The following is a 72,089-nucleotide window of genomic DNA, read 5'->3' as shown; positions in this document are numbered from 1 at the left end:
AGAAAACTAGGAACGCAGTTCCATTACAATTGAATATGCAGAAGAAAATTTTATTTCTTAACATAAATAACGATGTCGAGTAATTATGGTATTCTTTACTTCAACAATATAATCCATCCTTATATTACATACAGTAGATTGTTTTTAGGTCGGCCCTACCAAACCAAAATTATGGTAGATAATTTTCCAGTCCCCTGATACGTAGCACCGGCACATATTCTAATTTTACTTAAATTATATACACGCTGGCGGCTGACCTTTGTCCTGGCCTGGTTCAGGTAAAAATCCAAAAGAAGCTAGTAGAGCCAAGTGTCACGTAGCAGAACCGTGGGAACAATGAAACCTAGGAACTTATATGTAATCGTTTCTTTTTTTTTGTTTTTTCTCCATGAAAATAAAACGCAATTAATGACTATGATTCTGTCATTTCTTTTCCGGTTGTGTTTGATAATAGAGAAAGGAAATAATTTTATGGAAAGTGATTCCATGTAATTAGATTCCTGAGAGAGACGAGGAAAGACTTTTCATAGAATTTCATGGAATTAAGTTTAAAACATGCTTTAGACCATGTCTTTTTCACAATTACATGAAAATAAATTCTTAATCAAACGACGGAAAAAATATTATTTTCATGGAAATATGGCTAATTCCATGAAATTAATTCCTATCAAACACAGCCTCATTTGAAACTGGAAATGTGCATCATGCGGTGAACTTGTTGCCTTACACGTGAAATTATGGTTAGATGAAATTGTTAATGGTCAAAATATTGATTGATGATAGTGGACTATATATTGCATTGCATAGGTTCAACCTAGGTCGTAGAACCATTTTGTGAGACGTAAAACACAACCGATATCTATTTCCTTATGTAACATTTTATGTATGGAGGTGAAGAAAATGTTTAGACACCAAGCAGGATTTTAAACACTGAACTGTTGACAAATTGAATTTCTTTTCTCATAAGACGTTACATGAAGCAGTGATTCGTTAAACCAGAAAAATTTACTTTCGAGGGAAGATGATGGAAAGTGAAGCAGAATTGGTCAAGTTAAAATTTAATAAAAATTTGGGTGGAAATAGCACAGTTTATGTGGGTTGGGTGTTTGATTTTTAAGATCCTGAAAACCCGACCCAAGGATCCGTCCTCTTCGACCGAAATTGCTGAAGCTGCTCTGTTCTTGGCTTCTTGCACGCCAGTCCTCTGTAAAAAAGCAAAAAAAAAAAAAAAAAAAAAAAAAAGGAAAATTGATCCAATGTCTTAAAACCGAAACTATTAAAGAATTTTATCATTAAATTAAAATACTTAGAATCAAATTTAACCTAATACCCTAAAACAAAGATAACTTGATCGAGGAAAAACTCCTTGGAGTGAAAAAACCTCTTCAAGAGTCTCTAACACGCTAGACACTAGGACACAACAACTAGAATATATATAATCTCTTTATGGAACTAACTAGGTTGTTCTTCTTCTCTTGTTAGGATCGGCAATTTCTCTGGTTACTGAATCTTCCTCTTCTATCTTCCTCCAAGTGCGGAACCCGGCTCTATGATTTTTAATACCAGGGAATTTTTTAAACCCCGGCACACCCCTGACCTCTATATAACTAATTAAAGGCATCTTTTGTTTCACGGTTTCCCAATCCAATTGCAGTTCCAGCAACCTAATCAAGGTCAAGGCCTCTAGGTTCCACCTTTTATCGACTTTTCCCCAGAAGCAAGGATCCATGTGTGTAACACATACACCTTCGTTAATATAGAGGTACCGCAATTCCGGGAGAAGTTCGGGTTTGATAAATCCTGGTATAGTTTTTACCAACCCCATTTGGCGAATATATAACTCCTGAAGATATCGAGGTGGTGCAAGCTGGTCCAGTTGCTTCAGAAACTGCTCCTTTCTACAATCTAAAACATCAATATCTAAAACCTGGAGATTACCTAATTGTGAGAGTACACTCATTTCACATCCGAACACATCAACATCGGGATCACGATCAATAGCAACCTTGAGCACTCTGAGTTTGGGCAAGCTGATAAGTTCTCCTAGTTTACAATCACTACCTTTATTGCCTCGACTTCCTAGATAGATTCCTGATAACTCTTCTAGGTTTATGAGATTCGCCAGTCCCTCCGGGTATTTTGCACCAACACTATGACGACCACTACGAAGTTTCAGGACTCTCAGCTTTAGCAAAGAAGATACAGAGATAACGTACGCAGAATCTATGATCAAATATTGGAGATTTCGCAGGTCCTTGACAAACTGTGTCTGTATTCCATGCAGATTCGCGCAGTCAAGGTTGAGATACGTGAGGCGCTTCTGAGATTTGACCCATCTCAGAAACTCCTTTCCTTGTGTAACTTCGCATCCAGTGAGGTCTAACACCCTCAGAGTATCGACCTTTGGGAAACTAGTATTCTCTTTCCATTTGATATAAGTTTTTCGGTAGAAACCTGAAGTTACCTTTCTTGTTATTAACATGGCCCGAATCTTGGAATTGAGAATTTCTGTAGGCCGATTCTTAAATTTGGGAATCTTGGGTTTGGGAATTTTTGTAAGCTGAAAACTGACTGAATTTCCAGTAATGCCGAAATGACGAGTATCATTATCAAATATTTGTCCAGTGCCATCATCAAAGCTACTAAATGCCTCTTGCTTTGCGACTCTTATGATCAAATCTCGCACCATATCATGCAACTTGCATTCCTGCAATCTGTATTTCCAGACATCTGACCTAGCTTCCATAGGTTCAATAAGGCATCTACTGAATAATTCATATAAGTAGTCATATGCTAACTGAATTGTCGTTTTTCTGTTACTTCCTGGGAGTATAAAACCTTCTCCAGCCCACCAGTACACCAACTGTTTGATTCGGATTGCAAAATCTTCAGGATAAATAGAGCAACATAGTATACACTGTTTCAGGTGACTGGGTAAATCGTCATAACTAAGTTGCAGAGAAGCAATTACCGACTTACCATCACTAGGAGCAGTGCTCTCTGCCAATTTAGCGCGAAAATCTGCATTAATCTTCTGCCAGTCAGAAAGGGGCCGTGATCTTATTGACAACAGCCCTGCAATTGCCTTGATTGCTAGAGGGAGGCCACCACATTTCTTCGCAATGTTTTTCCCCACTTCTTCCAACTCGGGATTCCGACAGATTCCATTCGTTGAAGAGAATACAACTTTGCATAACAGGGACCAACTATCTTCATCACCAAGGAGCTTTGGTCTGTGTATTCTTAATTCTCCGACTCCCATGCTTCTCGCAACTTCTTCATTTCTTGTGGTGATTATGATGCAGCTGCTGGATCTCCCATCTTGTGTTAATCCATCAAGGATCTGGCTCCACCATCCATCTTCAAGGCTCCATACGTCGTCCATGATGATAAGATACCTTTTCTCTGTGAGAGCCACTTTAATTTTCTTCAGTAATGTCGCCGGAATAGAGTCGGCACTATGACTTTTGACATTTAACCCGTCCAAGATGGTCCTCATGATCTGAACCACATCAACAAGCTGAGAGACAGACACCCAGATCCTCTTCTTAAACCGATCCCTTAATTTTTGACACTTATCGTTAAAAATTTTCTGCGCAAGGGTGGTCTTCCCGAGACCTCCCATGCCCACAATCCCAACTCGTTGTAACTCATTGTTTTCCGAGATGATCCAATCTTTTATCTTTTCTACATCGTCGGCCAGGCCTACAGTGCCAAATCGGTTGGGCAAAGATGTAGTCCACCTGCCGTTGGTGGCACAACTGCTGCTTCCTTCAAACCAGTTGGTTTGCTGATACATGATGGGAAGGCAGTGGCTTCTCAAGTTTTTCTCCACGTTACTGATTTTTTCGTTAACGTTCTGCAGTCTTTTCTTTGTTTCATGACGATAAATGACTTTTGCAAAAATATAATGATCAGACTCTTGAAAAATTTGACAGTCTAAAAGTATATCATCTGCTTCGTATAGCAACTCCCTGAGCGTAACCACATTCGTCTTGACAACTTCACTGTTACGGATCCCTTGATTTTTTGATTTTTCTAGATCATTGAATAGTGATTTGAGAGAAGGAAGACTGTATTTCATCTTTTCAAACTCTTCCTCTAATCCAAAAAACCTAGAAATAACATTTTTACCAACAACAGTGCACACCCTATCTATTAAGAATCCAATGAACGGTTCAGCCATCACCACTTGCCTCCTTTGATCCTTTTCTGAAATGCACCATGATCAAACTAAATCAACATCAATAATAGGATGATTTTGAAGCATTCTGTGTTGTGAAAGTTGAGTTAGGCGCTCGCATAGGCTCCCAGGGCACAGTGGGAATGGAGGGGGAGCCCAGCTAATAAAGCGCCCAAAGCGCCAAACCTTGAGCTATTACCTTATTTGATTTTTGTGGTCGACTTGGGCGCCTTAGCTGTGTCTAGGCGCCAGACCAGGCGAGGCTAAGGGCTTGGCGCCTTGTCTCACCTAGCACAACACACTATCGTACATTTAATTAGCTACAAATTGAAGATGAATTTTGTCTGATTAGAGCGAACTGATGGACTTACACAATAAATGGAAAGTCTTTATTTTTTGAGTTTCAAAGAAATTTTGAAAAGAATTTTCAAATTTTTTGAGATTGAAAAAAGAAAATTAGAAAATTAAATAATGAAAAGAAAAACGCGACTAAAATTGAACAGATACTTAAGGTTGACAGAAGAATGTGCTGCTGCAAGGCGTTCGTGTTATCCTCCAAAGACGAGAATCGTTTTCCAAAAATATGAGATTCAGATTAGACGAACACAGATCTATCTATCAAGCCCTGCAAAAATGAAACGTCTCATAAACATCATCTGGTAAATAAAACACAGCTATACTAGATTATTGTTACAGCAGTTGGGACCGACGAAAAAACAAACCTGGCAACCAGTAATGGGACACCAATAACCCTGTTTCACGCAGGGTAGAGCCGAGGGATGACTAACTATGACTTTAGCCCCCCAAAATCTCTAAATTATATAAAAAACCCTTATTTTATATTTATTTTTGGTGTTTAGTCCACCACATCCACATATATAATATTTAATTTAATATACCAAAAGTCCCTATATCTTTATAGTTTCTTTTAAGCCCCTTTGATATTATTTCCATATACTACTAGTAAGACCACATGTGCGATGCACATGTTAGAATTTGAATCTCTTAACAAAACCTAATTTGATATTAATGGGGAAATAAATTTTAAACTACAAATTTAATATCCTTTTTTGTACTCATTGCACTGATAATTCAAAGAGCTTTCCAAATATATCAATTTCGTAAAAATTCGATGTATATTTTGAAAGATATCTAAGTAATAAATTATGAGTATCGAGGGATCATAGATCGATTGGAAAGACAAAAATTAAAGTGGTTCGGCACTATCACCTACATCCACTGACAAACCCCGTTTGTTGAAATTATATTGATCTCCAGAGTTTGATGATTCTAGGATGATTACATTTACATTGGCAATCCCTATTTATAGAGTGAATAGAGAATTGATTATTATATTATTTTATTTTTGAGAATATATCTTAATAAACTAGGATATATCCTGATTAACTAGAATATATTTTTATTACCTAGATAACTACCTAAATTTCACAAGATAATTTCTTGGAAACTTGATTTGATCTCCGTCAATATTTTCCAATCTTTGATCCCCGTCGATCTTCTGATAACCAAGTTGATTCTTGGCCATTTCATCTTGAACTTGACCAGCTCGATATTCATATTGGTTAATATATTCTAACACTAAGTTATAATTTTTTTGATCAATTTTTAAAATAATGGCTTTTCTGTGAATATGCAAATATTTATTCAATGTATATTTTCACCCTTGAATACATATGTATAATGTTGGTTGATATTTAAGGTTATATTAGTAATATCAAGGTGACACCAAGCTGTTTTGTCTTTTTGTGACCAACCAAAAAGAAGGCTTCATCAAAAAGGAGTCTTTTCTTTAGATTCCTACTATTGGGTAGCGGGGGGTTTACACTTTGGGGGCTTAAATTCCTAAGTGGAACCTCAAAGCTATAGGGGGAGATCAGATTTATGTAAAAGTTCAAAAGTACCCTCAATCATTTTAACTTCTACCTTTCCATCAACTAATTAATCTAATAAAAAAAATTGAAAAATCATTAAAACCAAAAAATAGAAAAAAAAACTTATTACCCGTCTTTCCTTCTTCCGTTCCTCCTCTTCTTTTTCTTCCCCTTCCTTTTCCTCTTCTTCGTTTGAAACGATTAATCCTCGATTTAAAAAAATTTCGTCGTCGATTAAACTCATTTTATAAAACCATGAAACCTAAGGAAAAGCTAGGTCAATCTTCGTCGAATCAACCCCCTCTTAAAGCAGAGAAAGCATCTTCATCAAATGAAGCGGAAATTGAAAATCAAGAAGAAGTGACTGAAGGAAATGCACCAGCCGCAGAGACTCCTGATATGACAGCGATAAGATATGAATCGAAAAAACTCTTTGTTTAAGAGTTTTATTGATTATTCAGTTGGTTTCGAAAATTTTAGGTATGAAAAAAACAGTTTTTGAGAATGCTTACGGCTGGGAGTTCTTGTATTCCCGTCCGTAAATATGTCTCGTGGTTGGGATCTATTGTTTTCCTAGCCGTTTATATGTATCACAGTTGGGATATCTTAGAACTCCCATCCGTAAAATAGTCGATGCGTACGAGATTGGGAAATCCTATCCGCAACATGTCGTATACGGCTAGGTTATTCCTAACCGTATATTCTCTATTGTTCGAATTTTTTTTCAGAGACAGTGTTTAAGTCTTGGTTTTCTTCTAGCAACGACTAGGACACTCCCTCCGGTGAGCAAGTTCAATCTAAGCAAGGAAAAGGTGGTTGAGGCGGTCGAGGTGGAGGTAAAAATGGTGCAAAAGGTGGTCGTGGTTGAGGTGAAAAAGGTGGTCGTGCTGGGACAAGTGCTTGAGGTGGACGTGCTGGAACAAGTGCTCGTGGTGGAGGTAAAAAGACTCCAATTCAATTTGGAAGGGGAAAAGGAGGTAAAAAATCTAGAATTGTAGAACAAGTTGTGGAACAAGAGCAAGAGGACGATTTGGATGTGTTTATGCGCTCGTCTTCGGAGGAGGAATCAAATGAATGACTATTTCATCGGACTTTATTATTTTACTTCATGGATGTTTTATTATCTAAGACTTTGTCTATTTACTATTTTCTTTGTTTGGTTATGATTTGGATATATGAATTTTTATAACTTTGTATGTTAGTTAATGAATGCTAGTCTTTCCGTTTATTTAATCTAAGAAAATCAACATTATTGGTTTTTTTTTTGTGCATTTTCAGCTAGGTCGATGGTTCACATAACCTAGCCGAAAATACATATAATTCTTCTCAAATAAACTGCCACCAATTTCCGGTTAGAAATTCCCGACCGTAAATTTCACAACGGTTAAGAAAATCATCCGCAAATAGTTAACGATTAGGAATTACCTAGCCATGTATTACTCTTATAACCCAAAAAGAAATTGGTTCCTTGTTACGGCTACATATTCAGGCCGTGTATAACCCTACGGTTAGGACTCCAAACCGTAATTTTGACATAAAATTGCAATTTTAGTTTACGGCTTTGTCGATATTCCAAGGACCTGACTGTAACACGAATACGGTCAGGAAAAACATCCGTAATCCATTTCACAGTTGGGAATTACCTAGCCGTATATCAGTATGATAACCCAAAAATAAAATGGTTCTTTGTTACGACTACATATCCAGACCGTAATTCTGACATAAATTTACAACTCTAATTTACGGCCAGAAATATCTAGCCGTAAATCTGACACACCCCAACCCTGCTGGTTTATACAGAATTACGGCTAGGTCTTCCTTTTTTATTCCTAGCCGTAAATATCTATAATTTTATTTTGTACCACATTAAATCGACTAGTTTTTTGAATTTTGAAAAATAGATCCGTTTGAAGACTATAGTAGGTTCTAGTTGTTCAACAACTTATTTAAACTTGAAATAACTCCATCTCCATATAACCACCCATTCCAAATTAAAATCACACCTTCTACCTCAATAATATCCACCAAAACTGCTACAAACCCATTGCAATGTACCCAAAGGATAAACTCAACTTTACTTTAGAAGAAAACATATCTCTTTGCAAAAAATTTGTACTATGTTATCCAAAGAGGGAAGAAGAGCGAAGGAAAGGTGGTTTACCCAACCAATCGCATTGGAGTAAGATTTTTAACAAGTTTTGTTGTGAAACAGGTAACACTAATAATCGCGATGGGTAGGGATGGTCATGGGGCGGGTATGGGGCGGGGATCTTGTATCCCAGTCACTGCCCCGTTCAAAAAAAAACCCACACCCTCCCCATTACCCGCTTGATCTGGGACGGGGCGGGTTTTTTATGGGTTACCCATAACATTAAGCTTTTCTTTTATAATATAATATAATTTCTTAGTTTAAATATAATATAAATAATTAATGATATCTTATACTTTTACCTTTTCTTTTATAATATAATATAATATAATTTTTTAGTTTAAATATAATATAAATAATTAATGATATCTTATACTTTTACCTTTTGTTTTATAATATAATATAATATAATATCTTAGTTTAAATATAATATAAATAATTAATGATATCTTATACTTTTATCTTTTCTTTTATAATATAATTTCTTAATTTAAATATAATATAAATAATTAATGATGTCTTATACTTTTACCTTTTCTTTTATAATATAATATAATATCTTAGTTTAAATATAATATAAATAATTAATAAAAATATAAAATCCTAAAATGGGAACGTACGGAGCGGGTATGGGGCGGGGACCTAGAATCCCATCCCCGCCCCATCCCCGCTTCACTAATTTCGGGTATTACCCATACCCAACCCCAACCCCGTTTGTACGGGTAAAACCCTACCCAATAGGGGCGGGATCCACGGGGATGGGTTTGGGTGGGGCAAATGGCCATCCCTAGCGATGGGGTTGAATCGTATCTTCGATTTTCAGACATACGCAAAAAGTGGACGAATATATGACTCTACTTCATATGTGCAAGCAACTTCGACTTAGAGGTGAGACTGATGAAGAAGTCGTAGCTCAAGCTAAGAAGGAATGAAGAAAATGGAAAGGTTATAATTTCAACTTCGACGCTCAAATGACCATCATCAAAGATTTCTCGATACATCGAAATGGATGTCATTAAAACCTACTTTGTAAGCTGGATCTATTAAGCATGTAATAAGTTTTATTGTGGTCTATCTAATGAAAGTATTAGTAATTTTCAATTACAGACAGGAAAAGTATGTTAAGCCAGCCGTAAAACAGACTCGGGTTATTCTGGGAAACATAACCGCTAGAAGTTCTTCACTTCCCATCTGTTTTCTGTTTTCACGGCTGCAAATTCCTCTTATCCCAATCGTAGATATGTGTTTACGGCTGGTTCGACACATTTTCCCAGCCGTAACAGAAAAAATTTCAGATTTTCCTCTGATTTTTGACGGATTTGAATCGATAAAATTGATGTTGGGAGTTGATTATAAGGTTATCCTGAATTTTGTGACGAAGGGTTTCATCATTTTTCTTGAATTTTTTAAAGAATATTTTCACCAAAATCAGCATTTTTCTTTCTTCAAAACTCAAGAAAATCAAGTTTCGAAATGTAGTTAGAGCAACAGTAAGTAGGAAATGTTCCATACTTCCACTCTTTCTTAGAAATTGTTTGATATTTAGTTAGAACATCCAAACTTTCTGGGTGTATTTTTTTGGGGTGTATTTTTTTTGTACAAACTTTGTGACAGACAACAACTACGTTTCTCATCACATAGAAGGCCTCCTTAACATTCAAAAAATTACAAAAATGGGTACTCGTATAGTTGCTTTTTAATGAAATATGAAGGTGATTTTGTTGTCATTCAATTTTTCAGGTAGACTTGCTAAAATTGCAGGTTGATTTTTTTTTCTAATTAGAACAAAAACCAAATGAAATAGATCGATTAATGGGTAGTTTGAAGAACAGTGAACAAATAATTTGTTTGTTTAATTATGTTGGATGGAAATCTGTAATCAATTTTTTTAATTATGCAAACTTGTATTTCAATTTGATGAGATTGTGAAATTGGAGAAACTAATTTTGATTTCTCTGCACAAAATTTGTGACGGATAGGAAATATTTTTTTCATCCAATAGAAGGCCTCCCTAAAACACAAAAATAAAAAGGAAAAAAATGCTAAAAGATAAATGAGATTAACAAATTTACTTACTTGAGTACAGGAGGAGAAGAGCAAAGAGAATAAAGATGCAGATTTTGAACTTCTCTCTCTGTAATTTAAGCAATAGATGCAGAGACTATGATCAAAGAACTCGACGAGACAACACGGACTAAACCCAAAATTTAATCTTTTTTTTGATCTTTGATCTTTGGTTTTGATCGCACCACTGCAGTTGCTCTTAGAAGAGTAAAGACACCGAAGGAAAAACACTCATGGAAAATCAGCACACGGATGGTAGATCTTGATCACAGCTTTTGAGGAAGACTATAATTGACTTACCTTGATCTATTATTATAATGGACTTACTGATCTGTTATAAAGTACTAGGAAAGACCATTACCACTAAGAAAAACCTGGGGCGCCATAAAACTAAGAGGATGTGACCGCTTTCCGTGTATGTTTCACGGACGCGTTTTCTGTTTCTAGAATAATCTAGACATGTTTAGACGGTAAAAGAAGACAAGTCATCTGCACTAAGTAAAGTCTAGTCGGTCAGTGTTTAGAGAATTCTCATTTTCCACACAATTAATTTGTTGATCGGCACGCGATACCCTATACTTTATTAAATGACCGATAATCTACGCTGCAATCCAAGGCGTATGGCGGCCCATAGTTGAGCCCGAAGAGATTCCATCTCTTTTATGGCCATTTTTTGGAAAATAAGTAGTAATATAAACATTCAATTTGATAAAAAAATTGAAAATTTCTATATCCATGATTACCTTATCACTTGAAAAAATGATACCTCCCTTTTAGTCCAATTACTATAACTCCTTGTATATCCTATTTATTTATACGTATAATTGGAAAGCAAACTTTAATATAACAATTCTAAAAATCCGTACCTTGAAATTTTACACATTTTATCTTGTTGGAAAGGTTTTAAAAAAATATATGCAAACATATAACAATATCAAATTTAGAGTTTTTACGAAAATTCGGAGGTATTTATCATTTTAGGCACAATTTTAGAAAATTAAATGTATATCTATTATGCAAACAACCACAAATGATACATAGTACTTTATGTAGCCATATTTTAGTTTATGCATCAACTAATTTTCCGTTGCAACTAATAAAATGATGTACTCTCTTCGTTTCCAGAAAAGTGATACTTTCACTTTAGGCACGATTCTTGAAAATTGAATGTATAGCCATTATGCAAACCCCCACAGAGGATGCATAGCCATTGTGCAAACCACCACATCATGTAACAATATTTTGGTTTATGAATCGACTAATTTTCCGTTTTAGAAAAAGTGATATTTGCGCTCCGTTTCAGAAAAAATATCGACGAAAATAGTCGCAGACAAATCCTATCTTTGGATTCTTTTTCGATTGGACCTCCCACCGTGGCAACGATTGTACCAGTATATTTAACACATCCTGCCACATTGGACGCCTTAGACGATTTGACGATCAGGCGGTTGCCTCTTGCCGCTAACCCACTGATATTTATTTTAATTTTTGTCCTTCCCAACTGTTAGTTGATGGTAAAGACTCGCCTCATCTTCACAGAATCCTTGGCCATATATATTATTTCCTCAAAACAGTTTTAGTCAATACCGGAAAATATCCTGTGACCGATAAATAAGGAAAATATATTATATTACACCCCCTTAGTCGAAGCGGAAGAGGAGCAAACGCTTAGACTAGAACGAAAACGAATAAATAATTGTCTTGGAAGGCCCTTGGTAAAGATATCAGCATACTGATTTTCAGAAGGTATGTGCAAGACACGAATGTCACCAATAAGAACACGTTCACGAACAAAGTGTATGTCGATTTCCACATGTTTTGTTCGTTGATGTTGAAAAGGATCGCCAGACATGTAGACATCACTCACATTGTCACAATAAACCATAGTAGCACGTTGTAATGTTATATATAACTCAAGAAGTAAATTCTGAAGACAAGTTGTTTCAGCCACAACATTTTCCACTCCTCGATATTCAACTTCAGCACTGGAGCGGGAAAAAGTTGCCTGACGTTTGGAAGACCAAGAGACGAGGTTGTCTCCAAGAAAAATGCAAAAACCAGAGGTTGATCGGCGTGAATCGCGACAGCCCGCCCAATCAGCATCAGAGTATGCATTGAGGCCAGAAATGGTGGAAACAGATAAGAACAACCCATGATCAATAGTTCCCTGAAGATAGCGAAGTATGCGCTTAAGGGCTTGCATGTGAGCTCTCTAGGGTCATGCATGAATAAACATACCTGCTGTACCGCATAAGATATATCTGGTCGGGTGAAAGTAAGATACTGTAATGCCCCGGACAAACTCATGTATAAGGTAGGATCCTTAATTGCTGGTCCAGAAGTAGCGCTAAGCTTGGAGTGAGTGTCAACCGGAGTTGCTACTGGATTGCAGTCGGTCATGGATGCACGAGAAATGATGTCTTTTGTATAAAGTGACTGAGACAAAAATAACCCTGAGGATGAACGAGTAGCAGTGATACCCAAAAAATTATGTAATGGGCCAAGATCAGTCATAGAAAATTCCCGTTTCATCAGGTCAATAAAACGACATAGAAGAACATCAGTAGAGGCAGTGAGTATGATATCATCAACGTATAGTAATAGGTATGTGGTATCCCATCCTGACCGATAAATAAAGAGTGAGGGATCACATACACTGCCCCGAAAACCACAGCTAGTGATGAAGTTCGCAAACCTATGAAACCACGCCCGAGGCACCTATTTGAGACCGTAATGAGATCTACGGAGGTGGCAAACATAATCTGGGCGTGTAGGGTCAACAAATCCCGGAGGTTGATGCATATAAATTGTCTCGGCCAGGTCCCCATGGAGAAAAGCATTCTTGACATCCAACTGGTGAATGGGACAACATCGTGAAGTAGCAATGGTGAGAACGGTGCGAATGGTGGCAGGCTTAACAACCGGACTGAAAGTCTCAAAGCAATCAACTCCAACCTGCTGCGATTTACCATTGGCAACAAGAGGGGCTTTGTAACGCTGCAAGGTACTATCTGCATGAAACTTGTGACGAAACAGCCACATGGAGCGAATAATATGAGCACCCGGAGGTCTCGGCACTAGGTCCCAAGTGTTAGTTTTCAACACAGCAACGTACTCATCTAGCATGGCTTTATTCCAGTTTGGATCCTTAAGGTCATATAAGTGAGACTTAGGCAGATGGGAGATGTGCTTTTGGGTTTGAACATGAAGGTTCAATCTGTGAGTTGGACGGAAAATCCCATGAGATGCCCGAGTGAAAGGGCGAGTAGAAGTGGCAGTAGAAGTGGGTCGAATGGGGGGATTGGTAGAGGCTGTAGGCACATTAGGATGTGCTGTACAGGAGGGAACATGAGAAGAGTTTCTGGTGGATGTAGGCACGTGAGTATGTGTTGTAGAGGAGTTAGGGGTAGGAACAGTAGAGGAGTTGATATCTGCTGTAGGAGATGTGGAGGTCGTGACTGCAGACGATGTACAGTCATGAGAGTTATGGGCAGGCACAGGAGGAGAGGAAACAACGGAAGATCTCAGAAAATTATGACGATGTGGTGGAGTGTATATCTGTTGAGTAACAGGTGAAGGAGGCTGAGAAGACTTGGATGATGGGTAGGCCAGTGGAACCGGGAACAAAGGGGAAATGGGTGGTGGAAAGTGATCAGGATTGAGAGAACTACTGTTGGAAGATTCACTGAATGGGAAAATGTTTTCATCAAACGTTACATGGAGAGATAAAATTATTTTGTTAGTGGCTAGGTCGAGACAACGATAGCCACGATGGTGGAGAGGAAAACCAAGAAAACCTAGAGGAGCGAGGGGCAAGTTTGTGGGGTGTGGTAACGGAAAGATTGAGATAGCATAGGCAACCAAACGTACGGAGGTGGTCATACGTTGGTTGACGTTGGTAAAGAATGGACATAGGGGAAGTGAATTTGAGGACTTTGGAGGGAAGAATGTTATGGAGATAAACAGCCATATGAAGAGAATCAGCCCAATATTTATAAGGTATGGAAGCATGATACATGAGGGTGCGAGTGATGTCATTAACGCGACGAATCATGCGTTCCGCCTTCCCATTTTGAGATGAAGTATGAGGACAAGAAAATAGAAAAACTAAGCCATTAGTTTGAGCAAAACTGTGAAAAGAGGAATTATCAAATTTACGACCCATGTCAGATTGAAAACATTTTATATCTCGCTCAAATTGAGTTTTGACGAAAGAACGAAATTCCAAGAACTTGGTATAAACTTGAGATTTAAGCTTTAAAGGATACACCCACATATAATTTGTGTAGTCGTCCAACAAGATAAGATAATAGCGAAAACCAGTCGCAACATGTAAATGACAAGTCCACAAGTCACTATGAATAAGATCAAAAGGAGCAAACGTGATGGAATTTGAGTCATATTATGGTAGACGAACATGTTTACTAACTTGACAAGAATGACAAAGTTTGGTAGACTTTTTCTTATTACATTGAATAAAAGAGTTGGAACATAAATTATCTAAAATAGCCTGGCCGGGATAACCAAGGCGGTTGTGCCAGACATCAAACGAGCACACAGTAAGAGACAGGTGAGGAGACGATGTTTTTGGAGGGTGCACGACATGAGTGGTGAGAGGATAAAGCTCCCCAGAGCTATAACATCGAAGGAGAATCGTCCTCGAACTCAAATCCTTCACAGAAAAACCAGATGGATCAAATTCAACAGACACATGATTATCAGTGGTGAATTTACGAACGAAAACAAGGTTTTTGATTATGTCAGGAACAACAAGAGTATCTTTTAGGTGGAGAGTTCGGGAAGGGATATTTATAGACTTGGTACCACTAGCTGTAAATGGAATAGAGTTGTCATTTCCGACTAAGATGGATTGCCTGAATCCGCAGTGATATGGGAGGTCGCACCGATATCCATATAAAATGTATCATCAGGTGGCTGCAAGCTCATGGAGCTATATGCTTCAGCAAAGTCGTTTGGTTGTAGTAACTCAGTGGAGGGAGCAAGATATGCTTGAGCTTGATCGAAACCAGAAGGACGAGGACGATGCTGAGCACTACGAGGACGACCAGGAGATGATCCGTGTGTGGAAGGTGAGGACTTCCATGGAGAAACTGTAGGATACGGGCATGGAGGAGCATCCCAGTATGGTATCCATTGACAAGTTGGATAACCAATCGTTTGTCATTCATGGGGAAGTCAAGATCATTTAATCGATCCGACAATAATTTAAGCTTATCACAGTAGTCATCAACGCTAGCAAAATCAACAAACTTTAGATTGACAAATTTACTTTCAAAGGTCGCAGCAAGATTACCTTTGTTATCTTGAAAAAGCTTCGTAAGATGATCCCAAAATTCTTTTGCAGTTTTTCCAGATTTCAGAACCGTGAGCATCAGATCCTTGGCCAAGGTGGAGAACATCCATTGACGACAGAGGGCGTCTAGTTATTTCGAGGTATTGTCATCAATATCTGTTGGTGTTGCTGATCCGTCGATGAGGAAGAGGAATCCTTGGCCATATATATTATTTCCGTCGATGAGGAAGGATCGGGTTTAGTCTGATACCATGTTAGTTGATGGTAAAGACTCGCCTCATCTTCACAGAAGAATCCTTGGCCATATATATTATTTCCTCAAAACAGTTTTAGTCAATACCCGAAAATATCCTGTGACCGATAAATAAGGGAAATATATTCTATTACCAACCATAGTGTACCCATAACAGAACCCCCGAACATAATCTAATGTCGGCCAACACCACACTGTTTTTGTTTATAACCTTTTTGATTGAAATCTTTTTCCTTAGTATCGAATCGATGTATACTCGAAAAGAATCGGATCCCTCTCGGTCTTTAGTTCGTACCCATTTTGAATTCTTTTTCCAGTTCAATGTATTTTGAGTTCTGATGGATTTAGGTGACAGTTTGGTTCTCCACCAATTTAGTTTTTTATTTATTTATTAGAACTAAATTAAATAATTAAAAGGAAAACGCGGCTTATATTTAACAGTTACTTTAGGTTGATCGATGAAAGGTGTTCGTGTTATCCTTTAACCCCGAAGACGAGAAACGTTTTCATATTGCTGTTCTTCTAAGACTCTGAGATTCCGGTAACAAAAATAGAAAGAACAAAAAAAAAATGCTAAAACATAAATGAGATTAACAGAGGAGATGAGTAGAGAGGAGAAAGATGCATATTTTCAAATTCTCTCTCTCTCTCTCTCTCTCTCTCTCTCTCTCTCTAATGTAAACCACAGATACAGAGACTCAGATCAGATAGTACCAATTAACTTGTCTCATGTTTCTTCATACTTCCAAAACCCAAATGATAAAAGAGACAGAGAGAAAAGACTCTCATGCTAAACCGACACGCAGATGATGGACCCCTAATCAAAAATTTTAGGTAGATCATTATTGACTTAGCTTTGATCCGTGAATTTGGATTTGGGAAAAAACCATGGGCTGGATACAACAATGTTGCTTGTACCTGGTACAGCCCAAGGGACTGGTGATAGGGATGTGAAGTTGTTTGTTACTGAAACGCTTTAGTGCAGGTGTTCTCCAATTGATATTTTGAATCCTAGAGGTTGTGCTGCTTCTCCACTTGCCACCCCAAGGTGAAAAATTTGTGGTTATTTCAGTTTAGTTTTTATATGTATATGATATATCCACAGTAGATGATCGATATTTTTTTTTAATTTCTCGTCATATTGCGAATTAAGTTCATATCATGCTTTGCAGCTTTGGAAGAGCTGAAGAGGTTTATAAAATATAAACGGATCTCTTTGGCTCACGAATATCTAATTCACATCCCTTGTCGTCTGCTGATTTAGATTGTCAATGCAGCTATCTACACGTTTATTGCAGTATAACATCTGGAAACTTAGGTACATGGTCATTTATGATAATGTTGTTCCTAGAGTGGAGCTCATTAAAACTACAGTTCTGCAATTGACAAAGAAGCGTGCAACTTGAATGAGTGGCAGAATGTGGAATGGAGCTTATGATTTGCAGGTGCGTCAGTTTTGGTTCCTCGGCTCTTAAAGGTGAATCATTACTAACCGAACATCTGTATAGTTCTGCCTCTGCAACATGAAGGGATAACATTACCGCTCCCATTCAAATGGTCATGGTTTTGTTGGTATTCATTTCCTGCTTCATAGAGTATATAAATAAATGAATACTCATTGTTAATGTCTGTGTTATTTAATGATGTATTGCTGTTAAAGAGTGAATGTGGGCTTACTTTAGAATGACATTGTTGGAACATCAAACAAAGAATATTTTCAAAACATTTCCTACAGATGATAAATAATTGATCTATATAAAGATTACGTCATATGGGTCTAATCTTGTCGCTGGATTCACGAGCGCTTCGCTAACAGTTAGTGTATTCTCAGGTTCGGGAAGAAGATATAGCCTCGGTGTATTGGAGTGTTGACGAAATTGCCTGAAGATTATCATTCTTCTGTTGGGATACAGCTGGCGGATATATGCTACCCTCATTATCCCCGAAAGAATTTTCGTGGAAATAGAGGCGCTAGTTCCAGGACATTGCAATACACCTAACTCTACCGATATGGAAAGCAGATCATGATGGAACTCAGTTCTGACAACCAACCGTCTTATCTTGTCCGCCATAAATTTGTTGATGGGGGTAGGATCTTCTTTGGGTAGTTTTTTTCAGCATGAATGAACACTTAGATATGGACTGTTGTGGATGCCGTAAAGAAGGTACAAGACGCCACTTCCAGGAATCTGCTGAAATAGCGTGTGGTGGTTAACGCGCAACTCTATCATACATAGAAAAACACCTTTTTTTAATCTATCTAACAGGTTATGATATCATTCATGATATTACCCTGAGAGGTGATGTTTAATCGCTCAAAGGATTACTAGCTGTGAATCCAGATTTTCCTCTTGCTGAACAAAATTTTAATATTTTCCCTGTAATTCCTTTACATGTAGCAACTGCCCGCGGTTATGTTGAATTTTGGAATAAAATGAACGACCCAAAATTTGCTCAACCACCCAAATACTAATTTATTTTTTTTTGATCTGTAAAGCAAGAAATACATTGAAGATAGAAGAGAACAATACAAACAACCACCGCCTAGAGGCACGAAAAAAATACAATCCCTACTGACAACAACAGCTAAAACAATTAGAAGATTACATTTAGGGAGTAACAAAAAATTGATTCCATCCCTTAAAGTAAATACACTTGTATTTTAACTAAGCGCTTGATATTGATCCTATAAGGTTTCGTTTATTACCGTACTTATTAGCAAGTGGATACTTTGTCGTTGTATTGTCTCGATTTCATATCCATAGATAACCACACAAAATGTATTGTATTCTCCACTTGACTTTGGAATATATTCACGTGTTAGGCCAGTTCGGACTAACCCTGTCTCAAGCGAACAACGTGTTGAAATATTCTTTTAGTGATTGTTGCTTCTAGAGGTTTATACACGGTGGGTCATGTATAGGTTGTGATCAAAAGTAAAAGATTGTGGTATATTTGGGTACCCTCGTCTTTTCAAGTTTAATCTTCTCTCAGATTTTTTCAAGATTTATCTCCGATAGGTAAGATATAAAAGGTAACCACAACAGTTCTTCGTCTAAGACTTTTCTGATTCCGCAATAGCTTCTTCTGCAAATCAGTTAAGGTATTGTAAGGTGAATAATATTTCTAGGCTGCTCTTCGGGAGTATAAAACCGGATTATTAGTTGAGTTCCCTATTTACCTTGATTTTCATCAAAAGACGGAAACAACAACCATAATAGACTAATATGTGGGAGACAGATTTGTTTATAAGTCTTCCACTTTGGGTCGTAGCAACTATTAGTTGTGGGTGAGATTAGCTAAGGGAATCAAGTGCGCAGGGTCTTACAATATTTAAAAGACGTAAGGAACCTGATTGTACCTTAATCGTTGTGAGACTTGGTTAGGACTCAACTACAATCCATTCTGAAGTTAACTTGTATTCGGCTAGTGTTTGTAGCGGCTTAATACAGTGTGGTGTTCAAGTCTGGACTAGGTCCCGGAGTTTTTCTGCATTTGCGGTTTCCTCTTTAACAAAATTTCCGGTGTCCATGTTATTTCTTTTCCGCATATATATATATATATATTTTATATAATTGAAATATCACAGGTTGTGCATAGTTCAATCGTAGTTGATAAATTCAACCTTGTTTGTTGGATATATAACTTAATTGACACTCGGATATTGGTCTTTGGCACTGTTTTTACCATGAGTAAAGTAGCCGCATATTGGGCCAGAATGTTATCTGGGACACTGTTCAGCTGTCATCCAAGCATGCTAACCAGTCAACCGACAGAGTCCACCAGACCGCCCAGTATTACAATGATCGGGGTCAATGGTCAAAGTAAACGGTAAAAGTTAACAATCGACAACAGCAAAAGTCAATTACCGGTCAATGGTTAAAGTCAAGGCCATGTTGTCGATGGTGCTACCATGCAGTTTCCACTCATGTTGCCAGCGGGGCTGCCAACCAGTTTCCATCCAAGTTGCGAACGGTGCTTCCAATTAATCAGTTTCCTAAACTACAAGTCCTGTCTTTCTTGAAGGGTTTTGAGTCTCTTAAAGGACCAAACGTGGTGCCTTTTGGGAATAAGCTCTTTCCCTTGTTTTTCAGTCACCAATTCTCTTGTAAAATTTCTACAAATTCCTTAGTTGATATGAGTTTTTACTCCTGCTTTTTATTTGAGTTTTAATTGTCGAAAAGAGATTACATAAATGCACAATTTAGTTTGATGTTTTTCGGGTTGTTTGAAGTGCTGCATCAACAAAAAAAAAAGATTGTTGTATCCTGGGAAACAAATGTCAATTAACTATACAACATCATTGTGGGGGCGTAATGGTTTTAAGGACACAGAGAGTTCTCTGGCCTCAATCCACTGTTTGATATCTCTATCTCCATTATTTTGTCCTTTCATTTTTTTTTTCCTTACTTTACTGCGAATGAATGTTTATGTTTCATTAATGATGCAAATGTTGTAACCCTTGTTGAGATTGCACCGTTGGTCATTCATTGAATAGTCACAACCTAGCATTTGGGGTATACAAATTGGTGCCGAAGTGTGTGGACATCAGTATACAGTTCTGTGCAAACTAGGTGTTTGTATAATGTCTCAATGGGTTGTAGCAGAAGTTTAAGTTACTGACTTGCACGAATTTGGTGTTTTTACAATAACTTGTCTCTTGTAATTATACTTAGTATATTTTCCAACATTATCTACTCATCTCAGCTACTTTGGTTGAACTAATGGTTCTATAGATTAGGGACAAACGTTGATTGATATATCTGGAATATGTTGATTGGATAGTGGTAGTGGGAATTTATCATGCTTAATACCTCCTAATTTTCTTGAACCAAGCATGTGATCTCTTGAAGACCAATACGTTACCATACATTTTTTTCTTTTGTTAATAAGTTTTGTTACCGGTCGTTGATATTATAATCTTGGTTTTGATTTCCTACATTTGTCTTTGTTGTTCGTAAGAATCCCTTTTTCGCTTCTACATCTAATCTTTAATTTCTTTTCAAGTTTCAGTCAATGTCATTTCCCTACTCTGGGTGTGTTTTCGTCTCTAATCAACCATATGACTATGCTTTCATCGAAGGTAGCCAAGATTAACAATTAACAAGAAAAGAAAAAACAAACAATAAGAAAAGTCAAGGTTAACGCAGTCTGATCCGGTTAACTTCCATCTCCGGTAGGTTTCCTGGCAGTTGCAACCTCCTAATGCCTTTGGATCATGTTTTAATGGTCGCCACAAGTCTATTTTGATTTTCTTCCGAATCGCTAAAATCTTTTATGTTATATGAGCTTTCCTATTAATTATACTTCCTCCGATTTTTTAAAAAGAAAAAATATTTTTACTTTTTCAGTTTACCCCTAAAATATTTTAGGTTAAAATAAAAAGAATGATAATATTTTCTTTTTAAAAGGTAGACAGTATTATTTTTTACAATTTAGATATGGAACAAAAGAAAATCTTGGTGAACATTAAAATACAATTAGTTTGATCCCCCATCCCCAAGGTTCTTCTCCGTCACTGCACTTAATGAATTATATGCCACATAACATGTGTTTGCTATTTGTATGCTGGTTGATAATTTCAATGTTTTAAGGTCATCTTAAATTTAATTTTCCACTGGTATGCACCATTTATATGCTGCTGGTTAATACATTATGGGTGACAATGAAAAACCAACGAGTTTCTGATCTCTAAGACCTACCTATAAAAAATGGGATACATGTGTCAATGTGCACTGCAAAATGATTCTGGAGGTTATGGAAGAGAATTTAAATTTTAAAACATTGGAGGAAACAAAAAAATAATACAACGGATGCATGGCGGGTCTATAAACTTAAAATTATTACAGTGGATGCATCGACCGTTTATGTTTAACCTTCCTGGTTGATTGGCCTTTTTACTATTTAATTGTTATCTCTATCGTTACTAAAGGTAGACAGTATTATTTGGGGTATGAATAATTCAAGTATTTTTGTATTTTCTAAATTTTTGTATTTTTTGAGGTTTTAATTAAAGTATTTCCACATGTAAAAGAAAATAAAACTAATATGAATAATTTGTCAAATTATGTACTCTACTTTGGTAGAAATAAGGGATAGTATACATTCAGTTAGCCAAACAGGAGATCGAATATTGGATATGCTTAAGTTATCTTATAAAATCCGCAAAAACTTTTTTCTCCCGAGAAAAAAGAAAAAAAAACTAAAACTTATCAAAAAACTGTTTAGGCAAAGTCTTCTTTGGAACCTAACACCCTAAACTGGTGGAGGACCAAACTGGCACCTAAATCCAGTACAACTCGAAATACATACAACTGGGAAAAGAATTCAAAACGGGTATGAACAAGTAGTGAGACAAAAGCAGTGTGGTGTTGGCCGACATTTGATCATATTCGGCATTCTGTTATGACAAAATACGATTCGGAACAGCAACAAGTTTTTGTAGAGGGTTAGCAACAAGAGGCAATCGCCCGATCGTCAAACCGTCAACACGTCTTGTATTGTAATGTAGGTTATAGGTCACTTAAAAAATCATAGGTTACGCACCGGGTACTTGCAAGTTGTGTGTCGATTAATAAATTATGGGGAATATGGAAGACTATTTTGGTTATTATATTAGATCGATAAACATTTGCGTTTTTCCTTAATTTTGACACTACAAGGTGGGTTAAGGAATCAACCTGGCGGCTAAATTGCGCCTTATACCATTTAATTGGGCCTTCTACTACAGGACAAAAAGATCATTAAAATATAAAAAGAATAACCCGTTATTCAACTATTTTACATAATGGTTATTTTACTCTTCATTAATTAGTGTTAATCGGGTAATTGATGTTTAATCAAATTAAACTAAAAATTAACTAATTTTGATTCTTGACCAAAATATGAGAAAAAAATTGAAAAAACTTGCACAAAATCTGTGGTTGTTCATGCTCACATACACCAATTGTAAGAATCGGTTTATAATACTTAGAACATAGACCGCGATTGTAAAATTCAAGATTTTTTCTGTGATTTTTTTTCGCCAGAATCAGTTTATGTTAATGCCCACATAGATTGTTAATCTGTGCATTTCTTCGACTATTTTGCTCATAACTTCTTCGTTCGATGATGGAATGACCTCATTCTTTTTGAGTTCAATTCAAAATTTCATGCTTTATAATATAAAGATAAAAATTTCAAGATTTGTGAAAAAATCAAACATGGTTAATGAATCAACATCAACCACAACCGGTTTATGTAAGTGTACCATATCTACCGATTTTGGGGGACATCAATAATAATCGGTTTATGTGGACCCTTAAATAATCCGATTGTGTGAATTACAGTTAAGAAATCAAAGGTTGTACAATCGGCTTATATGGAAATACATGTAATCCGATTCTAACAAAAAAAAATATACATAAAAACGGTTATCTCTTCCATACCAGTCTATGTTAATGTCCACAATCGGATTATGTGGACATTAACATAGACAAATTCTAGTTAAATTTTCTCCAACCAAAGTACACATTCAGTACAATCGGTCTTTGTGGGCATGAATAAAATCCGTTTTTAAATAAAATCGATTCATAAGTACATTGACGTAAACAGATTCTAATAAACCCAAAACACTTTGATTTCAAAAAAAATCGAATTTTGAATTATTACATGTTGCTAATTTTGAGTTATTACTAAAAAAGTACTTGATTTGTATTAGGGGAAAAGAAGAGAAGAAGAATCGGTTGAGATGGAGATGGAAATGAATTTGATTTTAAGTTTTTATTTTATGATTTTGTTTTAAGTTTTTAGTTTTATTAATTATTAGGATTTAATGGAGATACATTTGTAATACTAGTATTTGGTAGAGGGGTAAATTGGTAGTTTCATCTCTTCATAATCTTTTTTGTCCTGTAGTGGCAGGCCCCAAATGAGATAAACCCCAATTTAGCCAGGTAAATCAAACAACAAGAACAAAAACTAAAGAAAGACAAAAACCTTCTTACAAAGACCTTTGCACACCTTGTCAGTCGCCTTTCTAAACTTCTCAGAAATCTCATTGATCTAACTGCACAAAATTTCTCAGCAGGATGAGTGTTGAACAAACCAGTCTTGTATATTGAATACCGCGACACTTCATTCTGTCGGAGGTATGTACTATTCGTATGATAGTTAATTAATGGTGCGCGAGAAAGAGCTTTGTATGCATATATTCTATTGTCATATGGCTACATTTTTTCCATTCTAAGATATGAAATCAACCAGATTATTAAAGTATTCTCAGATTTTCATAAATTTCAATTGTCATGTCAGCATAAGCTAAACCGGTGCTGCTAAATCAAATATGAGGTGACAACACAATGTACCGGAATTTTATTTGGAACAAGGAAAACAAAACCGAAAATGATAGACTCACCGCGAATTGGTACTATAGTTTGTCCCGAGCATTACATGGAGTGAATGCTGAGTTATGTAACCCTGTTTTAAAGTCAAACCTCAATAAGTTCTTTTTCTCTCTCCATAAATCAAATCCCCAATTCTAATTTTTATTTTATAGAGTGAATAAGGGAAAGGGGAAATGATTTTCGACTGAAATTTCTTTTTCTTTTGATGAAGATGTTTCAATATCAGTAAGTGATTTTACTCATTTGTTTTAATTAATATCTCACATTTGATTTAATTGAAATTCGTATCTCATATTCTTCGATTTCCCGATGGAAGAAAGCTCAATTAATGAAAAATTATTAGACGCATTTGAATTTAATATTGATGTTGTTGAAATGGAATCTGTAAAATGGGTCGATAGATTTTAAGGGTGCACACGGTACGGTTCGGCTCGGTTCTTGCCGAGGCCGAGTACCTGTACCTCCCTAGTCTGGGTTCTTAGATTTTGGATCGGTACCTGTACATCTGTCCTCGGTTCCGGTACCATTCGGGATAAGTACGGTACCATGTACGATTCAGGTATCATTCGGTACTTTCTGTCAGAATTCCAGACAGATTTTCCTGTCAGTTTTCTAGACAAACTAAGCAGCTGAAGTACCTGTTTTACTGAGCAACAATGTATTAAGAAATATCTCAATCAAAGTGATAGACGCATTTATGTGTCTGAAAATATGGCATTTGGACCTCCGTAGATAGCATACCTGAAGCTCCCCCAGAAGTGTACCGGAAGTACCCCAGAAACGCCCCAGAGGAACCCCAAAAAAGTGCTGAAAACATCCCAGAAAAATTACCCAAAGCACCCACTTGCTATTTGCACCCCAGCAATGGCTAGGGGCACCCTTCTTCATAATTCAAATATTGGTTTTTGGCGGGAAAAGCTTTGAAGGAAAAACAGATTTGAGTTCCGATTGTTGGACGAGTTTTAAAGTGATTCAATTATTGTAATCAATTGCAATGGGCCTGTTAAGGCTAAAGAGGGTTTGTGTGTGCGTTTTGATCGAACTAATTGAGCTGGAATGGCCGGGAGAAGCGATCAAAGTCCAGACAGGAAACGTGTTTTCTGTTTAGGGTTCAAAGAGGTTTGTAAAGATTCAGTGAGGATTTCACGCTGAATATATACATACCTGGTCCTATTCGAGTCTGAGTGAGAGTTTGGTGACGATTAAATAGCTAACAGACGCGTACGAAGAATCAGAAGAGAGATTTTCTCTTAACTGTTTGCCGAGGAGAAAAAATAAATTTGTGAAGATTTCGTAAAGATTGTGTCGACCGATTGTGTATAAAAAGGTTGTTACGAGTCCAAGATAAGTTTATCAAGTAGTTAGGGGTCGAGCAGAGCGAAGAGTAGGCCACAAGAACGAAAGGAAGGAATTTGTACCTGCTACTGCTGATGCCATTGGAGGACCTTCAAGAACACGAAGAACAGACGTTTTGAAGCGTCGTTCTTCAACAGTTCTAACAGCAGCAGCCTGTGTCGCTGTTTACTGCATTAAGCTTTTATCGTAAATTTCTGACGCTTCTGTGGGTCGTAGATTCACTGCTTTGTATTCTTTTCACTCTTTTAATCATATTTTGAGCATCAACTATGTATTTTGAGAACATGATTAATATGAGTAGCTAAATCCCAATACTGGGATGATGGAGGAAGCCATTTTTCAAGCATGTGATAATTCTAATAATTCTTTATGACTATTTGCATGGATTTTTAATTGATTTATGATTTTTATTGAATGTGTGTAATTTCGTTTGATGATGTATGCTTGGTCTATGTATTTTTGATACATCATGCTTGTGGTTTACAGTCATTGCTTTTCAAAAATCTATATTTGGCAAAGAATAAGAGTTCGTATTTCTAATATTTGAGCTATAATTGATTGGAATTATAATTTGAATCACATGGAATTTGGTGGAATCCTGAGTCTCAGTCTCTTGATCTTGTGACATATCTTTTGTATATATTTTTTATTTTTAAATCTTTACAAGTCCGAGCAACGAACTTTTACTTACCATTAAAAAACTACATCATAAAGCACAAAGTAACAAGACTAACAAGTAGCATCTGTAAGACATGCATTCTAATAAACATCTGTAAACAATCATTCTACATGGTACAAAAAATCTAGGCTCTAAGACATGCATCAATCTCTTAAACCCTTCACCCTCAACTGCTCTAAAGGACATCTCATCAATTATAATAAACTCAACAACTTCCTTTTTACTTTTTTCTTGACTGAAAATAGTAGAGACTAACTGACCTTCCTTCCCACACAGTGTTGAAGGTCTCAATGTCAGAGTTTGTTGTCCTTTTGGCTTTGGCTTGTTAGGATTTTTCTTGCATCTGTTAAAGTGCTTCCACATTCCACTTGTACCATTCCTTCCAGTACGAGCCTTTATTGTCTTATTGCAGTAATTATAATCAGCTTCTTGAACATTTTTCCTAGTGAAATGTTTCCAAATATCTGATGTTCTCTTACCACCCATTTGAGTAGAAGTAGATTCTACATATGTTTCTGCTGTCTCTTGCTCTGCTGCTCCATCTGTTGGTTGGATATAGGACCCAACAACTGTATTTGTAGCAGGTGTAGCTGTAGCAGCTGAAGTGGGTGTAGATGTAGCATCTTGACTTGATGCATCTATGATTAATCACTGAGAATTCACAAATATACATAAACATAAGTACATTGTACATACTACATATAAACAAACACAATGCACTAAGCTACTAATCAAATATTAAAATCACCAAAACCAAAAAGAATACCACAAATAAAATAAGAACTGAAAATAAAAGTGAATTTCATACCTATACTTTATAAAGTTAAATACTACAAAATTTTCATAAAAATTAAAGATATAAAACATCAAAGTTCAAAGTAAATACTAAATAATAAAGTTGCAGTACACATTACACTGCAGTACACATTACACATAAACCACTAAGCCTAAGTTCTAAGCATTAAGGGACTCAAAATTTGCTTCCAGTATCCCAACACCCTATTAGGGCATTCAAACTGGCACACAATTTGCCGATAGGTAGTATACATATTGCAATACCTACTATGTTTATTATAATGTGTTGACGGACCCATAATTTCCTCCCCTTTGAGCGCCGAATTTATAAGGGGTCTGCTAGACAATTCAAAACCTGGACGATCTAAAAGTTACAAAATGATCCGACATCAACTTATACCCGCATTAGAGGCCTCCTCAAGAGAGAAAAATTTCTTTTTTCGTGTTGTTACCTTTCCCGAGCATAGGTTAGGTGTCGTCATTCAAAAAAGGATTTGAGCTCAGCTTGTTGCGAGACTCCCATCCAATTCTTGTAAACTCATTCTTTTGATGAGGATTAATAAATGTTAATTAAAATAAAAACCCTACCCAACCCGATGTTGTCCGATACCGCAAAATATTGATATGTCGAAAAGAAAGCATAAGCTGCAAACAATACATACAACAAGCCAGTTACATAAACTTCTGTATATTTAAAAGCTATAAATAACGCAAACGTGTATCACATGAATCAAGTTATATGTTTTTTGAGTTCTCCGGGTCTTTACTATTTCTTTGTAAATTTTGAAATCTTCTTCCAGTTCTATGTATTTTTTGTTTGTAATGGACTTTGTAACCAGCAACTATAAGAACCCAACACCCTCTTCAGAGACCTCCTAACTTGCACTGGGAAGGCCCTCCAATGGGTGCTTTTAAAATAAACTCAGATTGTTATTTTCATCATATTAACAATATATGAGGCATTGGTCTAATTCTTTGCGTGTACATATCAGGGATCAAAGTGCATCTTCTTAACAGTACGGTGAGTCCAGAACAGGAAACCGTAGCTGGAATTGAGATCTCATTTAAAGAGAAAGATATCAAATATCTAGAGTTCTTGCAGACGCCCTAAAGCGCTCATGGTATCATTATGAATATACAAACCAAAACTGTGAAAGCCTAGAAAAATACATGCCCAGTTGAGATGCGATATGCACTTTGGGCTAAGGAACTGCAGTTGGACAAAGTAGAGTTTGAACTGGAGTCAAAGTTGGTAGCAGATGCAATGAATAATGAAAACTTCAACCGGAGAACTCATAATTTGATTTTATACATTAAGAGCTTATTTAAGAAGTTTCACTCTTGGAAACGTAGTTATCTGCCTAAAGAGGAGAATAAATAACATATGTTTTATCTAAGCTAGCTAGGGTAGATTGTTTAAGCAGTGTCTGGTTATTATCTCCCCTGGATAATATTCTTGATTTATTACAAGAGGATGCTCATCATGTAAATACTTCAATCTAAGCAATCTAATCTTTCAATTTCAAAAAAAAAGGACTTTATAACCGATTTAGCTGCCGCATTTTGGTTTGTCGTGGAAGTTGGGTGCAAACAGGGGATGCTCAAACTGATTTTTGATAATTAAATACAAGCTTTTTGCCAAACCAAACAGGATAACCCAATTAACACTAAGTATATTTATATCGATTGATGAAATTATCTTCCAGGGTATTGATAAAGATAAATTGTTGACCGATAGGTGCTACCTTCAGTAAAGGTACTAATGTTCCCTTCAAGTAAACCTGCCAACCTTTACTCACTAAATTTCTTACCATAACTCTTATAATTACTTTTTTCTCTTTTGATAATCATGACTCCGACGATCCAAGTAGCCATTTTTTTAGTTTCCTCCATCATTTCAATCTTCATATTATCTTGTATTTTGAACTCCAGAGTTATTTTGCAATACTTGTAATTTTGGTTGTGCATGATTTATCAACAATGATATAATTCAAAACATCAGTATGCATATACCACCTTTTATAGATAGAGATGAGCATGAAAGATTTGTTGATTTTCGTTCTCTTTCACAATTTATTAAATTAACTAGATATACCCATCACTCCAGCAAATTGAATTTAATCTGAATGACCTTTGTGTCTTAAAATTGGTATAGAAGTGTGATATTCAATCCAATGATCAACTTATTAACCAACATACAAATTGCAAATTCCTTTTAATCGACCTATACTATTTTGTGACCCATAACGTGACAGGGTAACTCCTAATCTGTCATGTTATTCAAAATATTCCGCTTAATCTAATGGCGGCACTGTGACGCAAATTTTACCAAGTGATCCAACATCTGTATACTCTAAAAGGGCCAAATATGTTTTCTCTTGTATTTTTTAGTTGGAATGGATGTAGGTGCCAATTCGGTTCCACACTAAATTTAGTTTTAGGTTATTTAGATTAAGGTAAAAAGAAAGATTGCCAGAACCAAAACCGAATTTCTATAAATTATAGTTTCTTAGAACTATTGCCAACTGATAATCTAATGAACACCGGGTAAAGATTTTTAAAAATTTTAGCTTAAAACCAATTAACACAAAGTAAATATTTTTGGTATATACTAATGGACATAAGGTAAAGAATTCTAGTGATCAGTAAAGTATACATTTTAATTATTACCAAAGTTAACAAATAGTGAGACAATTAATGAGATAATAATTTATGTTTTTATAGTCATCTTTGGAATTGACAAAGTCATCTTCCATCTCTATTATGTATTCACCAAAGACATCGGTGGTTTTGATCGGGATAACTCCCAGAACTCAAGTAGTCGGTCTTTTTAATTTCCTCCATCATTTCAATCTTCAAATTATTTTTCATCTCAATCTCACGAATCATGGTGCAATGCATGTATCTGGCATACATACACCACGTTTTATAGGTATAGATCTAGCTGATCCAAGACTCGGTCTGTTTTTTATTCCCACACTACCACACATATTATGTTCACTAGCATACGTATTACACACCCATCTGGCAAATTGAATTTTAAATAACCAAGTGTTATAATATAAAAAATTTATGGGGCGTTTTGGCGGTGTCCTTAGTTGGAAAAGAAGAAAACTTTGAGTTTTGTTTACTTCTTCCATTGCTATTGAATATCATCACGACAGTTTCTCATTTGAATTCATTCAGCCCGGGGCACGTACAATTCATATGGTAGTTAATAAATGGTGTGTGAAAACAAAAAACTAACAAGTTTTGTGTTCTGATATACTTATAAGATGAAGAAGACTCTGTATAGCGTAGACTTAAGAAATGACATATTATATCACTATCAATACATCATATTCTTAGAAGATGATTATGACAGGATAAAAGTTAATTAAAAGATTGGAATAATGGAGGAAGCTAAAAACTAACGTCTGCCCTATGTCCGAACACAATTATCGGAGGTATATATATTGTTATGACAAGATAAACAAATTATGGGAAGTTATCAATCAGTAAAAGTATGAGTATAACATTCCAAATAACATGATCGATAAAACCTTTGATTGGACTATTAGATTCATGGAAGGAGAATTTACTCTTTAAGACAATTATTTTGAATGTACAAAATGGTGCAATTGTTATCATAACTTCATCTATGTGAAATTTCAGTTTAATCCAACTCTTTTAATACGATTTCTTTTTTTCCCTTTTTTTTTCTTCCCCGTTGAAGTTTACTGAGGTCATCCTATTACATGCAATTTGAGGATAGGGCAATTGCCTCTGGATACCATCCCGCTAATAACATGTTTGTTTGCATCTGAATCAGCATATGGATTTGAGTTAAGCTCTAACTGGATGCGTGTCATATGTAAGACTGTTTGTTTTTTATTTTGAGTCAGGTATGACTCGCTATCTGACTCAGAAATAACTCCTGATTCGAACCCATTTGAATCCGGTAACAAAATGCTCCTGACTCATGGAACCAAGCCAATGACTCCATATTTTTGAGTCAGATGGGTCATCAGATCTAACTCAAACAACAAATATATTGAGTCATATCCAGATGAGTCAGATAGTTTCACTCAGATCTAAGTGAGTTCAGATGAGTTAAATCCATGTACAACTTAGTATTTACTTTTCCGGAACACATAATTTACGTATAGTTTACCCACATTTGAAAAACCCAGGTATAAATCTATAAAGGGTTTGATATTTTATATTGACCGAACCAGACACTATATCAGATTTTGAAGGTCCTGAGTCCGATCCACCCAAACAAACTGCAAGTCTACCTTTTTTTTCTTTTTTAACTTTCACCGAGCTTAGTTTTACCAGCATATCAAAAACCCCGACACAATCCCAATATCAGCCGATACCACAAACAAATCAATTGATGTGTAGATAAGAGAGCACCGAAACCGCAAAACCATACGTTTAGCCACTTCCCAGCACTTGTATATTTAAAGGCAGCGATTGCCGAAACGTTTACAACGTGAATTCAATGATATAATTTTATTATTGATGCAATATTTTCATGTATATTATTTCTAAAGACCAAAACTTATATTCATCTGATTTTGGTTCAGTTACTGTATAATGATGTAATTTTTGTTTATTATTTCTGGTTTAAAGATGAGTTTATTATTGATGCAATATTTTCATGTATATTCTTTCTAAAGACCAAATAAATGTCGTGTTTATTTTTGGTTGCCGATTCTCATAACAATAGCTTTGAGATGTTAGAGAAAACTTAAAACTAAATGAATTAATGTAACAAAATCGTGCATGGAAGGGGGCTGAAATTCTTAGTAACTGTGAACTTTGAATTAACCCCATTTTCTCTACCATCTATCATCTTAGTAACAATCTTGTTACTGAGAAATTGGGTTCTAAAGCTGGGAACAGGCTTGCCACAAAGATGTTGGAAGATAAAGTTACAGTTAAAGACTTTCCAGACTCTGAAGTTGAGTTAATTTGAGAAGCAAAATAACCACTTAACCATGCATGAGAAGTTGGATAAAAGGACTCAAAGAGAACTAAAAAATTGAAATGGAGTGGGAAAGTAGGGAAGAAGTTCCCAGATAATGTGGAGAGTTCAGAAAGAGGAAAACGATCTCACAAGAAGAGATTTTAGTTTTCTAGTTTGCTATCTCTGCTTTGTGCAAGTTTGTTTTGCTCTCGGGTTGGCTCGTTTTCCCTTTGTGATTGTAGCATGTTGCTTGTGTTGCTACTAGTCAGCTTGTATTTGTGTATCATAGCCGTTTTCCCTTTGTGATTGTAGCATGTTGCTTGTGTTGCTACTAGTCAGCTTGTATTTGTGTAGCATAGTCTCGGCTCACCTCTTGCCACGGTGTCTCTATCTTGTTCTCTTTTCCGTTTTCAATAATATTTTAACCTTTTAAGGCAAAAGAAAAAAAGAAAAAAAAAATTGTAACAAAATCTTCAAAGATTAATTGACTTTTGACATTATGGTTACCTCAAAAATTGATTTACTTCGACATTATTGTACAACCTAAAGTCATGTTTTCTCTAAATGTATTTGTTTTTTTAGAACACGTGATTGGGGGATACTTTTTCTAATCGGGGGATATAGATTAATATTCTCATCCAATAATTTCTATTAAGGGGTGATTTTTGGATATGAGAATACTAAAATACCCTTTAGTATTTTAACTTCTTTTCTTCTTATTCTCTTCACTTCTCCTTCTCTGCCGGCTTCTCTCTTTGATTTTTATTTTTCCCCATCATCGACTTCAATACGATTTGATCGTTGTTTCAAAATTTCTTTGGCGGTTAATTTATTATATAAATATACCTCCTCGAAAGAAACCTAATCATCGATTTGTTTCAAAAAAAATCATTCGTTTAGGTTAGAATCAAAATTTGTGACAGAAAATTTTCAGTTTGATCCGTTAACACCGGTATTGTATTCATCATGAATACAATGCCGGTTTTGCGTACTAGCATAGTTTTAGTGTGAACACCATGCCGACACTGTTTTTAGTATGAATATCATGCCGAAATTATCAATTGCCGGCAGACTCGGTAAAAATCTGTTAATGCCGCCAAGTGAAAAATACTCAAGTTTATGGGAATTTGCATCATGTGCCAGCACAACAAGTTAAGCAATGTACCATGTCGGCACCACTACCGACATGCTCGATAATGAACTTTTTGTGCCGGCAGTGTACTTAAGGAGCATTCTTTAAATTTAAAATGCCGACTACAATTTCAAAAGTGGGGGATATTGTGTATCTGCATGGTGAAAGTATGCCGATTTGGTCCCTAACGGCTTGGTATTCATACTTTTACCATGCCTTCACAAAGTTTTTCAGGCGTAACAATGTCGAATTCAATGGAAAAAAAATCAAATTTCAATACATTAATACCTATATATGAGTAATTGGATCACCTGTATGTTCCACCTATACCTTCATGATCATAAATATATTGATTTAATGTTGTTGCATCAACAAATTCAATGATAATGACTTATACTAATCATTATCAAACTAATCTCTTAACTAAGCTAATTGTAATAAACCACTAAACATGATTAGTGAGGGATAAATTAGAAATTATATAAATTATCCGGATAGGGGGTAACCTTGTTTACTATTTAAATCGCGTTTTTATCTTTTTACTATATCCCCCAATTAATTTATATATTCCCTAATTGTGCGTTCTTTTTTTACCTCCATAGTTTGAGGCTTATCCATATTATCTGAGGCCTAGCTACCATTATAAGACAAAAAAAATGTAAAATGGAAAACTCCTTATCCAACTATTTTACTTAATGTCTAATTTATCTCTGATTAATTAGTGTTAATTAAGGTGATTAATTGATGTTTAATCCTGTTAACCCAGAAATCAACTAATCTTAAATCATAAAAATTAACATGTAATTTTTTGAATTTTGTGAAAAATCTCAACCCAGAATCGGTATATGATCATGCACTCGTAAACCGATTCTAGGAATCGGTGTACATGACTCAGAACATAGGCTGATTACAAAATTGAAGAATTTTCTGTAATTTCTTTTGCTAGAATGGGTTTACATAAATGCCCACGTCAACCGATTGTAAATTTGAGCATTTCTTCGACTTTTTTTCTCATAATTTCTTCATCTGATGTGAGAAAGGCCTCATTTTTTTTTGCATTCAACTCGTATTTTCATGCTTTATAATATATTAACGTATATTGAATGTTGTCAATGTTCATCAGACATACAATTGGTTTCAGGGTTTGTACGAAAATTCAAACATGGTTAATGATATATGTATTAATGAATATATATCATTAATGATAAAAATTTGAGGGTTTGTGCAAAAATTCAAATATGGTTAATGATATATGTATTAGCGTATATTGATTGTTGCTGATGTTCATCAAACCCACAATCGGTTTTTGTAGGTGCACCATATCCACCGATTCTGGGCAAAGTATGAATTTCTTTCATGGTTCATATCCTTAGAGACACAATGAAACTCATCTTCTATGAGAAATTTCATCAAAATGTTAACATGCATGCTAATTTCTCCAATATGAAGAAAATATAGGTGAGAGAGGAAATGGATGATAACCTTGGTTATAGAATACCAAAAAAATCAGCAAACTCTAGTTTTAAACACAACGAATTACTTGATTTCGGAGTTAACAATACCATGAATAACTCGATTATGAACTAAAAAAAAAAGTTTTTGAGGAATTTGGATCGTGCCTGAAGATGATGAGGTTTGAGAAATCTGAAGCTAACTTTGGCCCAAATTACATGTCATGTTTTTCAATGGAGAGTTTTAATATTGCCTGTTTGTTTTTCAATTGAGAGAGGTTGTTTAGATGGGAGTCTGAGTAATGAATTACACATTCCTAGTGACACTTAAATGGACACATGGCAAGGCCATCTTCTTTTACTCACTTTGAATGGGAAGTACACTTCTATAATACCAAAGAAAGCGTATTTCGAAACAAGAATCATATTGCCAATAGCAGCGGCGGAACTAGGATTTACACATTGGAGGGGCTTGGGATTGTTAATAAAATTTCACACTTGAGTCAATTTTTTTTATTTAGCACATGAAAATCAGGCAATTAGTACTCAATTTCTACTTTTACCTGGCTTAAGCCAAGAGAAGTCATGTCTTCCATCTGCCCTGGCCAATGGGTGTACTAGTAAACTGGGGAGGGTGGCATCCATGGAACAAGAAAGGGCTCAAACTTCAAAATACCATATAATATTATTTAATCATAGAGATAGATCTGGCGGTGTCAAACAGACCTCATTATGGGTAGACAAATATCCCATGAACTTTAGTTGTTGATAAATTTCCGATAGTGTAAAACGAGTGATAGTGTGACTATAGTCACTATAATTTTCAAGATACACAACCAAATGAGCATAAATGGATTTCAGATGAGTGTATATAATCCTGCAACATTTTTATATATAAACTTTTTAAAGATGCAATTGTCCGATTTTACATAGCAATAAAACAAATGCTTTTGGTCCATGTATTTTTGGTTACGAATTCCCGTAATAATAACTTTGAGATGTTAGAGTAAACTTAAAATTACACGGCATAATGTCAAAAAACCTTGAAACATTAATTGATTTTTTGCATTATAGTTAAGATATTTATTAGCACCGAAGAATAGAGTCACATGAAGATTGATTTTGGTGTCTTCGATCATTATTACAGTGGTTTTACATCAAAAATTGATTTATTTGACATTAATGTATAACCATAAGTTAGTATTTTATCCTAATGTGTTTGGTTTTTTCTATTTAAAGTATTTATTAGTAACTAAAGATTTTGATTCTTAAACTAGTTCCAATTGTATCCCAGTAAGAACCAAACCTAACAAAATTGATTCCAAATAAAACAGGTACTCATCTACTTACACATGAAGCCGTGTAGTGTAGTCGCACTTAAACACGATGTTTAGTATAACAATCGACTAAACCTTCTGCTTCATAAACCAGGCCCTACAAATAATTGAATTCACCACTTTCTCAAAATTTTAATTTCTCGATTTTCTCCGATAACATAAAAAAATCCCAAATGTCATGAACCCTATACTTTCTGATGTTTATATTGGTTAGTTTCTTTCTTATGATTCACATTTTTTTTTTCATTTTCGGGTAGAAACAACCAACCCTCTCACATGACTTTCGATTGTGAGGTCCAAAAATGGACCCACTACTAACTCTATAGAAGGCGAGGCACACCCCATGTAAGAGGGTTGTTTTTGTGTTGTTTTAGGGAGTGATATGTATAAAATTATTATTTATTTTCATAAACAAATTAGTTGCTAATTTCTGAATAATTGCTAATGAGAAAAAAAGGAAATTTCGAAATAGTTGTTAATCTACCTAATCTTGCTAATTACCTAATCTGATTTAGCTAAAACAGAATCAAAGAAAGCAAATTTTGAAACAAGAACAACATTGCCACTGTGTACTAGTTTTCTAGGGAGGGTGGTAGCCATGAAACAAGAGAGGGATCATAACTCAGATCCCATATAACATCATTTAATGATGGAGATATATCTGGTGGTGTCAGACGGACCTCGTTACAACTAGCTAATTATCCCATGAATTTTAATTGTTTGTAACTTTCCGAGTGATCTTTTGAAATGATATAGTGTGATTATAATCATGATAATTCTGGAGATACATAATCAAATGAGCATAAATGGTTTTTAGATGAGTGTACTACTGCAACATTTTCATATATGTTCTTTTTAAAGATGTAAGTGTCCCATCTCATAGAGCACTGAAACAAATGCTTTTGGTCCATGTTATTTTCATCATAATAATTTTGAGATGTTGGAGTAAACTTAAGAATATATGAGACATACATAACAAAATCTTCAACAATTAATTGATTTTCGATATTTTGGCAATGAAGGTTTGGAATTATTAAAAGTTTAATTTCGATGACTTCCCATCACTATTACAATAATATTACTTTAAAAATTGATTTGTTTCAACGATGCTGTACAACCACAAGTTAGTGCTTAAGCACTTATTAGTAACTAAATTAACTAAATTTTTTGATTCTTAAAGCCAAGTTTAATGAAAAACAAATGTATAAAAGTGGTTCTAACAGCATCCTAGAAGGAACCAAAAGTAAAACTGGTTTCAAGGAAAACAGGTACTCATCTAGTTACACGTGATGCCATCGTAATGCAGTTGCATCTATACCCGATGTTCAGTATAACAAACAACTAAACCCGCTACTTCATAAACCTACCAGGCCCTACAAATTATTGAACTCACCACTTTCTCAAAGTTTCAATTTCCCGATTTCTCCCGCAACATAATAAAAAAATCCCAAATCCCAAATTTCATAATCTTCGACTCATAAACCCTAGAATTTCTAATGTTTCTACTGGTTAGTATTTTCTTGTCACAGTTTCTGGTATAAACAAATCCCTAATTATTTTAGTTTCAATTTTTTTAGGTTTTGTTATTTGGATGAAAAAATGAGGTTAGGGATCATGTATGTAGTCTGCTGCTACTTATGGAAGACAAAAAGAAAAAAAAAAACTCATCAAAAAGGTAAGTGAATCTGACTTGATTTGATTAATTTTGTATTTTAAGATTTCTGTTGTTGAATACATTGCCATTGTTATTACTTAATTAGTATATTAGTTCTTTTTGTTGTTGTGGTTCACTCTTCAATTCCCACTAGGAGGTGAGGATATAGTAAAAGGGCTTCACATGGATTGTTTGTTTGTTTTCCGAGGTCTTTAATAACTTGATATAGAGTCTTGGAGACAGATAAAACCATTCATTTGATGGTGTGTTGACTGTGATTTAAGGTCTGCACCATTTTTCATTGCTTTGTTGATTTATCCTTTGATTCCGTCGTTCCACAGAAAATTCAGTTAGGAAAATAATCCTGTATCCTATGTCTTGTGATTAGATTAAGAAAAAGAAAACAATAATCTTGTGATTGATTATATTAAGAAAAAGGAAACGATAATGCGGTGAAGGTGGATCGAACACCTGACCTTCAGATCTTCAGTCTGACGCTCTCCCAACTGAGCTATCCCCGCTTATGTTTATCTGATAGCAGAGAAGATTCCATACTAATTTTTTGGGTTGTGACTCATGGGAATAGGAATTCAATGTTTTGGCATAAACAAGACACCATATGAAACTCAAGTAACCTGAAAGTATTGGTTTCTTGACTTGGAGCAGAAAGAGATAGCCACCGTAGATTATCACCATTGATTTCTGTAATATAACGAGAAGGCTTTTGTTTGCTAAAATTATTTGTGGCTTTTAATTTTTTGAAGATTCTTGTCAATGTGGCACACGCCTTTACGTCTGGTAGAGATTATTGTACGTTATAAAGTAATAAGATCTTTACTTGTTACTCGTAATAGGTACAGATACTGATCAAAAGAAAAACCGGAATCTGATATGGTGAATGATCTCCAAGTAGACCCACTACCAACAAAATTTAGTTCCCTAAATTTCTGCATATTTTTTTTAGGGTTTGCTTTTTCTATTACTAGAATCTCATCCACCGAAGCTTAGGTATCAAGGTATTTTGATTCATTTACCAATTTTATACTCAATTACTTGTTATTTTTAATTCAGTTTTTTTCCTTTAAATCTAATATGCTGATTCGACGAATAAACATGTGAAATGAAAAATTGTTGTGGCCTAATTTGATCTTTTGCCAGAAAGTGTCTTATTCTTTTGATGATAATAGGTTCCAAAGCTAAAGATTAAAAAAATACAAGCACATACTGTTTCTTTCCTGTTGCCAATTAACTTTACATGGATGGATAGACATCATTTATCATTAAAGGTACTCTACTTTCAATGCATCATATAACTAGTATTTCAAGAAACACCTGACTTCAAGAAACATACTTGAATCTGTAGACAATTTAGTGATGAAGGGTTGTAGGAGCGATCACCAGACTAGGGAGACTGCGATATTGATAGAGAACAGAACTTATCTTCAAGTTTGCTTTATTCTGATTGTGTAAAGGGCGATTTATGCAGTGTGAAGTTCAAAGGTGAAACAGTTGTTTTGGACTAGAATTTTTACTCCTGTTCGTCATTGCAACTGTAGTCTGCTGCATATTGTTCATGGAAATATCAGCTCATTAGTTTTAAAATTGAAATAACTGGTGATATATATTGATTTTAGCACCAAGAGAATCGGGACATTACTTTACTGTTGTAGGGTTTTGTGGTGTAGCAGAGTTTTGTTGTGGTGGTTGGCTTAATTGAAGTATGATACATTCATCATCTTCTTCTTCAAGATTAAAGCCATTTGGAGAATGAGAAACCCTATTTGTCTCATGTGCATCTCTCGCTTCATTGATCTGTGGCCAATAGTTGATGCTTTTGGATAAGATAGAACACAACAGGGTGTACCATGTTAATTGAAGATATACAGTGTCTGAGCAAGTACCTTCTTTAACAAATCCATGTTTTCTTGACGGATATGGTGTTCCTTCCTGAATAGTTCCATGTTTTCTTGGTGAAGGAGGTTACCCTGCAGTGCAATTAACAAATGTGTTAGTTTGTTTGGAGTTATATTGATGTAGCTATGGAATGGGTAAGTAATTGCTGCTTTTGGAGACCTTTCGGTTTAGTTCGTGTATCTCATCGGTTAGCTTTCGGTCCTGTCGAAGTATAAACCTTGTTAGGATTTGTTCATTTGGAATATATGCATGTATTGGTTAGTTTCAAAAAAAGAAGAAGCATGGCATGAAGATTTAGAATGTTAGACCTTTTGCATACGGACTCCACGCAAACTCATTTCCAATTGATTTTCCAAATTTTGTAGCTCTTTAGTGCTCAAACTGGATAGCTCTTGGCCCATCAATTGCCTGCATTTTTTTTCAGGACATATATAATTAAGGAGTATGTGGTTTGCCGGACAATCCACATGGCACATTTTACATTTGTATATGAGCAGATGCATGAATTTTCACCTGGCAATCCAGAGATTTCGTATAAAAATTACATGAATGTAGTATTCTGTGCAAAACATATGCAATATGTTTTATAAATCTAAAAGCTTTTCTGGTGGCCCCACCTTCTTACTGCGATCTTAGCTCATTTTAGCTAGCATGGCTCTCTCTACTTGGCTTTAAGGCTACTTCATTAAAGGGTTTTGTAAGCATTGATTTCCTTTTACCGTGCATGATATAGTTTATGGAATACAATGGCATGACTATTACGTCAGCAGGTAATAGGTGTTGCCGTGGCTTTTTGGGAGGATTCATATATGCATAATACTTAGGTTATGAGTTTGGCCCTTCTAAGACTCTCAAGTGTACGTGGCTGTGGTAGGCTTATACATGTTTTAATTTTTCGTAGTTAAAAGAAGTGGCTTGGTGTGTCTTCCAGGTTTAGTTAAAACAAGCTACACCTTGTTTGTTATTTCTGACGTTGGGAATATGACGACAGCCTCTTATGATGAAAAGAGTGGGGTTAAATTGGCATAGCCACACAGGATGGTAGGCTTGATAATAGATGTGATCAACCATCTTACTGGTTCCTCCTAAGAGCCATGATCATCAGTAATCTCGAGGACTATGGCCGTGGTGGAATCTAGCAAATTTTTGGCTTATCAACATCTTCTTACTAAATTTTGGCTGATAAATACCCGCACAGGATAAAGCTTTCATGTCTATCTAGATGCTAAAGACATCGTGTTTTTGTTTGTTTCATGCCCTTTATAATTCATATTTGTTGTATGCTAAATGTTTATCTTTACTAGTCCTAAGGATACTTGTAGTCTTAAAAATCTTGAGATGATGAATGAAGCTCACCGTGATTTTTCTACTAAAAATTTCTCATAGTTTGTGTCTCTAAGTCTTGTGCAACTCCTTGTTCTATTTCGTCAGGGGAATTGAACCTATTCTGGTCTTACTTAACTAACCAACAGAGCCAACTCGATAAACAATCACCAATGGACGATTTGCTTTATATGGAAAACGATAAAGATACATACATAATTCACATGGATATAATAAATCATTTTTTTTTCTAGTCTGCATTTCTTTCGGTAATTACTCATATACCAGTCTAAAGTAATAGTGAAAATAACATACCGATGGTTTTCTTGCAAGGTTTCTAATTGATGCCTCAAGGTCGCTACCTCCCTTTTCCAGATCTGCAAGCAAAATAAGTAGGGGTATTAATTAATACATCTGTGTGTCAAGTGAGTTTGCTCTTAGTATATAGTAAGAATATCGTCTATTGGGATGAGATCAAGTATGAATATGGATAATTTTCTGAGCTGGCATAGTATTATTTTCTAGGGTTTAAATGGAAATATTATTCGAATTTTCTCTTTATGTAGATGATCATGAAAATCCCACTTATGCAGTATGCCTTGATATGTAACAGGAAAAGCTGGACTCATATAATAGGTTGAAGGCTTATGAAACAGTACCTTGGCTTCTGAAGTTGCATTCATCAATGGATGGTGTTGGTCCTCCTTTGACGTGTTGTATCGCTCAATTATAGATTTCATGCTATAGTTTCAAAACAGGTAAGAGGATAATGATTTATATTAGAGTTTATATAGGAGCTAAATTTTCAAAAGAACATCTCTTGCAAACTAGCCAGATTGCATAATCAGCAAATCATTTAACTTACAACTATGTTGTTGAAAACTGGTCTACTCAAACTTGTCTATGTAAGTATTTACAACTTTAGTGGTGCTGCTCACAGTCCATTCTGTCAGCATGCTGTTATTCTAGTGGCCATCAGGATAGATAAAAAAGTTCCATACGACTCAATCATACACTAGGAAGGCAATATGAAACTTATATGAGCAAAGTAGCTGTCACTGATTTACTATTCTAGGTTCAAGTTTAGGTCAAATTTCTTGCCTTTTCCAATAGTACTATCTCCGGTGGCATATTACAGTATACTTACTGAATCAAAGTGCACTTTATAAGTGCATGTAATTGGTGGAAATTTTTTAGCCAGTTATTTTCTAGACATTAGATCATTAAGGAACACTAGTGGGCGATGAAATAAATAGATTACCAATGAGACCATGACCAGAGCATAGTCTAATAGCAGTCAAACATCCTGTCCTAGAAGAAAAAAAGTAGCACAGTAATCAAATATCACATAGAAAAATCTTCCGATATACTGTGTTATGAATCTTATGACCCAAACTCCCACTAGAGAAATTCTAGCTATGGCTTCCCTGATGGAAATGCATGACATGATCATTTTATCTTATTAGTTCACTACATATATCCTATCTAAGGACCTACACATGATCATATCCGCTGCTAAAGTTGATGTATGTCATGCATATAGTTTAGGAAAGCTGCTCACCAGCACTCAACAATATTAATATACTTGGACATCATTCATGTATAGGAGCTCATGATGACCCTTAGTTAAGCATGAGAATTTGATGTACCTGATCACATGGTACTAGCACTAAATATTTGTTAAGCTTGACAAAGATGATTCCAACACAAGTTCCAATACATGGAGAAACAGTGGGCTGTTGAAAAATCTTACTAGTAAATTGGGTAAAAAGTAGCTAGTAATTTAATGATTGGATGGGAATAACCATTTTAAATGATAGTGCACCAGACAACAAATCAACATCTTTCCTGATTTATTTAAGTAATCTGCAGATTCTTATACTCTCAGTGGATTGGACAGTTTCATTACCTTAAAAATATCAAAGATTTTGGAAGATGCATCAAATGAATATATTTATTTTTCTTTCTTAATACAAAACTAGCCTTTTTTTTTCACATTCGGAAATACCTAACTAACAAAAACAAGTGGAAAACAAGAAAATTCTGATTTGTTAAGGAAATAGGGATCTAATTAACTTTTGTTAAATGGTAGCTAGTGGCAAATCATACATTTACAAGATTACAGGATAAGAAGAAAAACAATATAATAGGATAAGAAAATCGAGTAGATTTTTTTGTCAAGGTTTCTTGAATTAGATTTGTATGGCTATATAGAGTAGAGGTATCTGAATTACAGTATTGGACACCAAATTTCTGAAAATATGAATCTTGATCCACTAACAGTTACAGAAGAGAATACCAGCCAGCAAAACAGATGCATGTAGTTCTAAGTGGGCATTTAGAAAGAGAAGTTAGACGCTTTAGTTTCCAAGGCACGAAGGTTCGGATAGCCTTAATCTAGAGTCTTTTTTGTTTTTGGCTAAGCTCATTTTAAACATAGAAGTACTAAACATCGTAATTGGACACGGTACAATACAGATTCAGTGACTCAAGACAGTAAGGGAGTGTCACATTATGCACACACTAAGTAGACACGTGACGGTGACTCAGACAGTAAACAGAGTGTCACATTATGCACACAAGACGCGGTGACTCAGACCGTAGACAAAGTGTCACATTAGGCACACGATACAGATAAGGTGACTCAGGCAGTAGATACAGTGTCACATTGCGGACACGACACCAACACGGATACGGTGACTCAGATGGTAAATGGAGTGTCACATTGCGTTGACACTCATTAGGCACACGACATGGATACGTTGACTCAGACAGCAAAGTGAGACTCACATTACAGACACGACACGACACGGATACGGGATACACGAAAAGATTAGTCTTAAGTATATTCATCCATTAGAGATTTAGAGTACTAATAGATCGATCTATGCTGATCCAATTGAAGCATGTTCAATCTTGTGTTTAAAATAAATTGGTAAAAATAGAAAGTTAAAAGACTAAGACGGAAATCAAAGATTTAAGTAAAATTTAGTACCCTGATTAAGTTAAGTTAGTTCATACTTATGCATCGCAAGCTGTTTTATTCAGATGACGAAACAAATTTTTTTAAAGGTATATCGCTTCACGAATAATTTTACATTGTTTATTATTGATTTTAATGAACTATAGTCAAATAGGGATCTCGATCGAGACATGATAGGTAAAAAGATGATCAAATCCAGACAGGATCAATGAGTGGATTACAAGAGATAGAGATAGAGATAGAGAGAGATTACTTGGTACTGGAGAACTCATAGAGCTTGCCAGTGCTAGAAAAGATCATAAGACCAACTTCAGCATCACAAAGAATAGAAAGCTCTCTGGCTTTCTTTAATAATCCGTTCCTTCGTTTTGAGAAAGTCACTTGCCTACTGGTTGTGTTATCTATCCTTCGAATCACAATCTTTCCTCTCCCCATCTTATTTAGCTAGTTTCTTCAAATTCCAAGTATCCAGGGGGGGGTGAGAAAATTGGACTGAAATAAAGAGAGATAGAGGGAGGGAGAGATTTAGAAAGGAAACAAAGATCAAAAACAAAAAATAGAGATCTAAAAATAGGTAATGAACAAACTTCCACTTAAAGATGGAACCTAAAAGAAGAATTTCTTGCTGGTGTGAGAGAGAGAGGTGACTTTTTTGTTTGACAGAGGTTTTGTCTATCTAGGCATCAAAGTTAACCCCTTTATTAGGAAAAGCTAACCAGGTCTTTTTGGAAAGAGTAAAAACCACCTATGTCAGAAAACAGTACTAGTTTCTGTTTAAGCAAAACCAGTAGTGTGGTTATCCCAAGTTGGAATATTTAATGTATCGATATTAGCAAGCACTAAGCAAAATTTAAAGTAAAGGGAAGATTAATTACTTTATTTGTCCATATTTTATCAAATTACTATTTTTAAGGATACCCTGATCGTCCTATGGGTCAAGGACACGTTAAAACAAATTACTATTTTAATGTTAGCTAGGGTTTCTTTCTATTTTTCTTTTTTTGCCTTCACAGTAGCCTTTGTTATTTCTGAATGACAATTATATCCGCTCAGTTATTTGCCTATTATAAGGAGCCCCCCTATTTGTGTCATGATTTGAAGGTAGGTGTACAAATGTACCTTTTCATTAAACAATTTCAACACTGTCATTGGTCAAAACTATGTATTCCGGGACTTTTCTGAGTGTTAGCATAACTTACTCTAAAGATAAAAAGGATATAAATCAAACACTCAATTTGTGACGTCGTTGGGGAGAATTTCCACATTTTTTTCCTGTCTAGCTAAATGAATGTTGAACAAAAAGGTCTCGCAACTACATATGTTTCCTTGTAATTTCAGGAATTTTGAATAATAGATAGAGTTCGTAACGACTTAAAATGGATTGTGAGCCTTGGTCCAAAGAAACCTACCAGTACGGATTATAAAACGAACAATACATCAAAGTCTCCACAACAAACAGACAATGACATTAATCTAAACAACAATGGTTCACAAGGGAGCGAACGGAGAAAAATGTCTACTTTGTACACCCATAATACACGTGAACGAGACGTACCTTCTCATTCGCTGGGATTGATTGATTGTATTATGTTAATTTGTTTCTTTTGAAGTAGGATGCATAATAATGCATTTATTGAAAGGGAACAAAAGACCTGAAAAATAAGAGAAGAGATAACAACGGAAGTAACTTTTTACCTTTACTTGTTGTAATTATTAGAAATGTGGTGATTCGCAAGCCAATCCTTCAGAGTCAATTAGAATGCTCTAAAGAGTTTTCTTCTAGAATAATTTTTAACATGTACTATGTATTATAGGAATTAAGTTGTGCAACTAGATAGCTAATGGACCAGTTCTTATTATGTTTTCCCGAAACATAAGATTTCAATTTATAGAATTGTGTTCATAAAACATTTTAATCCGCTCCCATCTGATTCTGAGCTGTGAAGCCATTGCTTTAGCCCTATTTATGAAAAGAACTTCACTAATAGGAAATGGAAACCTTAAACTTGCATCAGTATGGATATTACCATTAATCCAGATATTACAAATTAAGCATGCCTACTAGATAGCCTTAACAACTCAATGAATAGATTTGAAGAGATCCTTACGACAAATACTGAACTTTTTTGAAGCTATATGTACCACTGTCTAATCTACTTCTCTTACAAACTCAAATATGTCTTTTTCATTTCTAAAAAATCTATTCTTCGTACTTGTTGTTTTCTCCTATTAAATATTACCTCTTCTTGTGTAGTTCAAAAGTTGAGGAATAGAGTAAGACAAAACTCATATAGGCTAGCATGGGTTCAAGTACAAATTTTATGGGTAACTAACCAGCTAGTTTTAGCAAGTTTAAAAGAGCTAATTGTGAGATTAATCTAGATCTTGATATTTAAGTAATGACCAGTACTTACTATCTTATTTTTGAAAATTGAGTACATCTGTAAAAGGCTAAAGGCATGCCACGATCACGTGCTTAAGCTCGTTGAAAGAATTCAAAGGAAAAACAAATAATCTTTCTCTAAAATAAAGGAATATATCTTGTGCGTCAAGTATGAATTGGCTAAGCGAAATAGCTGCGTTCGATAACCGTTGAATGTGTCGGCATATCAAGTTAATTTTTATTTTTTTTTTGACATTTATATCAAATTAATGTAATTTCTTAATCAGAGAATTCTAATTAAGCTTATACTACGGGCCAGTTTACATGTAATGGAGGAACATGCTATTTTTCATCAGATAATGCTACCCATTTCTGCATAAAATTTCTAATGTTGTACTAAGATAATCACATCAATAGTTAGTTGCTTAATAATTGGGAAAGTCAGAACAGAAAAATATAGAAAACTAGTACGAGGAACTGATAAAGAATGAATTAGATAAACTAAATCAATGCTACATATTTTATTATTAAGTTAACATCGTCTAAATTGATCATATCTGTCAAGGCCAGCTATGTCGACATAACTTATGGGTGACGATCTGTTCTTTTCAAGTGCATTAAGAAAAAAATAATCAAAACCTTCATTTAGCAAGTATGGCAGCTTTAGCTGAGAAACCTTGGCAACCTTAGCTTAAAGGAAAACAATTTACTTGGAACTTGGAAATTGCCAACTAGTACTAGCTTAAAGTATAACCATTTACTGGAACTTGAACTTTTACTAGTTGCAGAAGAAAGTACAACAAACTTGATTCATGGTTTTGGGGTAAGAATGGCAAGGTATAATTATATTCATGGTTTTGGTTTAGGGTTATTTTTATACTTGATTTTTATATACATATAACTTTTCTGATGTTGCAGTGGTTGAGGCCATGTGAATCAGATCTTTTGAGGATTTGAAATCACTAATGGGATCCCTACCCTAAAAACCTTAATCAAAGCTAATACTAGGATCCAAGGATTAAGGGACACAAAAGCCTACGAAAACAAAATAAACAAAATCATAATAAAAATAACAAAACATGCTCTGGACAAGTGTCAAACACCCTATGAATTTCAAGTAATTGGGAACTACATAAAATTATCAATTCCTAATGTCTAGTACTTGGTATACTTTTTTATGTCTTCCATTTAGTTGTTGTTAGGAGATATGTACCGATATAACCACTATTGGTTATCCATGTGCCACCATCTCAAAATGACGCAGCTAAACATTTAGAGGGAGAGAAAGAGATACATATATTATCATAAGTGTTTTTTAATAGAGATTACCATAAATGATACCAACTTGACATTATTTTGAGGGTTACTGTAAGATATAATGGGAGGAAGTCATTTGTTTAATTAAATTATTTTCTTGCTATTCTGTTTTTTATTTGAAAGATTCTTGCGACTCTTCGACGTGTTCTCCAGTTGCCGCGTAACACAATGCCTTTACTTGCAACCCACGTTCTTTTCATTCCATAGTCACAGACTTTTCATCAAATTCTTTCATTTTTTTTTTCATTTTTTTTTCTTTCAATTCATAAAAAAAAAAAGTGGTCACATTGAAAAAATTAGAGTTCTTATTTTCTAGTTTTCGTAACAGTAGTTATAATCTTTCTGGAGTCCTGGTGAAGAGTTATTTCTATACTGTTAAATCCCAAAAGCCAGTAGTAGTGAGAAGCTTTCCATTTCTTCCTGCAAACTACGAGGTTAAAGGTGCCAGATTATAGTCGTGAACTGCGCGGGATCTTGAACGTACTAGCTAGCAGCAAAAGAAGAAAGTAAAAAAATTATACTACTAGCTAGGAACTTAAGGAATAACCCTTTTTTTTTTTTTTTGGAAAAGGCAAAGGATATATTAAAAAGAAAGGAAGTGTGCCAAGATAGCACTCTTCAAAGACACATGAAAATAGGCGATTAGAGAGTTTACATCAGACTATTCTCTAAACAAATTCACCCAATTGAAAACAAAATCATCAAATTTGATGTGCTTAAATGAATCAATATTAGTAGTCCACCTAAAAAGCAATAACTTGATATCAATAATAAGAGAAGCTAAAGTTTTTCTTCCTTGTTTCTGCATTATTAAAATATCATTTCTTTTTAACCACAGTGATCACCGTATTGCAAATGGTAAACAATAACTCAAGAAAATAAGAGGTTTAGTAGAAATCTTCGATTTCCATTTCCAAAGGAATTCAATAACTGTCGTAGGATGAACCCAACCAACACCCAGCTGATGTAAGAAATATTCCCAAATCTGCCCAACAAAAGAACAATGAAGAAACAAATGCTCTACCGACTCCTCATTAACATTACAAAATGCGCAACGATTCACCACTGCCATACCCCTTCTTGACAACATGGAAAGTATAGGGACAACCCTATTTGCAGCCGCCCATACCAAGAAGCTAATTTTAGGAGGAATTGTCTTATTCCAAATATAATCAGAAGGAAATTTTGGAGGTATAACTTACCCGTAATCATGCATGAGCCAATCATAACAAGAACTAACAGAAAATGTACCTTTTGGATCAGAAGTCCACTCCCGTTTGTCGTCGTCTTCAGCAAGCTCTCCTTGACTCTATAAAATTCTCGAAAATTCCACAGCCTCTTGAATTTCCTGATCCTTAAATCTTCTATACGGATCAATGTTCCAACACTTCCCATTTACGTTGTCATTGTTCATGTCTTTAACCGAAGCTTCTTTCCTCCTACTAACTTTCCACAATCTTGGAGATAACTCTTTAAGAGTTTTTGCATGACACCAAACATCATTCCAAAAATTCGTTTTATTACCTCTTCCCACTGAATTTTGATCCCTTTCTAAGTAGTAAAGACCGATTAAGAATACCACTCCATAACCCCAATCCGTAAGTTCTCTTTGAATCTTTAGGTAACCAAACCTCTTCAACACCGCCAAATTTCTCAAATATAAGTCTCCTCCATAAACTAGTCTTCTCCTCTCCGTATCTCCATAACCATTTAGTTAATAAAGCATCGTTCGTTGTCTTCAAATTTCTTATACCCAGGCCACCTTCACTCTTTGGTACACAAACCTTTTTCCAAGACCTCCAATGTAATCTCTTCTTAGTGATAGTGTCGCTCAACAGAAATTTCCGCATGAGTCTTTCTAACTTCTTTGCTACTGACACCGGAATCTGAAAAAGAGAGAGCTAATACAATGGAATAGACAACAACGTACTGCTGATGAGTTGTACTCTTCCAGCTTTTGAGCGATACCTTCTCTTCCATGGCGCAAGTCTTACTGTCATTCTCTCAATTATTGTATTCCAAACACCAATCAATCTTGTGGAAGTACCAATAGGAATTCCTAGATAAGAAAAAGGAAACTCGCCAACCCCATACCACGCTAAACTAGCACACTCTTGAATGATATATTGCTGTGTCTCTGTACCCATCATGGAAATCTTGGTCAGATTAACTTTCAACCCTGTCTTGTCTTTAAAGCTCTCTAAAATCTCTAAGAGTTTCCTAACCTCATCTGCCTTCGCATCTAAAAAAACAATTGTATCATCGGCGAATTGAAGATGCGAAATTTCCATACCGTTTTCCTTACATAAAATCCTTTGAGAAAACCGTCTTCTTTTGCATTATTCATGAGCTTGTTAAACACTTCGGCCACTAATAAGAATAAGAATGGTGAAAGCGGATCTCCTTGTCGGAGCCCACGAGAAGCCTTAAAAAATCCTTTTGCTGCTCCATTAATAATTACTGAGAAGGAAAAATTGGAAAAATTCCCCATATTTCGATGCCCCGTTGGGAAAATGCCCCACGAAAAAAAAGTTATGGAAAAATGCCCCACCATCCCCTTTTCCATCCAAGAGGCGTTAAAAGGTCAAAACATGCACATGTGTGCTCTTACACGTGCGAGCAAAAAGACCAAATACCCCTTCTTCATGATTCCGCCCGCATGTCTTAGATTACGTCATCGCAGCAGATGGGAACTGGTACCGTCATGCCTTCGATAGGATTTCACCACGTGTCGAAAGAAAATGATGAACGGTCAAAGATGAGATCTGGTTCTATTACCCAATCTACCAAACCTCTTTAATACATTACCTACATGTTCTGTCCAACAATGAAGATTTATATGAAAATCACATCCACAAAACAACCAAGCAGACAAAATTTTATATAGGTTCTCAAAAACCAAGAAGTTAGTTTACAAAAGAGATCCACCCATTCTCAAAAACAAGTCAAAATATTAGATGTTCATACACTCTTTACAGTAAATGGTAAATCATCTGTTAACTACAATTAGTCGCTGAGGAATTTGAGTGCTATTTTGCTTCCTCATCAACCCCTTCCTGCGTCAGAAAGGCCTTTTTGCTTCCTCATCAACCCCTTCCTGCGTCAGAAATTCCTAAAGACCTTATCAATCCGAATAAGCTATTGTGGCGGATCATAACCCATCCTGCACCTTTCCATATCACATATTCTGTCCTGCAACAAACAGAAGTGGTTGTAAAAAACATCATAAATCTGCTTAATATAATCTTTCAGAACACTTACATCATTCAAGAATATCTAAAACCTCCTAGTGAAAACAGCTTTTAATATCAATTAGCCTCCGTTCAAACCAGTATCTCATTTTGATACCCGCAAATCACAATTCATACTGAACTGGTTGTCATATCAATGACAGACTGACAATGAATTGGTTTAAATTATCACCACAAATATTACTGTTAGATAGCTTCATAAATCATCATCTGGTTCATAACTAAAAACTACACAAAGAAACCATAGCAAACTATAGGTTCATAGTCACAAAGGGAGAGTACGGATACCTTGAACCGTGAATGCAAGACTAAGAGAATTTTAGCATGCACTGGTGGATTTTGGTGTTATCTTAAAGTGCAAAGTAACTCTATAAACTTAATTTGCAAAAGAAATTTATAAGCAAAGAAGATGGAGAGTCAACCAACAACCCAATAGGATTACATGGAGCTGATAATAGTTACGGAGAGTCAAGCATTGTGCACTGGTGACTGTTGGCTCGCTTAATTTTTACATCATTCAATTTCAGCAAAGTAATTCAAACAAGAAATGGGTTTCATGAACTTATGGCATATTGTGACTTATAACTTCCATTCTTCTTCCTTTATCTTCAAACTTAACTTCAGGAAAATACCCTATTTCGGTAAACCCTATTTGAACCATAATTATATCAAATTAATCATTTAAAATCATCTACACATGTTAGTAATACATTCAATTTCAAATATGAAACCTAATTTAAATACAAAGCAAAAAAAAATCCCTAATTTTTATGAACCCTATATATATAATTTCATTTTATTATCAAATTAATACAATTAAAGAAGGTGTGGGTTTGGTTTTACTTACTTTTCTGTACTCTATATAACACTGATTCATTTATCTAAATTCAACTACTCCTTTCTTCTTATTTAAATCATCAACAAACTCGCCTCTTTCTTCGTTCATTAGATCTTCACACATATACACAGATTGATAAAGAAGATCACCTAGCTTTTTCTAAGAATCTCTCAATCGTCTCTCGGTGTTTCTCTCTGTTGCTTTTGTTAAAAACAGGAACTTAAGAACAAGATGACTATGGTTGATAATAATAAGAGAAGATTGTGATATACTATATACAGTACGGTGATTTTGCGGTAAACGTGTAAGATTTGAGGGCAGTTCGATTTCATCAAGATGCGTTATTAACTTGATCTGTACACCTGGCGCTAGTTACACCATAAATATGAATAAGGTTATCTAGGTAATCTTACAAATGTACGATATCTCTTCAGGGGAGATATTGACCGGTCAATATCGCGATATTTGACCAGTTACCGTCTCTTGGATGGAAAAGTGGATGCTGGGGCATTTTCCCAACGAGGCATCGAAATATGAGATATTTTTCCAATTTTCCCTACTGAGAACCTTGCAGAAGAGATACAATGTTGTATCCATCTTCTCCATTTCCACCCCAACCCCATCTTCCTAAGAACAGCCTCCACTGCCCCCCAAAGTACATGATCATACGCCTTTTCCATATCCAGTTTACAAACAATGCCTTCTTTTCCTTCTCTCTTTCTCGAATCAATTATCTCATTGGCGATCAAAATACCATCTCAGATATGGTAATACCAACTTTAATCTATTCGCAAAAACTTTAGATAAGATTTTATAAATAGTACTAACCAAACTAATAGGCCAAAAATCCTTCGACCCAATTACATCATTCTTCTTAGGAATCAGAGAGAGAAAGGTGCAATTTAAGTGCCAATCTACAAACCCTTTCTCGTTAAATTCCTCCACCACCTTCATGAAGTCGTCCTTAATCACCTCCCAAGATGCTCGGTAAAATTCTATGGGAAACCCGTCGGGCCCGGGGACTTACTTAACTTGAAAGATTTCGAATCTCTTCTTCTGAAATTGCTCTTTCCAACAAAATGTTTTCTGTCGCAGGAATTTTTGAAAAAAGAAAGCTTATCCAAATTCACATACTCCACCTGATCCTTAGAATAAAGCTTTTCATAGAAGTCAATGACCTCTTTCTTGATAAGATCCTGACACACCACCTCATTCGAGCCAATCTTTAACTTGAAAATCGCGTTTTTCCTTCTATTCCCACTAGCCACTTTGTGAAAGATCTTCGTGTTTCTGTCGCCGTCCACATGCCATCGAATTTTAGCCCTTAACTTCCATCTCTTAGCAATCAGCACTAACACTTCATTGTAAGCCCGACGATGACTTTCCCTCTCCACAAACTCTACATCTGAGATAGGAGCTGCTTCTTCTTCTTCTTTTGTCCAGAACATCAATCAGAATTTCTAATTCCCTCAACTTCTTATCCAAGTTACCAAAAGCGTCTTTACTCCAGCATTTTAGAATCGACTTTAACATCTGCAACTTCTTAGCAAAGATAAAACTCGGCGACCCTTCAAAAAACATGCTAGTCCACCAAAAATGCATCATTTCTTTGAAGCTCGGATGCTCAAACCAGAATGTATCAACCTTGAACGGAAATGGACCAAACACAATACCACCAATTCTGAGAGCCAGAGGAGAGTGATCAAAAACTGTCCTTGTGAGAAGACATTGCGCCATCAAAGGGAATTTGTCCTCCCATTCACCACTAACCACGAATCTATCCAGCATGCACAAAATAGGATTAGACTGCATATTTGTCCACGTATACAACCCTCCATTCAGCGGTAAATCACAAAGCTCGTGTCTTCGTAAGAAAAAAACAAAGCGCCTCGTAATCACATCGGAATCACTAGGAGTATTTTTTTTTCTGACGGGATTCTAATAACATTGAAATCACCACCTATACACCAAGGTAATTCAGGCCACTTCACTCTCACTTCATCAAGCTCCGACCAAATCAACATTCTGTCCGCATCTCCCGTTGGACCATACACATTTATAAGAACACAATCAAAACCATCACAAATTCTAGGGCCTCTGATGGAAAAACAATGAGTTTGAGCAATAGTTTCAACACAATTAAACACAGCATTATTCCAAACTGTTAGGATCCTCCCCGACGCACCAAACACTATAATTTTATAAAATGATGATTTAATCCAAATGAAAACAAAAGAAAAAAAAAAAAAACACTATAATTTTATACTAGTGAAAAGAAAAACAACCGAAGAAAAGATCAGCGCTTTGGCTGTAATGTCCATATGCACCCCAGAATCTTCGAAGCGTTACTGACAAACTTGAATCTCTAGTGGAGATTTCGACATAATCGAAACAATGCTGTTTGCATGAGGAATTACGTTTATCCTGTTGCAGCCCGTAGCACGTCCATTGATGAAATTTCGTTCTTAGTCGAAGTTTTAAGGTCATAAGAATGGAGAGTCTCGTTTGTATAACCCAACAGAAATTTATCGTTCCGTGTTATTGCTAAGGGCTTTAAGTACCACCAATCTATCCTGTCCAGCTTTATACTGAACTGCTTGATCCAGTTCCATGAATTCTTGTCGTTGTACTTCTCTTTCACACCAGTACAACCATTAGTGGCGTTAGTATGTTTTCTCTTGCAAGCCCAAATATCCATGCAATAAGGTTCACTTAGGGATGAAGATGTAGACATCAAATACATATTATTCCCTCCCAACAACTTGAGGGCATTCATGTATTCAAAACGTGGCAATGGGATAACCTGGAAATTTTCATCTTCCAAATCGGAGGCTACGATCTTATCCTTGTCGCGCAGCCAGTGAAGAGCCCCATTTGCGTAGATACCTGCTGCAGCTGAATCCGATGGGGAAATGGATGGATCCTTTGCTTCTCCACCCGCCACCACCGATAGTATAAATTAGGACTTGGAAGTTGCTTCGATCTTGGTACTTAATTTCATGCATACTTACAATCTTGTACTCATTCGTTGAATGACAGTAACCAAACCCGCTTAACCCAGACATAAAACAAGACCAGTTTTCCCATACGGGAACATAAACAACTTCTCCTGTAAAGGGATTGCAAATAAAGAATTTTTTTTTGAGACTCTTTCCAGGTCCAAAGCAAACCAAACCATTGCATGATCCAAGAATGTTATTTATGTAACTGTCGTCTTTAACAAATTTGCGAAGGTGTATATTCTGAATACTATCATAAGAGAAATTGTAGTTCATCTTCCCCAGAATAGGATCATACTGATCACAATAACTAAGTTTGTTTTTGTTTTGATCCCCATATGTGAAAGTGAAAAGCAAACCTACCTTATCGGTCTTACTACGAGGAAAATTCTCCATTTTTTGCATACCTGTTTGGCAGGTAAAGCTGCTTCCATTGTTAATCGACTAAGTATGTTCTCTTCCATCTCCGTGGGAAGCTTCTCCATAATGTTGTTGGTGTTGGTACAGTTTCCGTCTCTAGACTCTCTACCTTACTTGTCTCCGGGTCTCTCCTTTAGATTAAGGATCTATGATGCACCGACACTGATACGGGATACTGATAAGGGGATTCGTCAGTTTTCAAAAAATGGAGATACGGGATACGGTATAGATACGTGTATTTAATAAAAAATATTATATATAATAATAGGTAATTCTACTAACATAAGATAACAAATTCGCTAAATAGTATTTGGAGTATTAAAAAAATATTGATAAAAACTATCTAACATCTTGCTCACCCATCATCCATCGATATTGTTTTTATCAAACATCGTCAAGCGAAACATTTTCAATTTCAAGCTCTTTAACATTGTTAAGTGGATCAAATGCATCTCCACTAATATCTCACATTTTACTTTCTCCGATCCTTTTAGCAAACATTAAATTCTCAGCATTTTGGAGTTCATTTTTAATTCTGTTAATTGAATGAATAAAATTCTGTGTACTCCGAACATCATGAGGAACATGGCTTCCCAAGAAACCCTAAAACTAGATTTTCTAACACCGGAGATGAAGCACAATAAAATAACCACCAAATCTTCTTTCTTTGTAGTCAACAAGTTATTAGATTTAGATATAATTATTCGATATGTTGATGAGTATAAATATCTATAAATTTTTAGATTTTATGTATGAATTTATAAATATAGATTTTATATATATAAATAAATTATAAATTATAAGAAGTATCCCCTCTTAGAGTATCTAAGAGATATCCCAGAGTATCCTCTATCCTTTTTGTAATTAAAAAAGGGTGACACTTTAAATGAAGTACCGGATACGTATCCCCAGGTATCCGATACTTATACGGCGTCGATACGGATACGTCACCAATTTTGAAGTATCCGTGATACATAGTTAAGGATCGACGTTAGTCTAAGTTTGGTAATTCATAGTTCGCTGAGGATAATAAATATTGTATCATAACACAAACTGGGAAACAAATACGTATAAGGAATCCGAACAGTGTTTTGTTTTGTTAAGTTGAGGACAAACGGTAGAACCATAACACAAACTGGGAAACCAATACGAATAAGGAATCCGAAAGGTGTTTTGTTTTGTTAAGTTAAGGGAAAACAGTAGAAATAAGGTAAAAATAAAATCGGTTTTGTTTAGGGGGTCTAGGGGAAATAATTTAGTGAAAACTATTATGAGACCCATTTTTTATGATTTTCCCATCGTGAAATCCATGGGCGTAAAAGTTCACGCGCGCTCCCATATTTTGGACGAAAATTCTTTACAAACCCATAATTAATAAAATTGCGTTTTGGACGAAAATTTTCCCGTTCTTCTTCTTCTTCTTATTCTCCTCGATTTTTTTTTTTTTTTTTTTTTTTTTTTTTTTTTTTTTTTTAAGGGTTTGATGTTAAAAAAAAGAAGTGATAGATGCTGTGGTGGTTGTTTGAAGCTATTGGTGTTTGAGCTCATGGTGATTTTGGGTTTTGAATTTGTGGAGATTTTACAGATCTTTCTTCTGCGAGAAACGAGTAATGAAACACTGGGTATCAGTTGGTTTTGATTTTGGGTATGTTTCTTCCAAGAATATGAATCAGAGGATGCGAATCAGTGATGACGGGATGGAACAGATATAAGTTCTAATGGGCTCTGGTGTTCTCGGTAGATTCAAGGGTTTGTATTTGATTAATTTTTTGTGGTTATATCTGAACCTGAGAAGAAACAGGAAGCTGTTGCAAATGGGTTTAATCATTACAGATATGTATCCTTGAAGACCTCCCAAAGATAGCCAGAAATACTAGAATTGTCGTTATTCTGTTTACAACCACCGCTTTATCAATATTAACTTGGCTAATTGTAGAGCCCCTGAGCTGCATAATCGTATTGGTTGTGTATATATGTATGAGTCGTTTCTAAGCTGTTGTTCTGTGTTATTTTTGTTCTTGTTTTTGGTTGATATTGGAACACGGAATCGGGTTTTACCACTTCACTGTAGAGTGTAGAGGCATTTGCATTGGGACCATTTTGACTGTTATGAAAAGTGCATTTGGTGATTACCTGCTAGAAAGATGATACACAAGTTTTGAGTACAAACTTTATTGTGTAGGTCACCAGTCTATGGTTTGTATTGTATTTAAATTGTATGAATGCAGTCACCAATCTCTCATTTGTCTTGTTTTGGAGATGTATCCATACGGTTAATGAGTGAGAGCACAATTTATTTTTCTTCTTCGTCTTATGACCAACTAGACAATAAACACTACATTAGCATTTTCAGATATGGGAAGAGCTTGTGGCGTGTTTATTTCTAGTGGATTTTTGTAAGTACACTTGGTCCGGCTTGATTTAGTTAATGTTCATCTTCTGTTTCAGAGTAGTCTGGGTTTGATTACTCTCTGTAGAAGGAGTTTACAGCCTCTAAAACCAATTTGGATTTTGGTAGAGGAAACCTGTCTTGCAAGATATAGAATTGTAGATAGCAATTAAATAATTATGAGAAGAGTATTGGTACTGATATTCTGTGGAGACCTTACGCATACTTGGGTTTTTCAAGCATTAAAGATCCATATACCTCTTGTATAGCTATTTTTCTTTTTTGTTGTTGATATGTTTGTATTATGAATATATTGGTATTTACATATCGCCATGATGCTCAAATGATTTGGACCGTGAATTGAGAAATATAATCTTGTTTTAGCATGCTGACATTTTCTCAGTGCAAGGGTGATGCAGTGTGCAACTGGTGTTGGTTGCGAAAATGGAGATGTGAATAGTGATGCATAACAGGTTATGCATCTACAAAATTTCTTGCATAACTTGTTATGCATTCTCGAAATTGGTTGCATAACACGTTCTGCAGTTGTTGTTTTTTTTTTGCATAACTTGTTATGCAGTCCAGAAAACGGTTGCATAACACGTTATGCAGCTACTTTTTTCTTAGTATTGAAACCAACAAAAATAAGGCTTCATAACTTGTCATGCACCTACAATAATATCAACATAACATGTTATGCAGTCGTTGGTGTGGTTTTTAAATGATGTTGTAGTAAGATGATCCGTTCACTCAGATTTGTTGAGAATTTGTTTTAAGACTTAATAAAGAAAATAAGGAAAAATATATACACACAATTTGTCACAAGATGAAGAGACGCTGAGACGCGGGATTCCACTACTTTTCATATTGTTATGGTTCAGTCATTAACTCTAGACAATATAGCTCAAACAAAAGAAGTTGTGACTCTAGTTCTTTGCCAAAAATAGATTTCTTAAAATATTATTTGTAAGTTAAAAGCATGACGCATCTAAAGCATTTAGAACTAAGCATGCGGCATCCAAAAAAATAACAAATAATTAATAGAAATCATAAAGCAATTAAATCAATGCAAATAGTCAATAAAAGAATTAATTCATTTACCACAATCATGAAAAGTTGCTTCCTCCGTCGTCCCAGTGATGGGGTTTAGCTCCACATGGTGAAAACACACTCAGAATAATTTTTCATTTCTCAAAATTGCTTACAAGAGGTGAAAATATTATAAAACAGAAAAACTCTCTGCACCTTTCTATTATACGCTCCGTTTCTTCCCCTAACTCTCCCTAAACTGATAGATACGAATCCCAGAGGATTTTATATTCCCATATACTGCATTAACTTGCATATAACAACAAATCTTCGAGATATTATTCTTTCCCTGTTGACTCAAATATACACGAAAATCTTATATTTTGTCGATCAAAAACCAGTCAGCAATCCTACTTCGGTTTGTCAAATCATTCCCAATCAATACTGTTGAAAATCTCCGACAAAAATCTCCACAATATTTCGATAGTATTTCCACCTCCTCTGTTCTATAAAAGGAAAGAAATTTTTCCTTGTTTTACTCTTCAAAACCATATACCAATCCTGTTTTACCGAAACAGGATACATCAAGTCCAAATCCTTTGAGAATCTCCAACAGAACTCGTTAAAATCTTCCCCAGAAATATCGTTGCTGCTGTATATTTCTTTCCGCCAAAATTTCATTTTTAAACCGTGAAGAAGAAGTGTCCCCTATCCAAAATATGGGCGCCTTTAACAGCTGGGGCGCCTGGGGGTGCCCTAATCCAAAGTGAGGGTGCCTTTTAACACTTTTCTGGGGTTCCTTTAGTAACTTTCTCAGGGGGTCCAAATAGCACTTTTCGAGCACTTTTTCCACACAAATGTATTTCTCCAGAAACACCTATCCAAACACAAAAGCACCATAATTAATACAATATCGAGCACTAACAATACAGAATATTGAGAACAAAATAGACACATAAATGCGTCTATCAAATACCCCCAAACTTATTACTTGCTAGTCTCGAGCAAATTAAAAGAATAAAACCGAGTTAGTCTCGGGTGGGTTTATCAGAGGTGTACCCACAAAAACCATGACTTCTAATTGGTCACAAGTATCTAAAGAGCTATGAGGACATACATATTCTCAACCTATCTCCAAGTAACTAGAATGCCAGAGAAATTTAAGGTGTCAGCTCTAAAGCTGACTGAAGAAAAGGGGAGACACATCCGCACCACTGCTAGATAAAGAGATATCCACTACACAGCTAGATAAACATTGTAAGATGCGTCCGCTGCTTTACAGCTGGATAAGATTAGGAGAGAGATAAAAATGAGAGGGACATCTGCTACACAGCTGGACTAATTACGTGTGATGAGTTAAACCGGTGCTAGAAAGATCTTGTGCCAGATTGAAAGCAGACTAACAAAGCAACCAAAATGCATCTTTTTTCGACTCTCTCACAGTGCTCAGTAGAAATAACGTCTTCTTCGGTCTTCAAATGTTGATGATAAACTCTCGAACCTCATAGAACCTTGACAATTAACTCTTCTCTTCGATTTCTTGCTTGAGTTATAAATTTCTTCTTCCCTATGGCTTTATTGAACAAAAAGAACGTAATGACGTTTCATTTTTCATTTTTTTTCTTTTCTTTTTTTTTTTGACAAAAAAATTACAAGACAAAAATTTACATGGCCATGAGAGAAGGACTTTAAAACTTGGATCTTCGCAACTTGTGATGTCTTGGTATCATGAATTCAAACAACTTATATCATTTGCTCTTATAACTTCTGAGTATTCAATTTTTAATTTTGAATTATTCTTTTCTATTGTTGCTTCTAAACCTTAAACGTCTTCAACTTTCTTCATAGATTTTGATGTCACTCCGCTTGTTGATGATGATAAGTTTCTACTGAGAGACAGTCGTAATCCAGTAACTACGACTACATTGTGAGGTTGCTTTGTCTTTCTGGCATTTCCTGACCTACTTGCCTTTCCATCATGGATGGTTAGGTCCATCACGGTTACCCTCTAAAAAGAACAAGTTCTCTCCTGAATTTCAAAGATCTCAATGTCTTTTTCTCTAATGTCTCAATAAGTTGTTATCCCTAGCATTCCAATTTCTATCTTTTCGGTGAGAAACAGTATGTAAACTTAGCTAACCGGATACCATGTGACGCTAGAAGTTTCAAAAATGCAACTAAAAAGTTTCTCTCATACCCCCAAACTTAAATCTAACATTGTCCTCAATGTTTTAAAGATAAAATTGAAAGCATATGAACAAGGAGAAACTGTTACCATTTGAAGCAAAAGGGTTAAGGAAAGATATTACCGTGTTGCATGATATTGGGTTACCTCCCAAGAAGTGCTAAGTTTAAAGTCTTTAGCCAGACATCGGAAGGAATTAGTCACCTCATAGAATCATATAGAAGTAGCCGGAATAATTGTGAGTCATATGGATCAAAAAGTGCTAACCACAAGAAGAGGAAACTGCAACAGACCAAGAAGATACCGAACATACACTTATTTAACTTTTTGTTTAAGACAACTATCTCTAGTTGTGGCTCAGGTTCAGGCTCTATAAAAGGGTCTAAATAAAATGCTTTCATAGGCTGGACTTCCTCAAAAGAAGGATTCTTAAGATCAGGTTGTAGAGTCTGGAAATACTCAAGTAGGAACTTAGAAGCACATAACAATAACCTGAACAACTGCGGATCCTTAAACTCAATTAGACTTGACTCACAAAACTGACCACAATGAAAGAGTTGGTCTTCCTTAAGAAAATGTGTCGACCCTATTCTCCTAAAGTAATTAGGTTTAGTCTCAAAACTTAATAACCGACACATCTTAAAATCAAATGTTCCCACAATTGGAAGAAAATTTGTTGGTGGGAAAACAAAGTCAATATTGGTATCATAGCCTGGGTCAACCACATCAATCAGAGGATGGGTTTCTAACAACTGAGCTTCTCTTTGGACATCATTAGGTTCAGGAAAAAGTATACGAAGATAATCTTGTAGTATGGTTGAGGCACAAATGTCAAGTCCTACACGAGGGAAATTTTTAAGAGTTAAAGCACACAGAGAGTGATAATCACCCCCAAACTTAGAGTTTTCTGTGTCTCTAGAAAGACTAGTCACAACTTCCCTAATTTCTAGGTCATCGGATTCCCGAAAATGGTCAATTGATTCTTCTAAGTCGGGTTCATCCTCACTCATTTCTACGAGTTCATTTCCTTTTTCTAAGTCTCACTACACCAAAATCCGGATTATGTCACGGGGCATTTCTGTTACTGATTAAATTTGTAACACATATACGCCGTTGGAGAAACGCTGTGATAATAATTTTTATCGTTTTTTGTAACAGTTTTGACTGTGACAGTATTTGATTACAGTCACAATTATAAATTGTTACAATAACTAATAGTAACAATTAACCTTATTTTAGAATTGCGGCACGTGGCTCATTTGTCACAATTAATATAACATATTTAATTGTTATTCAAACTTGGCAACAATTAGGTGATGACACGTGTCTGACACCGCAGGTAGGAAACTATAAAATTCTGCCACGTGTCACTTTTTCTTACGGTTACAGCAACACATATAAGTGTTGCCTACTTTTTGCAACAATTTCCCAATGGACACCTGCCGTCTTTTTGTCACAATTACTGTAACATTTAAACTGTGATGACAACATTAATGTGATGACACGTGTTGGTTTTCTTCACAGTTTTGGTCACAGTTAACCCTGTGACAATTATTTCAATTACAATTAAAAAAAATGGATAGTCCAGGTCATTATCATGGACCTGGCCTTCCAATTTACAGGCCTGCACAATTAAACCAGAAACACAGGCCTGCAATACAACAACTGAACCTGAAACACAGGCCTGCAATACAACAACTGACCGGAAAAACAGATATTCATTATGAACAAAGAATCATTCTATTCATTATGAACAAAAAATCATTCTATTCATTATGAACAAAGAAACAAATATGATGGACAGTAAGAAAACAAACTTCCTAGGCACCAAAAAGTAAGTGTCTGAACAAACTAATAGACACCAAAACCTATTGCGGTCTCAACTGTGAACTGTACCGAATGCCCTACACAGATGAACAAAATAACAAAATCAGTATGAGAACAAATGCAGAAACAACTGACCAATTAGCGGACAACCAATATATGGACATCACAAAGATTTAAGTAAAAAAATTAAATTCAAAGATAGTACAAGAATCGCATGAAACTGACCTAGTAGAGATTTGTTTGACTTGCCTCCACTTGCAGGGGTCTTTCCTCCCTTGGGGTAAGGAGTACCTTGACGAACAGCACCACCTTTCTTGCCATCAGTACCTGCAAAAACGTGGACAGTTACAGATGATTAGAACAAATAGGAAAATGGCAGCAACATAACAATCCAACGAAGCAAGCCAAATGAAAAAACATTTTCACCTAACTTCTGAGGAGTTTCTACTTTAACATTTTTGTCCAAGAGTAAGCTCATTGTTAGCAACTTAAGCAAGTCTCTTCTTTCCCTATAAGAAACACATAAAGTTATAGTTGGTAAGCAGTGGAAAATACAGAGAACTCTTACTCAAGCTAATCATGAAAATACTAAAAACGACGACATTCTTAGCAAAAAGTAAACCACAAGGTTGGACAATGCCTGAAAAGCAAGGGGTGAGGACAAAACAAATTATGAGACATGATCAACAACAAAGCAAATTTTGAAAATATTAAAGCACTCACTCTTAACGCCGCTTTATGTAGAGATGATGAGCGCATATAGGCTTTCATGAGCTTGAATATCATTGTAGTTACTAATCCAAGGATGACCTACCAAGAGAAATATAATTAGGATCACAAAGAAAGAAATTCAGCAGTCTTTTTAACAAGATGAGAATATTAACTTAATGCCTCAGTAGCCATCACTCGTTCATGTGGGTGTTTATTCAATAGACGCTTGAAAAAATGCTTGGCTTCAGAAGATAAAGAAGGCCAAGGAGGTTCATCGAGTCCGCCCTGAAGGCCCGAAAAATCTCGGACTCTGTGCGAGCCAAGAACTGACAACTTCCACATAAAAGTATATATGATATCACACCAATACTCCACAAATCAGCTTCTGTATTATAAGATCTATGTAGAACTTCAGATGCAACATAGTATGCACTTCCAACGATGTCGTTAAGCCTTTTATCTGCATCGTGTCAGATAAAATAGAAGTTAGAAAAATGCCTAATTTTACTTCTGAATAATATGGTCAGCACCCAAGAGAGTAAAAAATCACCTGGTTTCACAAAATCGGACAAGCCAAAATCAATGGCCTTCAATTGCGAGTTTTCATCAACAAAAAATTCTGATTCAATCAAACCACTACACTTGGTTAGCAATATAAAAAAGTAAAAGAACAATAATGTTAAGAGAAATAACTCGTGTGTTTGGTAGGATAACTTGGTTTCCATGCCAATCTAGCATGTTTTCCATGTGGTAAAAACATTATAATCCTGCCTGGGCAACACTAACAAGGATTATCTACTAAAGGCAAGTAAAGAGTAATATAAAGAGTAATATAATAGTTTCCATGTGTTAATGCTTTACTCCTCTTAGATACTCTCTTACAGACACACAACAGCAGATCCATTGCACTAAACCACAGCATGCCACTGCAAGAGTGCGCTATTAGCATATCATTGCACTAAACCACTCTGGGCATTTCTGGTCACCTTGTAAGCACACAAATACAAAGTGAAAGAAAACAAACTTACTTAGTAACATCTATGGTGCAACATCATGTCCTGTTTCATCCACACCTGATTCAAATTACAGAAGCACAAGACGTTAGTTAACATATGCATATTTACAATCCAGCTGGACAATAACGATTGGTGTTATCTTTCAAAGGAGACCCGGTAATCATAAACCAAATAAGCGCTCTATCTGTTCTTTATTTCCCCAAAATATGTTCTAACAGTGCAAACTACTCCTTCAGATAAAAGAGTTCTTCTACAGTCAATTTCTTGGACAATGCCAAAAAAGCAAGGGTAGTGGACAAACCAAATTATGAGACATGATCAATAATAAAGCAAATTTCGAGAATATTAAAGTACTCACTCTTAACGTAACTTTATATAGATATGATGAGAGCATATAGGATTTCATGAGCCTGAATATTAGAATATCAGTAGGTACTGTTATATCATTGTAGTTCTGAAATCCAAGGATGACCTGCCAAAAGAAATATAATTAGGAATGCAACTTCTTTCTTAAAACAAATAACCTAATCAAGTTAAAACCAACAAGTCCCAAGACTAAACCACAACCTGCAAGATTATCATGCAACACCAACATCGCAGCCCTACCATTACTGAAGTAAATAAAGAATGCAATAAGAATTTTACCCTTTTTTCTGTACTTTCAGGCTTTTTCTCTACTTAATGTGCAGTTCTGTTGGTCTTCTGTTCAAGATTGTCTTTTGTTTCTACACCTCAATTTCCTTAAAGTACGAGGCCAAACTGCAGAAGAGAAAACTAACACACAATTAAACCAATCAACAAAAAAAAAAAAAAACAAATTTTCAATTGAAAACTAAAACCCAGAAAAATAAAACCCACTTATTAACTAACCTCACCTCAGATCTTTCAATTAAAACAGATTACTCTTTTTTCTCCTCAGCACCACCACACCATCATCACCAAAACCCTGAATGGAATTCAATCACATTTATCTTAACATGATATGGTAGCATGGAATTTGAGAAAATAAAACGCTAATTAATCAAATGTACCATATCACCTCAAAACCCAAGAGTCATTAGCAGCATTTACTGCCGATTCCAAGAGCTGGATCACCCAAAACGAAAACAAAAAACAAACATTTCAGAGTCCAAATACAAATAAATTAGAAAGACTTATGCAATCAAAGAAATAAACCTCTAATTGTTCTTGCTTCTCAGATTTTGACTAATCTACTCAATATCTGAAAAAATCACAAACCAAAATCATTATAAATCCCACAAAATTTCAGATCTGAATGATGAAATACTGTTAAGACAAACACAAATATAATAACCTAACTCAAAACTGAGATCATAAAACTGAAATTAAAACCAAACCCATGATTTAAACTCCATGATTTCAAATGAAGAAACATAAAAATTGCGAATCCTTGATTTGTTTTCTCAACAAATATGAGAAGATCCAACAAACCTCAGAAGAGATATAGAGAAGAAATTTATCTTGATGGGAGAATCGAACGGAAAATCGAGATACTCTCTGATGACAAAACCAATTACCAGATCCACTCATAAACGCATCAAAATCACTAAATAAAACCTCATTAATAAAGTGATCAGGGACGAAGAAACGGGAGGAAAGGGAGGTGAGAGGGTGAGAAGGAGAGGAGAATGATAAAGAGATAAGGTTGATTGATATTCTCTTTCTTCTAGAGATATGTGGACTATAAGAAAACCTACCTCGAGTAACTAATCAAGGAGATGTAAGGACGCGATTTCTTATTTGTGCGTTTCGCACAAGTACCTTAACTCAGTTATTGTGTGGTATAGCCAGACGATAATTCCCTATAACACCGATGTAATTGGTCCAAGAATATCTAATGGTTAGCTTCTTTCCATGTGTCAAAAGCAAAATTTATGAACGGTTCTCTGGTTTCAATAATAAGTGGAGCACCATGTGATATCGTTTAAAGCTTTGGGAAGTATAAGAAATGAGTAGTAAGAATGAAAAATATATTTGGAAATCATTAAGACAAACACGAGTTCCGAAATATACAAAAATATATTTAAAAATCATTAGACCTGAGTTTCTCGTTCGGATGAACTGAAGACGAAATATATCAGATTGGAAAATCACAGGTTCAAAGATTGCTAGAGTTAGACCTGAGTTTCTCGTTCGGATGAACTGAAGACGAAATATATCAGATTGGAAAATCACAGGTTCTAAGATTGCTAGAGTTAGACCTGAGTTTATCGTTCGGATGAACTGAAGACGAAATATATCATATTACTAGAGTTAGACCTGAGTTTCTCGTTCAAATGAACTGAAGACGAAATATATCAGATTGGAAAATCACAGGTTCAAAGATTGCTAGAGTTAGACCTGAGTTTCTCGTTCGAAGAACTGAAGAAGAAATATATTATATTACTAGAGTTAGACCTGAGTTTCTCGTTCGGATGAACTAGAGACGAAATATATCAGAATTGAACATCACAGGTTCAAAGATTACTAGAGTTAGACCTAAGTTTCTCGTTCGGATGAACTGGAGACGAAATATATCAGAATTGAACATCACAGGTTCAAAAATTACTAGAGTTAGACCTAAGTTTCTCGTTCGGATGAACTGGAGATGAAATATATCAGAATTGAACATCACAGGTTCAAAGATTAATAGAGTTAGACCTAAGTTTCTCGTTCGGATGAACTGGAGACGTAATAAATCAGAATTGAACATCACAAGTTCAAAGATTACTAGAGTAAGACCTGAGTTTCTCGTTCGGATGAACTGGAGACGAAATATATCATATTCGAACATCACAGGTTCAAAGATTGCTAGAGTTAGACCTAAGTTTCTCGTTCGGATGAACTGGAGACGAAATATATCAGATTCGAATATCACAGGTTCAAAGATTGCTAGAGTTAGACCTGAGTTTCTCGTTCGGATGAATTGAAGACGAATATATCAGATTCCAACATCACAGGTTCAAAGATTGCTAGAGTTAGACCTGAGTTTCTCGTTCGGATGAACTGAAGACGAAATATATCAGATTGGAAAATCACAGGTTCCAAGATTGCTAGAGTTAGACCTGAGTTTCTCGTTCGGATGAATTGAAGACGAAATATATCGGATTACTAGAGTTAGACCTGAGTTTCTCGTTCAGATGAACTGAAGACGAAATATATCAGATTGGAAAGTCACGGGTTCAAAGATTACAGACAGTGAAAATGACCATACTACCCTTATTGGACATAAGTTCAATAAATATTATGGAGACTGTGAAAATGATCAGACCACCGTTATCGGATATGAGTAAAGTAAATATTACAGTCTACTAAAATGACCATTTTACCTGAGGGGAAATAAATGCAATAAATGTTATGGAGACTGTCAAAATGACCAAACTACCCTTATTGGAAATAAGTGCAATAAATATCACACAGACGGTGAAAATGACCATACTGCCCTTATTGGAAATTAGTGAAATAAATATCATGGAGACTGTGAAAATGACCAGACTACCCTTATCAAAAATAAGTAAAGTAAATATTACATACTGTGAAAATGACTATTTTACCCTTACTGGAAATAAGTGCAATAAATATTAAGGAGACTGTCAAAATGACCAGACTATCCTTATCGGAAATAAGTAAAGTGAATAATATATACAGTGAAAATGACCCTACTACCCTTACTGGAAATAACTGCAATAAATATTATGGAGACTGTGAAAATGATCAGACCACCCTTTTCGGATATGAGTAAAGTAAATATTATAGTCTGTGAAAATGACCATTTTACCCTTAGGGGAAATAAATCCAACTAATGTTATGGAGAATGTGAAAATGACCAGACTACACTTATCGGAAATAAGTAAAGTAAATATCACTGACAGTGAAAATGACCAAATTACCCTTACTAGAAATTAGTGAAATAAATATCACGGTGACAAAGAAAATGACCAGACTACCCTTATGGGAAATAAGCTAAGTAGATATTATAGACTGTGCAAATGACCATTTTACCCTTACTGGAAAAGGACCATTATATCCTTACGGCCGTAAGGGTAAAATGGTCATTTTCACAGTCTCCGTAATATTTACTGCACTAATTTCTAATAAGGGTAATATGGTCATTTTCATAATTTGTAATATTTACTGCACTAATTTCTAATAAGGGTAATATGGTCATTTTCATAATTTGTAATATTTACTTTACTTATTTACGATAAGGATAGTCTAGTCATTTTCACAGTCTCCATAATATTTATTGCACTAATTTCCATTAAGGGTAATATGGTCATTTTCACAGTTTGTAATATTTACTTTACGTATTTCCGACAAGGGTTGTATAGTCATTTTCACAGTCTTCATAACATTTATTGCACTTATTTCCACTAAGGTAAAATGGTCATTTTCACAGACTATAATATTTACTTTACTTATTTTTGATAAGGGGCAGTTCAGTCATTTTTATAGTCTCCATGATACTTGTTGCAAAAATTTCTAGTAAGGGTAATATGGTCATTTTCACAGTCTGAAATATTAACTTTACTTATTTTTAATAAGGGTAGTCTGGTCATTTTCACAGTATTGCACTAATTTCCATTAAGGGTAATATGGTCATTTTCATAGTTTGTAATATTTACTTTACTTATTTATGATAAGGATTGTCTGGTCATTTCCCCGTCTCCATAATATTTATTTCACTAATTTCCAATAAGGGCAGTATGGTCATTTTCACCGTCTGTGCGATATTTATTGCACTTATTTCCAATAAGGGTAGTTTGGTCATTTTGACAGTCTCCATAACATTTATGGCACTTATTTTCCCAAGGGTAAAATGGTTATTTTAGCAGACTGTAATATTTACTTTACTCATATCCGATAACGTTGGTCTGGTCATTTTCATAGTTGGTAATATTTACTTTACTTATTTCCGATAAGGGTAGTTTGGTCATTTTCACAGTCTCCATAACATTATTACCTTATTTCCAGTAAGGGTAAAATGGTCATTTTTAGAGGCTATAATATTTACTTGACTTATTTTTGATAAGGGCAGTTTGGTCATTTTATAGTCTCCATGATGTTTATTGCATTAATTTCTAGTAAGGGTAATATGGTCATTTTCACAGTCTGAAATATTAACTTTACTTATTTTTAATAAGGGTAGTCTGGTCATTTTCACACCCCCAATAATATTTATTGCACTAATTTCCAGTAAGGGTAATATGGTCATTTTCACAGTATGTAATATTTACTTTACTTATTTCCAATAAGGGTAGTCTGGTCATTTTCACAATCTCCATAATATTATTGCATATGTTTCCAATAAGGGTAAAGTGGTCATTTTCAAAGTCTATAATATTTACTTTACTTATTTTTAATAAGGGTAGTTTGGTAATTTTCATAGTCTCCATGATATTTATTGCCCTTATTTCCAGTAAGAGTAATATGGTCATTTTCAGTCTGTAATATTTACTTTACTTATTTTTGATAAGGGTAGTTTGGTCATTTTCATAGTCCCCATGATATTTATTGCATTTATTTCCAGTAAGGCTAATATGGTCATTTTCACAGTCTGTAATATTTACTTTACTTATTTCTGATAAGGGTAGTCTGGTCATTTTCATAGTCTCCAGAATATTTATGACACTTATTTCCAGTAAGGGTAAAATAGTCATTTTCATAGTATGTAATATTTACTTTACTTATTTCCGATAAGGGTAGTTTGGTCATTTTCACAGTCTCCACGATATTTAATGTACTTATTGCTAGTAAGGGTAGTATAGTCATTTTCATAGTCTGCATGATATTTATTGCACTTATTTCTAGTACGGGTAATATGGTCATTTTCACAGTAAGGGTAATATGGTTGTTTTCAAATGTGTAATATTTCCTTTACTTATTTCCAGTAAGGGTAAAATGGTCATTTTCACAGACTGTAATATTTTCTTTACTTATTTCTTATATGCGTTGTATGGTTATTTTCACAGTCTGTGATATTTATTTTACTTATTTCCGATAAGGGTAGTCTGGTCATTTTCACAGTTTCCATAATATTTATTATACTAATTTCCATTAAGAGTAATATGGTCATTTTCACAGTCTGTAATATTTACTTCACTTATTTCTGATAAGGATAGTCATGCATAATATTTTGTTGCTCTTTTTACATTAAGGGTAATATGGTCATTTTAACAGTCTGTAATATTTACTTTACTTATTTCCGATAAGGATAGTCTGGTCATTTTCACAATCTTCATAATTTTTATTGCATTTATTCCGATGAGGGTAGTCTGGTAATTTTCACCGTCTTCGGAAGAAGCAGATATGTCAAAGTCAAATTTCTATAAAGTCATGACTTGTTGACTTGGTCTTGCTCCTGTTTTCTAATATTAAGAAAATTAAAAAGAAAAAGAAAAATGTATTTTGATTTATAGAAATGAAATATAATTGTTAGTTTGTATAAATGTGGGAAAATTAGTGACAAGTAAAATTCAAAGTGTTATAATTTTGGGGTTGTTTTAGATGTGATGAAATATTTGGGTGGAATCATCACTTTGAATTATAATTGTGATTGTCTGTAAAATTGTTAACAAATATTATTATGATTAATAAAAGAATTTAATATTCCTAATTATTATCACGAATTTAAAATTTAATAACAGTTATAACTGTTGCAGGACTTACCACAGGTGTATCTGTGACTGAAAAATAAACTGTGACAGGTTACACTGTTATAAAATCCTGGTTTTGGTGTAGTGATCGTTAGTGGCCCATTTATTAAGACCCAATTTTACCCATATTAACGTTAGATTTCTAAGCGGAATACATTAAAACTTTCTTTCCACTGATGATTAACATTTAAATTCATTTTAAATGTGATCCAGGCATCAATCAAAGGCCCTAAGCAATTCAAATAACCTAACTTCAATTAACTCTATTGCGTTACAGAAGAACAAAATCAAGTGATTAGTGTTTCCACTTTACACATTGAAAGTCAAGCGCATTATGTATATTAAATCACAGGCCCAAACACTATTACAGCGTCAACTTAATATTCAGTGACTTATTCGGAAAATGGGTCATTTGGCCAAATATTTTTAAAATATGATTCAAATGGACGAGTAAAATTATTATGGGTGAAATGGACACCAAAAAAATAGCAAGGATGAAACTGAATTCATCCTGACTTAAACTTAAAAAATAGCAGATGAAACTGGATGCATCCTGATGTAAATTAAAAATAAGAAAAAGTATTTAAAAATGGGTAGGATGAAACTGTTTACATCCTACCCAGAAATTGTTGATCTTGGTCTTTTTAACCAATTTTGTGTTCTTTATTTTGTTTCGGACATGCTGCAATGCTTTTCTAGCAAATTCGTACAATCGGAATTCCAATTAGAACATAACCACATTGGATCCAAAAAACTCAGTAATGTCGCCCTTATCGATCCGTATACACTAGCCAACCTATTATTATAGTGTCAGTGTGAGGCGTGCCTTTGGTAAAACTATAACGTCCTTTGTCAGATTTTGCCGTTGGAATAACTTTTGTGGGATTAAATCTAGATTTAAACCGTTTGGCTGTGGACAACGATTCAAACATGTATTCATTGAATATAGGATCTCAATCTGATGTAATTCAATCAGACCGTGTGCATTGATAGAGCACTCGAAAAGATGGATATAATGTTTCAAAGAAATCTGATTTTTTGTGGCGTGGCATTACTGACTGCTCAAATATCTTGAAGAACCAGCAGTGCTTCCCTTTATCTCAGTGATGCGCTCTCTCAAAAAAAATCCTGTGATACCCCGATTCCTGATATACATACATGTATGTACTCATTCCGTGTTACTCTAGCCTGTGTGTCGAAGCAAACTAGAGGTTATCATTTTCAGCTGCTGCCGTAGGCTCCACATCCATT

At 35.2% G+C, this 72,089-nt stretch overlaps 4 protein-coding genes, 1 long non-coding RNA gene and 1 other non-coding gene across 7 annotated transcripts; all 6 read right to left on the bottom strand.

Moving 5' to 3' along the window:
* Positions 1–1,261: 1,261 nt before the first annotated feature.
* On the bottom strand, positions 1,262–4,662 carry LOC113321688 (disease resistance RPP13-like protein 4). Its single transcript, XM_026569594.1, has 2 exons — positions 4,383–4,662; positions 1,262–4,212 (listed from the first exon to the last, which is right to left on the bottom strand). Exon 2 carries the CDS (start codon positions 4,184–4,186, stop codon positions 1,457–1,459), a length of 2,730 nt encoding a protein of 909 aa, XP_026425379.1. The 5' UTR covers positions 4,187–4,212; positions 4,383–4,662; the 3' UTR covers positions 1,262–1,456.
* A 33,383-nt stretch (positions 4,663–38,045) lies between these two features.
* On the bottom strand, positions 38,046–38,118 carry TRNAF-GAA. The gene has a single exon. It is a non-coding gene; the product is annotated as a tRNA-Phe (tRNA).
* A 676-nt stretch (positions 38,119–38,794) lies between these two features.
* LOC113323605 (MADS-box transcription factor 23-like) lies at positions 38,795–44,466 on the bottom strand. Of its 2 annotated transcripts, none has more exons than XM_026571922.1 (8): positions 44,071–44,466; positions 41,494–41,575; positions 41,150–41,211; positions 39,820–39,919; positions 39,671–39,712; positions 39,499–39,582; positions 39,255–39,409; positions 38,795–39,157 (listed from the first exon to the last, which is right to left on the bottom strand). In XM_026571922.1, the coding sequence occupies exons 1-8, from the start codon at positions 44,250–44,252 to the stop codon at positions 39,139–39,141; spliced, it is 726 nt and encodes a 241-aa protein (XP_026427707.1). In that variant the 5' UTR covers positions 44,253–44,466; the 3' UTR covers positions 38,795–39,138. The 2 variants fall into 2 exon arrangements, with proteins under 2 accessions (XP_026427707.1, XP_026427708.1); XM_026571923.1 differs by having other exon boundaries at positions 38,795–39,154.
* A 4,571-nt stretch (positions 44,467–49,037) lies between these two features.
* Positions 49,038–50,008, bottom strand: LOC113323943. Its single transcript, XM_026572288.1, has 3 exons — positions 49,843–50,008; positions 49,512–49,759; positions 49,038–49,403 (listed from the first exon to the last, which is right to left on the bottom strand). Exons 1-3 carry the CDS (start codon positions 50,006–50,008, stop codon positions 49,038–49,040), a joined length of 780 nt encoding a protein of 259 aa, XP_026428073.1.
* A 4,017-nt stretch (positions 50,009–54,025) lies between these two features.
* On the bottom strand, positions 54,026–55,090 carry LOC113323942 (F-box/kelch-repeat protein At3g06240-like). Its single transcript, XM_026572287.1, has 3 exons — positions 55,013–55,090; positions 54,618–54,902; positions 54,026–54,529 (listed from the first exon to the last, which is right to left on the bottom strand). Exons 1-3 carry the CDS (start codon positions 55,088–55,090, stop codon positions 54,026–54,028), a joined length of 867 nt encoding a protein of 288 aa, XP_026428072.1.
* A 7,856-nt stretch (positions 55,091–62,946) lies between these two features.
* Positions 62,947–63,351, bottom strand: LOC113321707. Its single transcript, XR_003346851.1, has 3 exons — positions 63,340–63,351; positions 63,179–63,265; positions 62,947–62,964 (listed from the first exon to the last, which is right to left on the bottom strand). It is a non-coding gene; the product is annotated as an uncharacterized LOC113321707 (long non-coding RNA).
* Between the last annotated feature and the right edge of the window lie 8,738 nt (positions 63,352–72,089).

Source organism: Papaver somniferum, chromosome 11, assembly GCF_003573695.1.
Source record: "Papaver somniferum cultivar HN1 chromosome 11, ASM357369v1, whole genome shotgun sequence".
NCBI classification, from domain to species: Eukaryota; Viridiplantae; Streptophyta; class Magnoliopsida; order Ranunculales; family Papaveraceae; genus Papaver; species Papaver somniferum.
This window is presented reverse-complemented; position numbering and strand designations above follow the sequence as displayed.

Bases quoted from the DNA above. Each gene is read 5' to 3' on its own strand.
- LOC113321688 (XM_026569594.1), bottom strand. From the start codon at position 4,186: ATGGCTGAACCGTTCATTGGATTCTTAATAGATAGGGTGTGCACTGTT.
- LOC113323605 (XM_026571922.1), bottom strand. From the start codon at position 44,252: ATGGGGAGAGGAAAGATTGTGATTCGAAGGATAGATAACACAACCAGT. The intron at 39,920-41,149 runs GTATGTTATTTT...AAAAAAATGCAG, and splicing joins ACCTTGCAAGAAAACCATCG to GCAATTGATGGGCCAAGAGC. The intron at 39,410-39,498 runs GTACTTGCTCAG...TATTGGCCACAG, and splicing joins ACATGGATTTGTTAAAGAAG to ATCAATGAAGCGAGAGATGC.
- LOC113323943 (XM_026572288.1), bottom strand. From the start codon at position 50,008: ATGGGGAATTTTTCCAATTTTTCCTTCTCAGTAATTATTAATGGAGCA. The intron at 49,760-49,842 runs GTTTTCTCAAAG...TTGTTTTTTTAG, and splicing joins GAATAATGCAAAAGAAGACG to ATGCGAAGGCAGATGAGGTT. The intron at 49,404-49,511 runs GTAAGACTTGCG...TCTCTTTTTCAG, and splicing joins CAATAATTGAGAGAATGACA to ATTCCGGTGTCAGTAGCAAA.
- LOC113323942 (XM_026572287.1), bottom strand. From the start codon at position 55,090: ATGGAGAAGCTTCCCACGGAGATGGAAGAGAACATACTTAGTCGATTA. The intron at 54,903-55,012 runs GTATGCAAAAAA...TATTGTGATCAG, and splicing joins CAGCTTTACCTGCCAAACAG to TATGATCCTATTCTGGGGAA. The intron at 54,530-54,617 runs GTAAGTATGCAT...GGAGAAGCAAAG, and splicing joins CAACGAATGAGTACAAGATT to GATCCATCCATTTCCCCATC.